Source organism: Myotis daubentonii, chromosome 4, assembly GCF_963259705.1.
Source record: "Myotis daubentonii chromosome 4, mMyoDau2.1, whole genome shotgun sequence".
Lineage (NCBI taxonomy): Eukaryota > Metazoa > Chordata > Mammalia > Chiroptera > Vespertilionidae > Myotis > Myotis daubentonii.
Window position 1 is genome coordinate 10,026,978 of NC_081843.1, and position 69,666 is coordinate 10,096,643.

The 69,666-nt window shown below is 47.6% G+C and overlaps 6 protein-coding genes across 14 annotated transcripts in view; 3 read left to right on the forward strand and 3 right to left on the reverse strand.

Moving 5' to 3' along the window:
* Positions 1–397, forward strand: part of SEPHS2 (selenophosphate synthetase 2) — a 2,117-nt gene extending 1,720 nt beyond the window's left edge. The window contains exon 1 of the mRNA XM_059692268.1: positions 1–397. This exon is cut by the window's left edge and continues 1,720 nt beyond it. The gene's annotated coding sequence lies outside the window, so the exon portion shown is untranslated.
* A 10,785-nt stretch (positions 398–11,182) lies between these two features.
* Positions 11,183–14,952, forward strand: DCTPP1 (dCTP pyrophosphatase 1). The gene is made up of 3 exons (XM_059692269.1): positions 11,183–11,411; positions 12,065–12,175; positions 14,460–14,952. Exons 1-3 carry the CDS (start codon positions 11,311–11,313, stop codon positions 14,758–14,760), a joined length of 513 nt encoding a protein of 170 aa, XP_059548252.1. The 5' UTR covers positions 11,183–11,310; the 3' UTR covers positions 14,761–14,952.
* Positions 14,953–18,661: 3,709 nt separating this feature from the next.
* Positions 18,662–34,674, reverse strand: LOC132232744 (zinc finger protein 771). 4 transcript variants are annotated; one of them, XM_059692273.1, is made up of 3 exons: positions 34,530–34,674; positions 33,751–33,906; positions 18,662–20,204 (listed from the first exon to the last, which is right to left on the reverse strand). In XM_059692273.1, the coding sequence occupies exons 2-3, from the start codon at positions 33,895–33,897 to the stop codon at positions 19,392–19,394; spliced, it is 960 nt and encodes a 319-aa protein (XP_059548256.1). In that variant the 5' UTR covers positions 33,898–33,906; positions 34,530–34,674; the 3' UTR covers positions 18,662–19,391. The 4 variants fall into 4 exon arrangements, with proteins under 4 accessions (XP_059548256.1, XP_059548257.1, XP_059548254.1 ...); XM_059692274.1 differs by lacking the exon at positions 34,530–34,674 and adding an exon at positions 34,254–34,491; XM_059692271.1 differs by lacking the exon at positions 34,530–34,674 and adding an exon at positions 34,057–34,237.
* A 9,160-nt stretch (positions 34,675–43,834) lies between these two features.
* On the reverse strand, positions 43,835–45,155 carry LOC132232746 (eukaryotic translation initiation factor 1-like). Its single transcript, XM_059692276.1, has one exon. It carries the CDS (start codon positions 44,979–44,981, stop codon positions 44,670–44,672), a length of 312 nt encoding a protein of 103 aa, XP_059548259.1. The 5' UTR covers positions 44,982–45,155; the 3' UTR covers positions 43,835–44,669.
* A 494-nt stretch (positions 45,156–45,649) lies between these two features.
* LOC132232745 (selenide, water dikinase 2-like) lies at positions 45,650–47,955 on the forward strand. The gene has a single exon (XM_059692275.1). It carries the CDS (start codon positions 45,951–45,953, stop codon positions 47,292–47,294), a length of 1,344 nt encoding a protein of 447 aa, XP_059548258.1. The 5' UTR covers positions 45,650–45,950; the 3' UTR covers positions 47,295–47,955.
* Positions 47,956–58,638: 10,683 nt separating this feature from the next.
* On the reverse strand, positions 58,639–66,730 carry LOC132232749 (zinc finger protein 771-like). Of its 6 annotated transcripts, XM_059692287.1 has the most exons (4): positions 66,383–66,730; positions 65,895–66,054; positions 65,573–65,719; positions 58,639–60,574 (listed from the first exon to the last, which is right to left on the reverse strand). In XM_059692287.1, exons 3-4 carry the CDS (start codon positions 65,708–65,710, stop codon positions 59,663–59,665), a joined length of 1,050 nt encoding a protein of 349 aa, XP_059548270.1. In that variant the 5' UTR covers positions 65,711–65,719; positions 65,895–66,054; positions 66,383–66,730; the 3' UTR covers positions 58,639–59,662. The 6 variants fall into 6 exon arrangements, with proteins under 6 accessions (XP_059548270.1, XP_059548269.1, XP_059548266.1 ...); XM_059692286.1 differs by lacking the exon at positions 65,895–66,054 and having other exon boundaries at positions 66,383–66,729; XM_059692283.1 differs by lacking the exons at positions 65,895–66,054; positions 66,383–66,730 and adding an exon at positions 66,098–66,376 and having other exon boundaries at positions 58,639–60,559.
* Positions 66,731–69,666: the final 2,936 nt, after the last annotated feature.

Consider the following 69,666-nt stretch of genomic DNA (forward strand, 5'->3'; position numbering starts at 1 on the left):
GGAAATTTCCATCTGAGAGAATTGGGGGGAAATACATATACATATGCAACTAAATTTGGACCAAAACGGTTGATATAAATTGTTAAGAAAGATGTTATAACGCAATGACAGGTTCTTTACTAGACTTTTCTGAAATACTGTCCCTTTCCTGCTCTGGACAAGAATTGAGCAGCTTGTCCAATGCCTGGGAAAGGAAGACCTGCAGCCATCTGACCTGGTCTCTGTTAATGATGCCTCTTCCTCTAAACCCTTTTAAGGACTGGGAGAGGCAGAGAAGCCCCAGAGCCCAGGCTCAGTGGTCATTAAGATGTTAAAGTTTGTGCTGAAAATTCCTGATGATTTAATCAGTGAAGTGATTTCTATTGAATTAAATAAAAAGCATTTTGTTGAAAAGTCACCCGGCTAATGTTTGGATCCTTGAAGTTCTGAATCTTTTACAGTGTTATCAAATGAATCAATTCATACATTTAGAGTCTGATCATTTAACCCCCAGATTTAGGTTTGCACCCTCCCCTGAGTTGACAGCAAAGGACAAAACAAACATAAACCTCAAGGACTAGAAGGTGGGAGAGGAAATAGTAAAAGTGCCAACAGTCCTTGGAAAATGAAAAGTAGGTGGAAGAGCGGTAACTGCCTTGGCAGAATAGAGGAAGCCAAAGTGTGAATGCCTCCGGGCTGGGGAACACTAAGGGACATGGGATCAAAAACCTATTCTGGCGCTGGCTGGTTTGGCTCAGTGGTAGAGTGTCGGCCTGTAGACTAAAGGGTTCTGGGTTTGATTCAGGTCAAGGGTACATTTCCGGGTTGCGGGCTCAGTTTTCAATAGGGGGCCTGCGGGTGGCAGCCAATCAATGATTCTCATCATTGATGTTTCTATCTATCTCCCCCACTCTGGAATCAATAAAAATATAATAAAAGTAATATGCAAATTGACTGAACTGTGGAACAACTGGTCGCTATGATGCACACTGACCACCAGGGGACAGACACTCAACCGCAGTGGGAGTGCCGCTTGGCTAGAAGGCTGTGGTGGGAGCCTCTCCATGGGACATCGCCCTAGGGCTCCCGGACTGGGAAAGGGCACAGGCCTGGATGAGGGACCCCTCTGCCCGCCGAATGCATGAATGCTGTGCACTGGGCCTCTAGTATTTAAAATAAAACAGGTTGAAAGTTTATTCAGGGTAATTAGATTTTTTAAATTCTCAAACTTCTCCCTAGTTCACAGCCAGAAGACTGCTCCTCATCTTGGCAGATAAAGGGAAGTTTATTTCCTGGTAAATGTGAATTAAAAAATACTGCAAAATCAGGGACACCAGGCACAGCAGAGGACAGGGGACTTGACCAAAAACAGAAGAATAAAACCTGAAAAATGAGGGCCCCAACCTCTTCCTCGGTTATTAAAAACCCTGTGCAGGAAGCTTATACCGCCGCTCATGGAGAAAAGGAATGTGCCCAGAAAAAAGACATAAATAGAAACATTTGATTAGCCCCCAGTTAAAATCCCTGTATAGGGAAGTCTCCCAGTTGAAAATTCACTCAGGCACATTCTTTTTAATGCCTAAGTCTTAAATAGGAGCAGTCATTGAAGGCAAGCCTCCAACTTGAAAGAAGTCAAAGCTAACAAATTCAGGAAAGGGACAATACAGGGTGTGGAAGAAAAAAATGCAGGCAAAGATAAAAGAAGATAAAGTGTCCATGAGAAGATAAGAACAAAGCATGTAGAATATAAAAATATAGCTCAGATTTTAATATTCAGTAGAAGACTTAGAAGATAAAGTTGAGTCCTGGCTGGGCTGCTCAGTCCGTTGGAGCATCGTCCATACACTGAAAGGTATGGGTTTGATTTCCAGTCCAGGCACATACCTAGGTTGGGGGTTGAGTGCCTGGTTGGAACACAAACAAGAGGCAACCAATGAATGCTTCTCTCCCTCCCCTTCACCCTTCCTCCCTCTCTCCAAAATCAACAGACATATCCTCGGGTGAAGATTTTTTTTTTTTTTAAGGAAAATACAGTTTAAGTAATTTTCCAGAAAGTAAAAGAAACAAAACAAAGATACACAATAGAAGGGAGAAAAATGAAAATCAGAGGTGAGCCATGAGGTTCAACATCTAAGAGGAATTCTAGGAAGAGGCAATAAAGCATATGGAAGAAAGAAAATTATCAGAGTAATACAAAAAAAATTTTTAAACTTAAAAGTTGTGTCACGTACCTCTTAATTCCCAGCATAGTCAATGAAAAAAGACATTAATTTTAATACTAAATTGTAAAATACCAGGAATAAAGAGACCCTAACAATAATAATCATCATCACAAATGTTTATATAGTGCATACTCTTTGCCAGGCACTGTTATAAGTGTTTTATATGTATTAACTCATTTAAAATTCCAACAACCCCATTTGTCAATAAGGAAGCTGAGGTGTTGAGAGATTAAGAAATTTGGCCAAGCCCCACTGGCTTGGCTCAGTGGTTGAGCATTGACTTATGAACCAGGAGGTCCTGGTTCAATTCCCAGGCAGGGCATATGCCCGGGCTTTGGGCTGGATCCCCAGTGTGGGGCATGCAGGAGGCAGCTGATCAATGATTCCCTCTCATCATTGATGTTTCTCTCCCTCCCTCTCTGAAATCAATAAAAAATATTTAAAAAATAAATTTGCCCAAGGTTACGCAATCAGTCTTCTAGGCAGTGTGACTCCGGAGTCCAAGCTTGTATTCACTGTGCTCTCCTATAATCTTCTGGGGAGAGGGGAAGATCATGTACAAAGGTTCTGGGATAAGAATAGTATCAAGCCAGCCACTGTGGCTCAAATGGTTGAGCGTCAACCTATAAACCAGGAGGTCATGGGTTCAATTCCTGGTCAGGGCACATGCCGGGGTTGTAGGCTGGGTCCCCAGTAGAGGTCGTGCAGGATGCAACCAATCAATGATTCTCATCATTGATGTTTCTCTCTGTCTTCCTCTCCCTTCCTCTCTGAAATCAATAAAAAAATTTTTTAAAAAAAGAATGTTATCAGCATTCTCAATAGCAAATTAGAAGCTAAAAGCCAATGAAGGAATGCCTTCAAAATTCCAAGGGGAAATGATTTTCTAAAATGTATAATTTTATTCCTAGCCACATTTTTCAAAAATGTAGAATAAAGGTATTTTTAGACATGCTATGTATCAAAGGGGTTTCATCCCATGCACTCTTTCTCAAGAAACTACTGGAAGATGTGCTCCAGCAAAAGAAGGGAGCAAACCAAGAAAGAAAAAAACATGGGGTTCAGGAAATCTAACCCAGCCAGGGACAGAGGTGAAAGGGGCCATCAAGGTAGATGCTGGAGAGCAAGTCCATGCTGGAACAGGAGCCTGGAAGGCTTCCAGAAGAAGGAAAGTGGAACAGATACGGTACTGATGTATTTAATGTTGTGAAAAGTTGTGTTGGAAGGTTAATAGAAGATGTGAAAAGAATTAGTGATAATTATATATATTAAACACACACACAAGTGGGTCCTAGAGCAAATGAAGCCCGAAACGTTGCTACAGGTAAGGGACAAAGTGAACCTGCCCTGCTTCGGGCACATCATGAGAAGGCAGGGCGCTTTGGAAGAGACAATAATGCGGGGAAATAGAAGCAGCAGGAAAAGAGGAAGACCAAAGGCGAGCTGGACTGACTCCGTAAAAGAAGCCACATGAGTGAACAGGAGCTGAGAAGGGCTGTTGAGGGCAGGACTCTGCGGACATCACTCATTCAAGCCAGGAGTTGGAGCTTAATGGTACTTAACAACAATAGAGAAAACTAGCAAATGGAAGAGAAGAATGAGGCCCATCAACTAGTCGAAAATAAAACCTTGTATAACAAATAAAATGTGATCACATATAGTACTCAGCAATAAATTTTTACATAGCTAATGATGCTAATAGTACCTAACAAAAATAACTAAGTTAACTTGATTGATTAAATCCAGTTTTCTCCTGCTCAAAGGTCCTAATAGCTTTCCATAAAATTCCTGCTACATATCTCCAGCTTTATCCCATGGCACTCTCCCCGCCTCTCTCACTACACACTAGGCCATTAGCCTTTCCATGGTGCTTCCAACAAATCAAGATCCTTTGCGCTTTCAGTTCCCTCCATCTGGAACCTCACCTCAGGCTCTCTACCTGGCTGGCTCACTCTCAGTCCTGGCTCAGCTCACATAAAACCTCCTCATAAAAGCCATCTCTGACTTTTGCCAACACCTCGCTACCCTCCCTATTTATTGGCTTCATACCTTTTATCCTAATTTGTACTTATCTTGAGAATGTATGAGTTTACTTTATAATTGTCTGTCTCTGCTAGCATGTGGGCTCCAAGATGGCAGGGGATGTTCTGTATCCCCAGCACCTACAACAGTGTCTGGTCCATAGTAAGTGTTCAGAATATATTCAATGAATGAAGTACACATTGGGGACCCTAGCACCCTCTATTTTGACCCTTCTCTTGCTCTTGTCTCCTAGCAGTGGAAGCTGACACCACCAATCTTCTTGAGGCTTTGGAGAAGAAATTAGGAGCTTGGTCCTGGTTAGCCCTTTACACAGCTCTCTAACTGTTCATTTTCCAGCTTGAGGTGGGCAGTGGAAAGGGAAGGAAAATGATTGGATGCCTCCTTGGCCTGGGCCCTCTTATAGTTAATTTAGAAAGGATAAGGAGTTGAGAGCAAGGGAGGCATCCAACTTTTCCTTGGGGAGGGGCTGGGCATCAAAACGGAGGTAGCAGGTCGTGGAGGTGACAGGGCCTTGGGTGGAAACTAGAAAAGAATCACAGGTACAAGCCCGGGTAGGGAAGCCACGGAGGAAAAGGAAGAGGAAGAAAAGGAAAAGGGAAGCTGAAGCTGGAGGAGGATGAAGAGAAGGGACAGGATGGCAGAAGGAAAGGCGGTGACTAGGTGACCTCAGCCCACACCACGCACCAGTGAGCGGCTTCCTTTACCTCTACTGCTTTGTTCTCCAGCTGCTGCCGCCTCTTCCACGCCAGGGTTTCCCAGGGGGTGGGAGACTTGTTCCACTTGCTGAGGAGCATTGAGGAGTGCTGGTGAGCTGCAGCTATGCCTTTCTGGGTGAACTCAGACAAGCCGTGGGTCCCAGTTTTCTCATCCATAAAATAGGTGCAGCCACACCACCTGTGGCAGGAAGTCAGGGAGGGGATCCCATGAGATGTGCTTGTATAAATTAGTATTTATTTGAGCTACTCAAGTACCAGGCCCTGAGGAAACGAAAGCCTGACACTGCTTCTGTTCCCCAGGAGACCCAGTGTAGGACATCTAGAAAAGGGACACCAGTCACCCCCAACTAAGGTGAAAGGTGGTAAGTGCCATGAGAGCTAGAGTGCATGAAGTGCTATAGAAAATAAAGTTCTGTCCTCTGGAGGAAGTTCTGGAAGACTTCCCAGAGGAGGTGGCTTTGAAGCAGGGCTCTACAGGATGGGTGGAATTTGGATTTGGATATGCAGAGAAGTGAGCTGTGTGAACAAAGGCAGGAAGGGGAGGGTGGGAGTATCTAGCTGGACTTCAGCATGTGTGTAAGGGGGCAAGGCTGGGTAAGTAAGTTGGGGAAGAGCTTCTAAGAGTGTTGGAGACTCGTCCTGAATGGGCTAAGCTAGAGATTTCTAAAAGCCCTTGTCATGACTCCCCCTAAAACATTTGTTTTCTTAAATATATTTTATTGATTTCAGAGAGGAAGGGAGAGAGAGACAGACACACCAGTGATGAGAGAGAATCATTGACCAGCTGCCTCCTGCACACCCCCTATTGGGATCGAGCCCGCAACCCAGGCATGTGCCCTTGACTGGAATCGAATCCAGGACCCTTCAGTCCGCAGGCCTACACTCTATCCACTGAGCCAAACTGGCTAGGGCTCCCCCTGAAACATTTAATAAGAGCAAACTTTTGTTTTAATCCTACCCAAGGATATGTCTTACTGATTTTAAAGAGAGGGGAAGGTGTGTGTGTGTGTGTGTGTGTGTGTGTGTGTGTGTGTGTGTGTGTGTGTGTAGGGGGGGGGAGATCGATGTATGAGACAAACATCGATCGGTTACCTCCTGTACCCACCCCCACCAGGGATCAAACCTGAAACCTAGGTAGGTGCCCTGAGAGGGAATGGAATTGGCAACCTTTCAGTCCATGGGATGACGCTCCAATGAACTGAACTACCCTGCCAAGGCAAGAACAAACATTTTTAATTATAGCAAAATGCCTTCCCACATCTCCAAGTTCAAAACCAACAAGGCCTATGGGTCTACCTCCGATAAGAATAGCACTGTGATAGGTGGGGTAAAACCATGAACAGCCCTGGGGTCTCAGACTGGCTCAGGTTCTCCCACCCCCACAGCACCCACCCAGCTTATGGGCCTCTACTACTTTGTTCTCCAGCTGCTTCTGCCTCTTCCACTCCGGGGTTTCCCAAAGAGCCTTACTGGGAGCAGTTGCACAGCTTGGCTCTAATAAGGAAGGTGGCCAAACTCTTGTGAGTAGCAGAAGGGCATGTGTGTGCATGCTCATGTGTGCCTGTCCCAGCCCGTCCATCCTGTCATTTAAACATTTATCAGCCTGTGCTCGGGAAACACCTTTATTTGAAAAGACTAGGGCACCAGTCTCGGGAGAGGGTTGGGGAAGGGAAAGGCTTAAAAACGGCTCATCATAAACGTGGACCAAAACACAAGACCAAGCACACTGTGGCCCTGACAAAAGCTGGGAGGTCAGGACACCTAGATATGTCTGAGGGGAATGGTGAAAACTGACTGGGGGTGGGGGTGGGGGTGGAAAGTGCATGGGATGAGGACTCCAGATGATAGGGCCAATCATGTGCAGGTCTGTTCCCTCTCCCCCATGACAGCCTCCCTTATCCCCCAACTCCGTGCTGTGCTGGAGCTGGGTTTGGTCGGTCTTCAGATGAAGCTGTGGAGCAAAGAACCTGGATGTCCCTGCAGCGTTCTTCACAAGAGCCTGACAGCTCAGCCAGGGATCTCCTGGGCAGAGGGCTGAGGCAGTCCCAGAGAGAAAGCCTCTCCCTCCTTGTCAGTCTCCAAGGACCATCTGACCCGTGAGCTCTAGAACTCCTAGTCCCTGGCTATTCAAAAATCGGAGATGCAGAGACTCCTGAAAAAGTTGCTCTCCAAGTGTGTTTTAGTTTCCAGTAGAAGAGTGTTTGGGTTCTTATTTGGAGATGCTTAGCAAACACCAAGGAAGGTGCTAGGGAAGGTAGTTGGCTCCTGAAACTTTCAGTTCACAGATCCATAAGGAAACTCAATGCTCTGAACTTCAGGCCTGTGTGTCCACGTGCCTGCAGGACATCATCTGGATGTCCTAGAGTAGCGGTTCTCAACCTGTGGGTCGCGACCCCTTTGGGGGTCGAACAACCCTTTCACAGGGGTCGCCTGTGAAACACATATATAATTACATATTGTTTTTGTGATTAATCACTATGCTTTAATTATGTTCAATTTGTAACAATGAAATTGGGGGTCACCACAACATGAGGAACTGTATTAAAGGGTCGCGGCATTAGGAAGGTTGAGAACCACTGTCCTAGAGCCATCTTAGACTCCATGTTTCCCAAACTGAATTTATTATCTTCCCTCCCACCCAACTTCCAGGTTTCTGTGCCTTTTTTCAACAAATGGCAAAACTATCCATCCATTTACTCAAGCTAGAAACCCAAGAAGTTACCCGGGACTCCCCCTTTTCTCTCATCTCCCATCTCCCATATCCAATTTCCATGTTGCCTAATCCAGTGGCAAATGCTGTGCTCTAGATTCACCCAGTAGCTCAGCAGCATCCAAATCAGATGTCCACTCAATGTGGAGCACTTTCCACTCTTGCCTCCATAACAGCACACTCTGCCAATCTCTCTTGTACCTCACCTGCCTCTTCTCTGCTGAACTGCTAAATGTTGGAGTACCTCAAATCATGGTCTTTCCTACGTAGATTCTTCTATTATGCCTCTCCAATTCGTTCTTTAAGTACTCTCTAAGTGTCTGAGACTACCAAATCTGAATTTCTCCTCTAAAGCTTAGGCTCATAATACACCTGCTTAATTGACATATATCTTCAACTTGCTTTGTCATAACTCAGACTCTTGAAGCCACATGTGTTAAATCTTGCACCTCATCTTTTTTGTCCCAGTAAGAATCATCCATCCACCAAATTGTTCAACACTCACAACCTAAAAGCCATGTTTGATTCTATCCTTTCCAGCTAGTTCAAAACCAACAAAGCCAATAGATCTACCTCAAAAATATGTCCCATATTGTCCACTTCTCTCCATCTTCACCCACCATCAGCCTGGTCCACGTCACCATCATCTCTTGCCTAGACAACACTAGTAACCCATCTTCCTGCTGCTTTTCTTGCCCTTCTCCAATTCATTCTTTTTTTTTTTTTTCCCCAATTCATTCTTAACACAGCAGCCAGAGGGCTCATGAATACAAAGTATGATTATATGGTTCTCCTGCCTAAAACCCTCCAAAAGGCTTCCATAATACCTAAAATCCCAAAGTATTATATAAATATAATTTATATAAATTTAAAAATCATGGGTAATTGATCTGATCTGGCCTCTAACACCATAACCAATAACTCTCTCCCTTGCTCACTACATTCCTACCATACTGGAATCCTCTTTGTCTTTAGAACATGTTAAGTCTTCTGCTTTAAGCATTAGTGTTCCCTCTACCCAGAACTCTCTTCTCCTTAATTTTTACTCAGTTTCAATGTCACCTTCTCAAAGACAAGTAACAGAAAAACTAAAAGTGGCTGACCAATAGAGATTTTTTTAACTTATACAGTGGGGCCTTGACTTACGAGTGTCCCGACTAACGAGTTTTTTGAGATACCAGCTGTCTCTCGGCAGATTTTTTTGCATTGAGTTGACAGAGTAATTTGAGTTAACGAGCTCGGTCTTGGAACGAATTAAACTCGTAAGTCAAGGCCCCACTGTATATCCAAAATCCTAAATTAGGGTTTTTCTGTAATTTGTAAAAATAAGTGGCCCAGCAATATTATCAAGGATCCGAGTCCTTTCCATCTTGCTATTTACCAGTCTCAGCTGGTGGGCTACCTCTCCTCATTACCCAGCCTTCACATACTAATATCAAAGGTAAAAACCTACTACATCTTGTCCTAGCCAGTTTGGCTCAGTGGATAGAGTGCAGGCCTGTGGCCTGAAAGGTCCCAGGTTCGACTCTGGTCAAGGGCACATGCCAGGTTGCGGGCTTGATCCCAGTGTGGGGCATGCAGGAGGCAGCTGATCAATGATTCTCTCTCATCACTGATGTTTCTACCTCTCTTTCTCTCCCACTTCCACTCTGAAACCAATAAAAATATATATTTTTAAAAATAACTATGTCTTAAAAAAAAAAAAAAAAGAATAAAGAACCTTTCCCAGAAGTCTCTACCACACTTCCTCTATTTCCTCATTGTACAAAGCTAGGCTACATGCTCACCCATAAACCGATCAATGGCAGGGCAATGGGGCCACATAAGCAAGTAGAGAAGGATGGATCCCAGAATTAAAATCACTGTTCTGCAAAGATAGAGGCATGAGGAGTGCAGCTGAGTAGGTAAACAACAGTCCTTACCATATCTTCCCTGGACCATGCAATCTAAAGTTGCCTCCACTTTTCATGTTTAAATACATTTAAAATTTGTTTTCAAAAGGACCTAAATAGACACTTTTCAAAAGAGGACATTCAGAAAGCCAAGAGACATATGAAAACATGCTCAAAATCACTAATCATCCTAGAGATGCAAATCAAAACAACAATGAGGTACCATCTCACACCTGTCAGACTGGCTATCATCAACAAATCCACAAACGACAAGTGCTGGAGAGGATGTGGAGAAAAAGGAACACTCGTGCACTGCTGGTGGGAATGCAGACTGGAGCAGCCACTATGGACAACAGTATGGAGTTTCCTCAAAAAGTTAAAAATGGAACTCCCATTTGACCCTGTGATCCCACTTCTAGGAATATATCCCAAGAAACCAGAAACACCAGTCAGAAAGGATATATGCACCCCTATGTTCATAGCAGCACAATTCACCATAGCTAAGATCTGGAAACAGCCTAAGTGCCCATCAGTAGATGAATGGATTAGAAAACAGTGGTACATCTACACGATGGAATACTATGCTGCTGTAAAAAAGAAGGAATTCTTACCATTTGCAACATCATGGATGGAACTGGAGAGCATTATGCTAAGTGAAATAAGCCAGTCAATGAAGGAAAAACACCACATGATCTCACTCACTCATGGATAATAAAGACCATTATAAACTGATGAACAAAAATAGATACAGAGGCAGAGCAGCATCGAACAGACTGTCAAACTACAGCAGGAAGGCTGGGGAGGGTAGGGGGGTGGGGGTGGGGGTAAGAGATCAACGGAAGGACTTGTATGCATGCATATGAGCATAACCAATGGACACAAGACACTGGGAGGTAGGGGAGGCCGGGAGAAGGTGGTGGTGGGGGGGTGGCGGGGGAAGGAGACATGTAATATTCTTTGTAATACTAAAGCAATAAAACAAAATCTTAAAAAAAAATTGTTTTCATGGTACTTATCACCATTTGATGCAATAGTAGGCCAAACGGGCTCTGAGGCCAAACTGCCTGGAGTTGAAACCTGGCTACCACTTTACTAACTGCTGAGTTAAATGACTCAATATCTGTTTCCTCATATGTAAAATGAGGATGAGGATGAGGATGAGGAGGACAATGATATTACCTACCTCATAGGTTGTTGTGAGGATTAAATGAGTTGCTGTAAGAATTAAATATGTAAAATGCTTAAAACAGCTACCTGGCTCCAGTTTATTCCTAGAGCCCAGCTGTATTCTGGAGATACTCTTGTACCCTAATAATAAACTCCCCCTTCTGGCTTAAACTCTTCATTTCTGGGGTTCTCCGCTGAGCGTCCTTCCGGGACGCACCCCGTCGTTTCGCTTTGGCGCCATCTGGCGCCATAGGTAAGTGACGCGCCTGCGCTCTCCCCGCCCTCTGCCCTTTGTCTCCTAACCTGGTGGAATCTGGTATCCACACCTTTAAGATGATTGGCCAACACGGAAGCATTCCGGGGCAGAGGCCTATGAGCGCGCGCCTGAAGCTTGCTCCTATTGGTCCAGTCCGGGTAAGGGGCAGGCTATAGCAAGCTCCACACAAGTAACTGGCCTTTCCTGCGGCTCCGCCCCCGGAAGCAAACGCTGACGCCTGTGATTGGCCAGAGCCTCTGGAGGCGGGCTCCGAGCTGAGCGCGGGGTTTTCCTGGGCAATCTGGGCAGCAGCTCGGTGGGCGACATGTCCACTGTGGGTGGGGAGAAGCCTGGGGACGCGGGGGGCGAGGGCACCGAAACTGCCCGCCCCTTCAGCTTCAGCCCGGAGCCCACGCTCGAGGACATGTAAGCCGTCTTTCCCCAACCTGGGCTGGGAAATCACCCCCTCTCGCCCTTTTTTGGGGAGGGCCCCTCCACGTGTCGGGAAGAAGTCTAGCTGCTGTGCTCGCGTCCCAGCTCTGCAGTCTGACCTCGGGCGAGTCTAACCTCACATTCAAAATGGGCCTAGCAGCGCACACCTGAGGCAGGGGTATGGTGACGCCTGGCGAGCGGTGTTAAGGCCCGCCCTGAGGAAATCCTCGGTCCCATGCTCTGCCCTCCATTAATGGGAGGTAGAACACAGACACATGCAGGGAGCGGGAGGCATTGTTTCTTGCTGGAGGAAACCAAGAAAGGCTCCTCAGGGGAAGTCCGCGGCCCTACACGGTCTCTAAGATCGTAGGGTTTAGGTCTGCAGAGAGAGGGATGTGCCAGGTGGAGGAAGCCGCAGCAGCAGCAACAGGAGACGGAATGGTAAAGAGGGTATGGTTGGGCTTCCGTGGAGTTTAGGGTCTGGTCCATTTTATAGACATGACTAAAGGCCATTCAAGGAGTTACTTGCAGAATCCTGTCGGAAACCCATGCCCCTATTACAGACCAGAGACAGCTGCCGGGGCCCTGCATCTCCTCCCCGCGCCCTAACCCTGGGACTGGGCTTCCACCCCTTTCTCCTCCCCCAGCCGCCGCCTCCATGCTGAGTTTGCCGCGGAAAGAGACTGGGACCAGTTCCACCAGCCTCGGAACCTCCTCCTGGCCCTGGTGGGGGAAGTGGGGGAGCTGGCCGAGCTCTTGTGAGTAGATGAAAGGCTTCCTGGGAGAATCTTTATGAGGTGGGGGGTGGAGGGAGGGGCGTATTTGATCATCAAGTATCCATGGGTTCAAGTTCCCCTTCTCACTGCCAGGCTCTGTTCCTGGTGCTGGGGATACAGATGACTCAGTCCCTTGTGGGGTGCCCGGCCTCCAGGGAGAGAAGACAGCAAGGCAGATCTTGGTCTAAGAAAGGGCCAGGGCAATCTTCCTTTACCTCTGCCTCTGGGATAGAAAGGAATACATTCTATAGAAAACCTGCCCATGGCACTCCAGGCAGAGGCGAGACTACATGTGCCTAGGTCAGCCGTGGGCAAACTACGGCCCGCGGGCTGGATCCGGCCCGTTTGAAATGAATAAAACTAAAAAAAAAAAAAAAAAGCCCGTACCCTTTTATGTAATGATGTTTACTTTGAATTTATATTAGTTCACACAAACACTCCATCCATGCTTTTGTTCCGGCCCTCCGGTCCAGTTTAAGAACCCATTGTGGCCCTCGAGTCAAAAAGTTTGCCCACCCCTGGCCTAGGTGGTAAATTCAGGGAGAACCTGAGACTCTTCCAGTGAAAGCTTCTCAAGGAAGAGCAAGGACTTTGTATCTGTTTTGTTCTCTGGTGTGTGCCAAGTTCCTGGCCCACAACAGACATTCAGTAGATATCTACTGAGTAAGTGATAGGGCTGTGAAGGAGAGGGGTGGGATACGAAGCCAGAATGATAAAATTGGGGTTAGAACTGATGGAGTTTGGACAGAAGACCTGACCAGATGGGAGTGGTAGAGCGAGCACTGTGTCAGCAGGGTGGATGGGTCACCAAAAGAATGGGGGCAGGGAGACCAGTGAGGAGGCTGGTGCAGATAAGGCCAGAGGTCATGAGGCCTAAGCCAGTGAAGTCACAGGGGGGTGGAGAAGTTAGGGCATAGACATGTGTGTGGGCAAGACAGTCATTTATTACAGATTTATGAGCCTCATCTGTGTGCTCGCTCTTCTAGAATCAAGAGATAGGGCCTTTCACAAGACAGACACTGCTCCCACCTTCACAGTGCATGGAGACTGACAGTAAATAAGCAAGCTTATTTTTTTAATGTATTCTTATTCATTTCAGAGAGGGAGAGAGAGAGATCAGTGATGAGAGAGAATCATTGATCTGCTGCCTCCTGCTCACCCCACACTGGAAATGGAACCTGCAACACAGGCATGTGCCCTGACCGGGAATTGAACCATGACCTCCTGGCTCAACCATTGAGCCACACCAGCCAGGCTTATTTTAAAACATCAGCAGTTGTGATAAATTCTGTGAGTAAAATAGCACCAGGTTGTGAGAAAGGAGGAAGCAGAGGGAGAAGGCTTTTCTGAGGAGGTAACACCTGAGCTGAGACCTGGGCAACAGGAAGGAGCCGGCCCTGGGAAAGCTGTGGGGGGAGCAGGGAGAAGATCATTCAAGGCAATGGGAGCAGTAAGTGCAAAGGCCCTGGGACACTTTGACCTGTGTGCAAGTCAGAAAAGGCCAGGGTGACTTTTAGGTGGGGAGTTAGGGAGAGTAGTGGGTTATGACATTGGAAGAGGCGGGAGTCATTCAGCTCATGCAGGACCTGGAGGGCATGGATTTTTTTTTTCCCAAAATATATTTTATTGATTTTTTTACAGAGAGGAAGGGAGAGGGATAAAGAGTTAGAAACATTGATGAGAGAGAAATATCAATCAGCTGCCTCCTGCACACCCCCTACTGGCGATGTGCCCGCAACCAAGGTACACGCCCTTGCCCGGAATCAAACCCGGGACCCTTGAGTCCACAGGTTGACGCTCTATCCACTGAGCCAAACTGGCTATGGCAGAGGGCATGGATTTTATTCCAAGCACAGCTAGGGGAGTTTTAGGAGAGGGACAAAATGTAATGTGTAAATGTGCTTTTAAAAAAATGATGCTGGGCAGGAGTAGAAGATGAGTTAGCAAGCTTCCCCAGTAGGTCCAGGTCTGAGATTTAGTCTGGGGTGGCAGTGGCTAGGGCTGGAGAGAAGAATTGGGTCTTGACAAGTGAAATGATCTCTTGCCAAATCTTTGACTCAAGTAGGGACACAGAGGTCTGGGTGACTCATCTGTTGGAGGCTCTTCCTCACCCTGAGTCTACCCAGGGCCCATATGGGTTGAACTGTCCTTGGAGGAAGTTCCTAGGATGTGCGAATTCATTGCTGCAAGAACTGGGGGGTCCCGGGAGGCGGAACCCACTGTCCTAGCTAGCATCTCTGCGTGCCTATCTGTGTTCCATCCCCAGTCAGTGGAAGCCCGACGGGAAGGCTGGTCCCCAAGCCTGGCCCCCTAAGGAACGGGCGGCCCTTCAAGAGGAGCTTAGTGATGTCCTCATCTACCTGGTAGCATTAGCAGCCCGCTGCCGTGTGGATCTTCCCCAAGCAGTGCTCTCCAAGATGGACACCAACCGGAGACGCTACCCAGCACATCTGTCCCGCGGCTCTTCTCGCAAGTATACAGACCTGCCCCGTGGGGCCACCTCTGAAGACCAGACTGTGGGGACTGCAGACCTTACCTGTGAGTCCACAGGTCAGGCCTCAACCTAGAAACATGGAATCAAGATCTGCAGCTCAGCATGGCATGTGAGGAAGACAGTGGCCTGCCCAGGGAACCTCATTCTAGTCCTTTCCTAACAGATCACAGACCTAGGGACACGTCCTGAGGTCTGAGGTTCAAGAACCTCTGGAAGACAGCCTCTTGGTACTCTTCTCCCTCAATAAAAGTTTTGTTTAACCGCCTCCAGATTCTTCCTGTGGTGGCTGGGGAGGCTCCGTCTCAGCAGTGCTTAAGAGGGGCACCAGGGTTGCCTCTGAGCCCAACTCCTGTGTTTCTCTATTGTAGCTCCCACCTGCAGGGCAGACATCTGACTTCTAGCAGGTTGCCTGTGAGATTCCAGCCAGTCTCCTTCCCCTTCGGGGCCTCTGACGGATAGGAGGCTGTGCGTAGCTTTAAGAGCCTAGGTTTTTGAGCCAGGCCATCAGGGATCAAATGCCATCTTTCATACTTAGCTGATGGTATTCATTGATTTCCTCATCTAAATGGAAATAAAGTGCCTACCTGATAGGGTTTTAAAACTTAGGTGAGCCCAGCTGGCGTGGCTCAGTGGTTGAGCGTTGGCTTATGCACCTGGAGGTTACAGTTCAATTCCTAGCCAGGGCAGATGCCCGGGTTGCGGGCTCGATCCCCAGTAGAGGGCGTGCAGGAGGCAGTTGATCAATGATTCTCTCTCATTGATGTTTCTATCTCTTTGAAATCAATAAAAATGTAAAAACAAACTTAGGTGGGTTATTGCTGTCAGTAGAGTGCTTAGGTCAGTGCCTGGCACATAGGACTTTGTAAGTTTCCAGTTATTAACTTTCAACTCAAAACTTTCAGATGTCCAGAGCAGGAAATGTCAACAGTTGAGTTAGGCCTGGGTCCAGGGCTGAGCCTCAGGCCCAGCACAAACTGGGATCAGATCTCTGATGTGGAGCAGAACAGGGCTTCCACTCCTCTTGGAGTTGGGCCTCTTGCCCCTGCACTGCCATCTCCAGGCCAGTTTCTCATTCCACTTCTATCCCTAAAACTAGTGTTAGGTGTGTGATTTACCTGTTGTGTGACCTCAGACACATCACTTTCTTTTCTGAGATGCCCATGGCCTGGGTGATGCTGGAAAAAAGACCTTCAAATTACTTCTGCTGCCCTTGTCAACCTGTTTCCACATCAGTAAAACGAGGGTTCCCATTCGCTGGCCTCATTCCTCTCGGTGACCTTCTCCCTTACTTCCCAGGTAAAACCCCAGATTGGAACTGCTTCAGCTTTGGTTCCCAAGCCCACCCTGCTCCCTACCAATAATAGTAGGAGCCTTCTCCTTACGGGTTTGATTTCAGTACCTCTCCTTGGTCAATTATCTCCTCTCTATATAATCAACTTCTCTTCCTTTCCATTACCCCTCACCAGAAGCACAAAAATTGAGTCTCCCTATAGACAAAACCAACAAACTCCCCAGCTACTGCCCTCATACTTTTCACAGCCACGCCTCTTGAGAAGGGTTTTTACACCCACCCATCTGCTGCCTCGTCCTCCCATTTATATCCTAACCCACTATCACTCCACTGAAATGGCTCACCACTTCCCCAAACTCCTACGACCAGTAGGCACCAGAGCAAAATCTGACCACTTCCTCTGAAACACTTTTCTCTAGATTTTCCAAACGAGGCATTTCTGAGTTTATCTCTGGCTGTTCTTTCCCAGGTACTTCTTGGGTACCCTTTTCTGGGAGAAGGGTCATGCACTTCAGACCCGATATTGCAAGGTGTTCTTTTCAATCACCTCTCTGACCCCTCCACGTTGACCTCACATTCCACATGTCCAGATTCGGGGTAACAATTGCTGCCACTTCAACTGTTCTTATCCTGTACCATCTGTGACTACCTGTGGTCATCCAAGCTAGGAAGTGAAGTCAGCCTCACCTCCCTTATCCCCAGAATTCTAGCTCCTTCATATGTCCACTCCTCCCCTTATCACTCAAGGCTTCTTTGCTGCCTTGGATACTGTCACCTGGCTTCTAAAATCCCCAGTGGTCTATCTCCTGCCAACCTCGTTGCTCTTTGTCCCTATCTTCAAGCTCTAACAAGTCTGGCAGGCATTTTTAGGGACTCTCCCTAGTTCCCAAACTCTCTCTCCTTTAGCCTTCAAGGCCAGCTTAAACATACCTCCAAGGACAACCTCTCTAAACTGACCAGATTGCGTTAAAAACCTAACCAACAACTCCCTCCATCATAGCAAATGACAATGGACTGCAAATGCCTGTATACTTGTCCCAGTTCTGCCATTCCCTCACTGTCAGTACTTACTTATCTGCAGAAATGGAGATATGATTACCAAACTTGGATGCTGAGGATGAAAATGAGCTGACAATAATAAAGCACTTAAGTCTTAAACAAAGTACTGTTTAGCAGGCCTGGCTCAGTGGTTGAGTGGCAAACAATGAACCAGATCATGGGCTTGATTCCCAGTCAGGGCACATGCCCGGGTTCCAGGCTTGATCCCCAGTATGGGTATGCAGGAAACAGCCGATCAACGATTCTCTCTTATCGTTGATGTTTCTATATTTCTCTCCTTTTCCTCTCTGAAATCAGTAAAAATAAATATATTTTTTAAAAGTATTGTCTCTTCATTATACTACGCTCCATGATGTTCATGGCTGCTCACCAAAGCTCTGCGGAATTTGGTGCCTGTTTAAGCATGAATCTATATATATAAAAGCCTAAGCGACCATTGCAACCGAATGGACGACAGAATAGGCTGTGTGGGGCAACCAGGCCAGCAGGGGGGATCAGTGAGGGGCGACCAAATGACTGAGCAGCATGCTGCATGGGGTGAACAGGCCGGCAGGGGGGTTAGTGAGGGGAGACCAAAGGACCAAACAGCAGGCTGCATGGGGCGACCAGGCCCGCAGGGGGGGCAGTTGGGGGCAACCAGGACGGCAGAGGGGGGCAGTGAGGGGTGACCAGGCTGGGGGGGGGGCAGTTGGGGGTGACCAGGCCAGCATGGGGGGCAGTTGGGGGTGACCAGGCCAGCAGGGGGGGTTTGTTTAGGGTGATCAGGCAGGCAGGTGAGCAGTTAGGAGCCAGTGGTCCCGGATTGTGAGAGGAATGTCCCAGATTGGAGAGGGTGCAGGCTGGGCTGAGGGAACCGCCCCCCCCCTGCACAAATTTTGTGCCCCAGGCCTCTAGTCTAATCATAGGGTAATATGCAAATTGGTTGGGATGCTGTCACAGTAACGACCGATCAGCGGGCTACACATGCAGCAGGCATGGGTGGGCAGGGCATTGCAGCAACAGGGGTGGGGACTTGCAGCGTACGGGACACGATGGCTGCTGCTACTTGCCCAGGGCCGGCCCAGGGCTCCAGCAAGCTGCCGATAGCCACTGCTGTTGCGAGGGCCCGAGGCTCAGGCAAGCCTCATGGCAGGCAGTGGCAGCAGCAGAGGTGTGATGGGGGCGTCGCCTTCCCCTGATCACAGGGTTGCCTCCCACAGAGGGAGGCCAGAGGCAGCAGCAGCAAGGGGGTGATGGGGGTGGTGCCTTCCCCTGATCGACTGGTCACCTCCTGTAGAGGGAGGCCCGACTGCGGCTTGAGCCATCAGTAGGACATCCCCTGAGGGCTCCCAGAGTGTGATAAGGGACAGGCCGGGCTGAGGGAACTTCTCCCCCCCCCCCCCAGTGCACGAATTTTGTGCACCGGGCCTCTAGTGTGCTATATTTACAGACCCTTCCAGATCAGAGGTTATGAGGACATAACCAAGGGCCAAGTGTGGGATGACTTCACACACACAAACCCAGTTCCAGGAACCCTTTTGGGCTAATAGCCCCACTTGGTTCTGTGATGATTCATTAAGTCACCTAAACCCAGTAAATACCCCAACTTTGCTCCTTTCCCCATCTATTCATTCACAGGCACATGTGCGTGAAGATATAATACTTTATTCACTAACACGGGTTGAGGATTTGTAGTGAGGGGGAAGAGGCCACGGTTTCCAAAAATCCCAGTAGAGCAGTGATGGCGAACCTTTTGAGCTCGGCCTGTCAGCATTTTGAAAAACCCTAACTTAACTCTGGTGCCGTGTCACATATAGAAATTTTTTGATCTTTCCAACCATAGTAAAACACTTATACAGTGGGGCCTTGACTTACGAGTTTAATTTGTTCCGTGACGGAGCTTATAACTCAAATTATTCCTATGTCAAATCACTGTGACATTCGCTGTGCCAACTAGCGGTGGGGTATCTGAAGCTGGCTCATAACCCAAATTTTTTTGAGCTTGCAACTCAAAGCAAAAAATCAGCCGAGAGACAGCTGGTATCTCAAAAAAAACTCGTTAGTCGGGACACTCATAAGTCAAGGCCCCACTGTATTTTTGATATTTATTTTATATATTTAAATGCCATTTAACAAAGAAAAATCAACCAAAAAAATGAGTTCACGTGTCACCTCTGACACGCGTGTCATAGGTTTGCCATCACTGCAGTAGAGGATTAACTATGTCTCCAAGGTCCCGGGCAGCCAGTTCTGCCTTCCCACCCTTTCCCAGACCAGGGTCCCGGAGTCCTTGTCCATTTAGTCCAGCACCTAGGGTCGGGGCCCTGGCATGCGCCTCCTCAGCCAGACACTAGCAGCCGCAGCGACAAGGGGGCTCATCTACTCTCACACTCTGGGCAGCGCTCGGTGACAGTGGTGGCCTTAGTGCCAGGGGGCAGCTTGAAGTCTCGGCCGCACACAGCGCAGATATAGAGACGGCGCATCATATGCGAACGACGGTGGCGGACGAAGTTTGAGCTGAGGCGGAAGCGCTGGCCGCACTCGGTGCAGGGGTAGGGCCGCTCGCCCGTGTGCGTGCGGGTATGATCCGCCAGGTTGGACCGGTGGCGGAAACAGCGGCCACACACGGTACAGAGGTGCGGCTTCTCGCCCGTGTGCACGCGCCGGTGCTTGGCCAGCGCCGAGCTCTGCGCGAAGCGCGTGCCGCAGTCGGCGCAAACGTACGGCCGCTCCCCGGTGTGCGTGCGTCGGTGGCGCACAAGGCACGAGCTGCCGCCAAAGGCGCGCCCGCAGTCGGGGCAGGTGTAAGGCTTCTCGCCCGTGTGCACGCGCAGGTGCTGCGCGTAGTTGGAGCTCTGAGCGAAGCGGCGCCCGCACTGCGTGCACACGTAGGGCTTCTCGCCCGTGTGGCGCCGCCGGTGTTGCTGCAGGTTCGAGGCGGCCGAAAAGCGCTGGCCGCACTCGGGGCACTCGTAGGGCCGCTCGCCGGTGTGCGTGCGGCCGTGTTTGGTCAGCGCCGACTTCTGCGAGAAGCCCCGGCCGCACTCGGGGCATTCGAAGGGCCGTTCACCCGTGTGCGTGCGCGAATGCTTGGCTAGGGTGGACCGGCGTGCAAAAGCACGGCCGCAGTCCGGGCACACGTGTGTACGCGCCGGGTCTGCAGAAGGCGCTGCCGCCTCCCTCGGGACCTGTGGGGAGAAAGGGGACAAGTCAGTCCTGACCCACAGTCCCGTGAGCAAGAGACCTGGGTCTCTGCAAGCTGTCATCTCAGTTCCGCTTATGGAAAACAGGAAAGCCTCCCTCATAGCACTGCTGTGCACATTAAATTAGATACTGTGTTAATGTACAAAGCATATGCCCAGTGTCATTCTACCTGTTCTTTAATAATTCAAGTATTTATTAAGGGCGTACAAGGTGCCAGACTGTGTTCCAGGCACTGGGGATTCAGTGTTATAGTTTTTAAATTCCTGCTTATGGGAAAAATGGACAAGTGCTGGTATTGGGTGAATGTTTCAGATTTAAATAAGGTTAAAAAACTGATGTAACAAGAGCAAAAACTAAAGGAAGTGAGAAAGCAGGCTACAGAGGGCACAGCAAGACCCTGAAGCAGGGGCTTTTCCAGTGAAGACCCAGGAATGGCAAGAGAAAGTACACAGGGCCGAATGCATGGAGGGGAGAGCAATGGATGGGGTGCCCTGCAGGGGATCTCTTAGCTTAGAGCCTCGTAATATGAAAGACATGGAAGGTGATGTCAGAGGAATGATGGCGTAAGGCTGTGTCTTTTCCTCTCCTCCCGAAATTTCAAAAAGTTAACCATGTATAATTCAACAAAGAAATCCCTGCTCAACACAGACGCATGCCTGAGAGACCTGCGCGCTGAAACATCTAAAGGTGGGCAACCGGGAATAAACGGGGAGACAAGAGCAGGAAGCGTAGGTGGCCCCCAGGTGCAGCCCTGTAGCCAGGAGCTCATAGCAAGTGGCAAGCAGTGAGAGTGAACAGTGTCTGAGTCAGCAGATGCCTGACAGAGCACAGGATTCTGCCGTGTGCATGTGGCTCGGAGACAGGCAGTGGTGTTTCAAAGAAATATACCACAGAGCCCTGCCACTGCTTGGACTCCCAAAACTTGCCTCCTGTTGCCCTTGAAGTCAAGTTCAGGAGCGTATTATCTGTAAACCAAAAGCTACTGCAGTAGAACACGTTTCCCTCTGTGACTGATCCCCAGGAGGGGTGCTGGGACGGGACCGACGGAAGTGAGACACAAACCCTACCCTAAGCAGCACAGTTATACAGTCTTAGGGAAGCCACGGAGGTTCAAGACTGGGAGTTCAGAGGTAAAAATCTTGTGATTCAGCACCATCTACTGGAAAATAGTAAAAAGACCTCTTCAGAGATAAATGCATAAGCAAAGGAAGACAGCAAACACCATGAAGAACCACAGTGATGAGGATGACCAGAAAGAAAATGAAAAATCCCCAGAAAGCAGGCTGGAACACATGGAAATATGTGATATAAATGACAGAGATTTCACCCTAGCTGGTGTGGCTCAGTGGATAGTGTTGGCCCACAGAGTGAAGGGTCCTGGGTTCAATTTCAGTTAAGGGCACACACCTCGGTGGCATGCTCGATCCTCAGCCCCAGTCGGATGTATATGGAAGGCAACCAATCGATGTGTCTCTCACATCAATGTTTCCCTCTTTATGTCTCTCCCTCTTCCTTCTACTCTCTCTAAACATCAATGGAAAAATTTTAAATTTTTTTAAAATAACAAATGACAGATTTCAAGATTGCAGTCCTGAAAATACTCAATGAGATGCAAGAAAATACTGACAGGCAATTCAGTGCACTTAGAAAACAAATCAATGAACAAAACGAGTACTTTACCAAGGAGATTAAAAAAAAGAACCAATAAGAACTCCTGGAAGTGAAGTATGCAATTAAGGAGATTAAGAGTAAACTACTGAGCATAGAAAACAGAACAAATGAGATAGAGGAAAGAACTAGTGATATTTAAAGATAGGAATCATCGCCGCAACCGGTTTGGCTCAATGGATAGAGCGTCGGCCTGCGGACTGGAGGGTCCCAGGTTCGATTCCGGTCAAGGGCATGTACCTTGGTTGCGGGCACATCCCCAGTGGGAAGTGTGCAGGAGGCAGCTGATCGATGTTTCTCTCTCATCGATGTTTCTGGCTCTATCCCTCTCCCTTCCTCTCTGTAAAAAATCAATAAAATATATTTAAAAAAATAAATAAATAAAATAAAGATAGGAATCAAGAAATGGTGCAGAGGGAAGAGAAAGACCTGAGAATAAAGAAAAATAAAAGAGCTCTATGAGACCTATCTGATTCCATCAGAAAAAGCAATATTAGAAGTACAGGCATTGCAGAGGAGGAAGAGAGGAAGCATGGAATGAAGAGTCTATTAAAACAAATAGTGGATGCGAACTTTCCAAATCTATGTAAAGAACTAGATCCTCGCCCTGGCCGGCTTGGCTCAGTGGATAGAGCGTCAGCCTGTGGACTGAAGCGCCCTGGGTTTGATTCCAGCCAAGGGCACATGCCTGGGTTGCAGGCTCGATCCCCAGTGGGGGTTGTGCAGGAGGCAGCTGATCAATGATTCTCTCTCATCATTGATGTTTCTATCTCTCCTTCTCCCTTCCTCTCCGAAATCAATAAAGAAATATATTTTTTAAAAAAAGAAAAAGAACTAGATCCTCGATCCCAACAAGCAAACAGAACACCGGTTACCTCAATCTAAAGAGGCCTTCTTCAAGGACCTGTCACAAATTAATGACAAAGAAAAAAGTTCTCAAAGCAGCCAGGAAAAGAAGGAAGTAACCTACAAAGGAAAACCCATCAGAATCATCCAAACTCTCAGCAGAAACTCTACAAGCCAGAAGAGAGTGGAAGCAAATAGCAAACTCCTGAAAGAGTGAAATTACCAGCCACAAATAATATATCCAGCAAAATTATCCTTTAAATATTAAGGAGAAATAAAGATGTTCCCAGACATACAGAAGCTGAGGGATTTCATCACCAGAAAACCTCCATTGCAGGAAATACTCAATAGAGTTATTCTACCTGAAACAAAGAACATAAGGCCTTAACACTATGAGTAAGTTCAACAATAAACTTACAGCATAAATAGGGATAATTTGTGACAACAAAAACATCAAAGGGGAGGGGGAAAGGTCTGAACTGAAAAAGGATAATGAAGATCAGATGCACTCAAAAGGGAAAAAACTGCCCAGCTGGCGTGGCTCAGTGTTTGAGTGTGGACCTATGAATCAGGAGGGGTCAGTTCTATTCCTGGTCAGGGCACCTTCCTGGGTGTGGGCTCGATCCCCAGTATGGGGTATGCAGGAGGCAGCCAATCAATGATTCTCATTATTGATGTTTCTACCTTTCTCTTCCTCTCCCTTCCTTTCTGAAATCAATAAAAATATTTTTTTTAAAGAAAACATAACACTTCTTAATATATACCCACCCAACCAGGGAGCACCGAAATATATAAAACTACTCACAGAACTAAAGGGAGAAATAGACCAAAACACAATCATAGTTAGAGACTTTATACTCCATTGACAGCTCTAGACAGATCAACCAAACAAAAAATCAATAAAGAAATATTGGCCTTAAATGAAACACTAGACCAAATGGACATAATTAACATTTACAGAACCTTCCATCACAGAGCATCAGATTATACATTCTCCAGAGCACAGCATTCTCAAAGATTAACCATATATTGGGTCACAAAACTAGCATCAACAAATTCAAGAAGACTGAAAGTTTACCAAGCATGTTCTCTGACCACAATGCCTTGAAATTAGAAATCAAATGCAAAAATGAAGTAAAGAAACCCACAAATACATGCAGATTAAACAACATACTACTAAAAAATGACTGGGTTAAAGAAATAAAAGTTAAGGTCAAAAGATATAGAGAATCTAGCTGGTTTGGCTCAGTGGATAGAGTGTTGGCCTGCAGACCGGAGAGTCCGGGATTCAATTCCGGTAAAGGAAGGGCATGTACCTCGGTTGCAGGCTCCTCCCCAGACCAAGCCCTGGTCAGGGGCTCATGCAAGAGGCAACCAATTGATGTGTTTCTCTCACATTGATATTTCTGTCTTTCCATCTTTTTCACTCTTCCACTCTCTCTAAAAATCAATGGAAAAATATCCCTGAAGATTAAAACCAAAAAACAAAACAACAACAAAAACTCCCAAAAAACAAAAGTCCAGGACCAGATGGCTTCACCAGTGAATTCTACCAGACATTCAAAGAAGATATTTTAAAACCATCCTTCTCAAAACCTGGGAAAGATAACACAAAAAAAGAAAACTACAGACCAATATCTCTGATGAATACAGATGCAAAAATCCTAAACAAAATACTAGCAATTTGAATACAACAGTACATCCAAAAAATAATACATCATGATCAAGTGGGGTTCATTCAGGGGCACAAGAGTGGTTCAGCGTACGCAATCAACATAATACACCACATCAACAAAAGAAGGATCAAAACCATGTGATTTTACCAATAGATGCAGAAAAAGCATTTAAGATACAACATCCATTTATGATTAAAACACTCAATAATAACAGGAATAGAAGGGAAGTAGCTCAACAAAATAAAGGCCATATATGCCTAGCTGGCAAGGCTCAACGTTTGAGCATCAACCTATGAACCAGGAGGTCATGGTTCAATTCCTGGTCAGGGCACTTGCCCACATTGTGGGTTCAATCCCCGGTTTGGGGCTTGCAGGAGGCAACTGATCAATTATTCTCTCTCATCATTGATGTTTCTCTCTCTCCCCCCAACCTTCCTCTCTGAAGTCAATAAAAACATTAAAAATAATAATAAAGGCCATATACGATAAACCCTCAGCTAATATCATACTCAATGGTGAAAAACTGAATGCTTTTCCTCTAAGATCAGCAACGAGATGAGAATGTCCACTCTCACCACTCTTATTCAACATAGTGCTGGAAGTCCCAGTCAGAGCAATAAGGCAAGAGAAAGAAATAAAGGCATCTAAGTAGGAAAAGAAGTCAAACTGTCACTTTTTGCAGATGACATAATTCTGTATATAAAAAACCCAAAAGACTCCACTGAAAAAACTATTAGGAACAAATATAGTCAAGTTGCACAATACAAAATCAATGTGCAAAAATGCATTGCCTTCCTGTATAATTACGATAAAACTTCAGAAAAAGGCCCTAGCTGGTTTGGCTCAGTGGCTAGAGCGTTGGCCTGCAGACTGAAGGGTCCCAGGTTCGATTCTGGTCAGGGGCACATGCCTGGGTTACAGGCTCGATCCCCAGTGGGGAGCATACAGGAGGCAGCCAATTGGTGATTCTTTCTCACCACTGATGTTTCTATCTCTCCCTCTCTCTTCCTCTTTGAAATTAATCAAAATATATTTTTTAAAAAAAATTTTTTTCAGAAAAAAAATGGGGAAAAAAAAACAATTCCTTTGCAATTGCAAAAAAAAGAATAAAATATGTAGGAATAAACTTAAAGACATGAAAGACCTATATACTGAAAATTACAAAGCATTATTAAAAGAGACTGAAAAAGACACAACAAAATTGAAAAATACCCCATGTTCATGGGTTGGAATAACCAACATAGTTTAAATGGCCATATTACCCAAAGCAATATACAGATTTAATGCAATCCCCATCAAAAGCCCAATGGCATTTTTAAAAGAGAATGAGAAATCATCATTTATATAGAAACACAAAAGACCTTAAATAGCCAAAGGAATCCTGAGAAAAAATAAAGAAGTTGGAGGTATCATGCTACCTGACTTCAAATTATACTAGAGTTATGATAATCAAAACAGCATGGTATTGGCAGAGAAACCGACGCACAGATCAATGGAACAGAATAGAAAGCGCCGCTATAAAACCACATGTATATGAACAGATAATTTTCGACAAAGGAGACAGAAACATATAATGTAGTAAAGATAGTCTCTTCAATAAGTGATGCTGGGAAAACTAGAAAGCCACATGCAAATGAATGAAAGTTGATTTGTCCCCATGCACAAAAGTTAATTCAAAATGGATCAAAGACCTAAATATAAGACCCAAAACAATAAATTACATAGAAGGAAATATAGGTACCAAACTTATGGACCTTGGTCGTAGAGAACATTTTATGAACTTGACCACAAAGGCAAGGGAAGTAAAGGCAAAAATAAATGGATGGGACTATACCAAACAAAAAACCTCTGCACAGCAAAAGAAACAGACAACAAAACAAAGAGAGAGCCAACCAGATGGGAGGTGATATATGCAAACAGAAACTCCGACAAAGGTTTAATTTCCAAAATATATGAAGAACTAATAAAACTCAACAACAAACAAACTACCCAACCAAAAAGTGGAGAGAGGACCTGAAAATACACTTGTCCCAAGAAGACATATGAACAGCAAACAGATATATGAAAAGATATTCATCCTCACTGGCAACTAGGGAAATGCAAATCAAAACTACAGTGAGCTACCACCTTACACCTGTTAGAATGACCATTATCAACAACACAGGCAACAACAAGTGTTGCAGAGGCTGTGGAAAAAAGGCAGCCCTCATTCACTGCCGGTGGGAATGTAGACTGGAATCATCACTATGAAAAGCAGCCTGGCAATTCCTCACAAAATTAAAAATACAGCTACCATACAACCCAGCAATCCCTCTCCTGGGTATATACCCAAAAAACTCGAAATCATGTATTCACAAAGATATATGCACCCCGATGTTCATTGCAGCATTAGTCACAGTGACCAAGACATGGAAACAGCCAGTGTCCCGCGACAGAGGATGGATAAAGAAGATGTGGTCCACACACACCATGGAACACTACTCAGCCGTAAGAAAGCGGGAAATAGTGCCATTTGCAACAACATGGATGGGCCTTGAGAACATTATGCTAAGTGAAGTAAGACAATCAAAAAGCTAAGAACCACATGATTTCACTCACATGTGGGATATAAAACTGAAATTCGTGAACACAAACAGCAGCGTGTGAGCTACCTGACTGAAGGGGGTAGGAGTAGGGGGTCCTAATATAAGGTCACAGGAGATTTGATTTTCGATGGTGGGTACATGGTGCAATATACAGATCCTGTAACATAGAAACCCACACCAGAAACGTATATGTTCATGTTGACCAAAGTCACCTCAACCAATCTAATAAATATTAGAAAAGAAGAAAGAGATGGGGAACCATTAGAGGAGATGTTAGACGGTACTTCGCAGGGACATGACCAGATGAGACTCATTTTAAAAGCCTCTATCCGGATGCTGGGGTAGAAGGCGGCAGCAGGCAGAACAGGAGCCCAGGGAGGAGGCTGCTGCATGCAGTCATCTGCCCAGAGAATACAGTGGCTCAGACCCAGGTGACAGGTGAAAAGCGAAGGAGTGAAGGTGGTGAGAATGGTCGCTTCTGAATGTATTTTTGCCATTTCAAACAACAGATTTGATAAATAAGATCAGACATGAGATGTAAGGAAAAGAGGAGTCAAAATGACTCCAAGGATTCTGAATTTAGCAACTACAGAAGTCGAGCTGTCATCTGCAGACATGAGGATGGTGGGAAGAGCAAGTTGAAAGGTGAAATGTTTCAGGTCACATCTCCAATTCTTGATCATCTGGAGCTCAGGAGACAGGCCTTGGCTGGAGATGTTAATTGCTAAAATACAATTTGGTACTTTAAAAGAAACTCCCACAGCTGATTTGGCAGAGAGAACCAGGAGCAGCAAGATGAGCAGCCAGTGAGATAGGAGAGGATGGCGACTTAGAAGCGAGGCCAGCCCTGACCAGTTTGGCTGTGGCTAGAGCGTCGGCCTGTGGACTGAGGAGTCCCAGGTTCGATTCTGGTCAAGGGCATGTACCTTGGTTGTGGGCACATGCCCTGTAGGGGGTGTGCAGGAGGCAGCTGATCGATGTTTCTCTCTCATCGATGTTTCTGACTCTCTATCCCTCTCCCTTCCTCTCTGTAAAAAATCAATAAAATATGTATTTTTTTTTAAAAAGCGAGGCCAAAAACAAACCCAGGCTTTTGAATGAACTTTTAAAATAGAGCACATAGCATTTTTTAAGCTGGGAAGGAGGAGGCAAGGGTAAAACCCAAATATAATTCTGAGGCCTGAAATGAAAATGAGCCAGTTTCATGAAGCCTGGGCTTCTAGAGATAAAATCAGAAAAAAAAATGTTTCCTAAAAGGCAGGTGAAGGACACAGGTTGTATTAACAGTGTTAACATTGTATTGTCTTAGTATTTTGTATTAACAGTAGAAGGAAGAGGAATATTGAGGGCATCTTGCTCCCTTCTTAGAAGAGAGGGCTCATCCAGGCAAAGTGATGTTGAGCCGAGCAATTAGGTACATTAATGATTAAATGAAATATCTGACACATATTAAGGACAAGACAGTCTTAGCTTCTCCCCACAAAGTAGTTACCATAGTATTATTTTATAGATAAGGAAACTCGTTAAGAGAGGGTAAGTGACAGCTTGTGAGTCGTGAAGGGCCTTTCTTTTCTTTTTGCCAAAAAAAAAAAAAAAGTTTACTGATTTTAAAGAGAGAGGAAGGGAGAGGGAGAGAGACAGACACTGATGTAAGAGGGTTAACGTCGATCGGCTGCCTCCTGCACCCCCTGCCAGTAGATGGGACTACACCTATGCAACTGAGACACTGGCCAGGGCGAGGATTTTACTTTCTGAAGGTGCAAGAAGGGCAACTTCAAGGCCTTGAAGGTCGGAATTCTCGTTTAAACTGTACAAAGAATAATGACAGTGATACCAACATTACAGTGTAAAGTTTCAACAATGCTATGTGATGTACATTGTATTAAATCTTCCTGTCACCTGCCTCGAGTCAGTTGTCATCCTTGGTATTTAGGAAAACAGGCTGAGGCAGATTAAATTCCCATAGCCAGGGGAGTCAGGACCCTCACTTAACTAGCAGGCTACACTGCACTTCCCTGCGCTCACACAGCCAAGATGGGACAGAGGCTGGACGCCAAGTCCCTGGCACTTTCCAAGAGGAATTTAAAGTTAAAGTACAACCTGATATCGAGAAACTCCCCATAGCTGAGTTGGCACAGTGAGAATTCAAGGTCACACTTTCCAGTCTTACCCTGGTTTTGACACCTACTGGGTTTACTGCAGCACGGCAGCCATTGTGGAAAGAGCTTTTCTTATTATACTACATTTTGTTCTGGCCCTTTTGTCTCTGGCACCCATCTTTAAGATGACTAAAGCCTTCCTGAGGGCGTCCTTACGCAGGGTCACTGACTAGAAAAAGGAAACTTCACACAAGTACTCTTGGCATCGGCAGCTCCAAGAGAAGGGGCTCTGGGTGCCCCAGGAGAAATCTAGGTGAGAGGGGCTGAGACTAGCTCGTTAAGACCACAGCCAAGTCACTCCCGTCCCAGGCCCCAGTGAACCCAGGAAGGCGAGGTAGGCTCGGTGAGATAAAAAGTGCCCAACTGGCGCTATGCACACATCACAGGATGCAAGAGGATTCAGTCTTCTGCTGGTGCACTCGTATCTCATTATGATCATTATGTATCTTTTTTCACGGATATTAGAAAAAAGATGCATCACATGAAACTCACAGTTTCATCAGTATTATTTTTTGGATAAAAATGGATGTAACAAAGACTGCTAACCTATCTGAGGAAAAGCATTAAGTAATGAGCACAGCAGGTGTTCGATGAACATGCAACTAAAGCTGGGCAAATACCAGACTAGGTGGTCAGTCAAGGCCCTTACATGTGTTAAATTCTACAGCCATTAGATTTAAAAATTAGAATAAATGGTATTTGCACTATAACAAGGTCCCATGGGGATACAATGTAGTATAGTAATATGATGATCCAAGTCCATGAAGTGATTGCATTTGTATTCCTGCTTTATGTTTGGTTTGGTTTTAACAGAGCAAAGGTCCCAGTTCCCTCCTCAGTAATAACTACCACCCAGCCAATATGGCTCAGTTGTTGAACATTGACCTATGAACCAGGAGTTCACGGTTCAATACCAGGTCAGGGCACAGGCCTGGGCTGTGGACTCAAACCCCAGTATGGGGCGTGCAGGAGGCAGCCGATCAATGATGCTGTCATCAGTGATGTTTCTATCTCTCCCTCTCCCTTCCTCCTGAAATTAATAAAAGTTTATTTTAAAATAACAACAACTACCATGAATTAAGCTATGTGCCAGGGACTGTGCTAAGTGCTTCTCACTCATGTTCTCGTTAAATTCCCACAACCCCTTGGGTTAGGTATCAGGAGCTCCATTTTATAGATAAAATAAGACTCAGAAGGAAGTGACCACACAAGGCCCTACAGCCAATCAAATGTCCAAACTGGGGTCTGAATGCCAAGTCCCATCATCCAAAACACCCGTTCTCTTAACCATGCTGTTCTACCTCACTGACAAGTTTGAGGTCACCCTACACAGCTTGTCTCCCTGCCCTGGACCCTTTTCAGAATCCCCCTTCTTTTTGGTAGTATGATCCCTACCCTCTAGCTCAGTGGTTCTCAACCTTGGCTGCACATTAGAATCACCTGGGAATCTTTTTAAAATCCTGATTTCTGGGCCTCATCCTCCGGAAATTCTCTTTCTTTGTTACCAATGTTGTGGCCCCACCCCATAACAAAGAAACAGAATTTCCGGAGGATGAGGCCCAGAAATCAGGATTTTAAAAAGATTCCCAGGTGATTCTAAGGTGCAGCCAAGGTTGAGAACCACTAGCTCCTGGCTACAGACCAGCCATATCAGCATCACCGGGAACTTGTTAGAATCTCAAGTCCCACCACAGACCTACTGAATCAAAATCTCCACTTTAACAAGATTCCCAGGTGACTTGTATGCTTGTTAAAATTAAGACTTAATCTAGAAGAGAGAACAACTCCTGGAGAAAGCAGGTGGGAAAGGTGAAGAGGGTTTTACAGGCTGAAGGACCCCATAGGCAACGTCTTAGAGGTGAGAAAGGGGCAGGTCTGTTTGAACTGGGGCATGGGATGGGTGTTGGGACATGAGGTCAGGTGGTGTAGAGCTTTGAATGCCAGGCCTAGGAGCTGAGACTGTCCTGAGGGAAACAGAAAAACACTCAAAGGTTTAAGCAGAGAGAGGATCAGATGTGCACAGAGCCCTTTGAGAATATCTTTGTGTTAAGGAGAGGTTGGATTTTGATAGGCAGTGAGAGAATGCTTCAGCACCCGTGTGCAGCATAATTCAGGCCTGTTCTGGGCAACGGCTGGCCATGGGACTGGGTGATGACAGCTACGAGATGCAGGATGTCAGCACTGGAAAGAGCTTTGGAGACGACAATCTTCATAGAAACTGAGACTCAGGGAGACCACACAGCAAGCTCATGAGCTACCTGTGGGCAGAGTGCTATGGTAAATGTTGATGGGATGTGTAGGCAAAGCTGGTAAATGGTGAAGCTGGGATTTGAACCGATGCTTTTAACTGCTACATGTTCTGTCTAGAGTCTAGCCCAGCCGTGGGCAAACTACGGCCCGCGGGCCGGATCCGGCCCATTTGAAATGAATAAAACTAAAAAAAAAAAAAAAAAAGACCGTACCCTTTTATGTAATGATGTTTACTTTGAATTTATATTAGTTCAAACAAACACCCCATCCATGCTTTTGTTCCGGCCCTCCGGTCCAGTTTAAGAACCCATTGTGGCCCTCGAGTCAAAAAGTTCGCCCACCCCTAGCCCTCCGTACATTTCATGGCCAGCCATGCCCAGCCTCCTCCATCCCATCCTTAGCTCTAGCCAGTCCAATCAAGGTTCGAAAATATCCCCAACTTTCTGTCTTGTCTCCACTGCTGTCACTACCTGAGAGCAGGCTGCCAGCCTCACATGGCCTGTTCTCCCCACAACAGCCAGTGAATCTTCTGAACAGAAAACCCAACATGTCTCCTCTGATCTGAGGCTTCTCATGGCACCGCATCACCTCACGCGTATGTAAAATTCCTATGCGCTTCCAATACCTGTAGCTCTCTGGCCCCGTCTCCTCTGAGCCTTTGCTTTTGCTGTTTCCTCCTCCTGGAATGCCCCTCCTCTGCCTCCATTTGCCAAATGCCCACTGAGCTTTGTCTGTGAACCTTCCCCACTGCCTTGAGCTGTCGGCCCTCAATCTTCTGTCTAGGCCCCCATGTGGGTCTCCCCTTTCACACCAGCCCCGGGATACACCCCAAAAAGGCCTTTGGTAAAAATGAGTTGAAAAATCTCTAGGATGACCTTAAGGCTCTTCCTAAGCCTTAGGAGTACCCGAATTAAGTTAATAACAATGTACCTACCTATATAGTTTAAGTTTAAAAAATTTGACTCTCAAAAGAAATTTCAATCGTTGTACTGTTGATATTTGGCTCCGCTGACTAATGAGTTTGCCGACCACTGACCTTCACGAGCCACATGTGGCTCTTTGGCCCCTTGAGTGTGGCTCTTCCACAAAATACCACGTGCAGGCGCGCATGTACAGTGCGATTGAAACTTTGTGGCCCATGCACAGAAGTCGGTATTTTGTGGAAGAGCCACACTCAAGGGGCCAAAGAGCCTCATGTAGCTCTGGAGCCTAGACCAAGGTCCTAAACTTTAGAGGAAGAAAGAATAATCGCAGAATGAATAACATTTACATAGTGTTTATTATGTAAACAGTTCTCTATATGTGTGTTAACTCATTTCACCCTCACAACCCTAAGAAGTAGGGGTGGGTATGATTTTCCTTTTACAAATGAGGAACGTGAGGCACAAAGAGGTTAAGAAACTTGCCCAAGGTCATACAGCTGGTAAATGGAGATGAAAGTCCACCCTGAGCTCTGGAGTCTGAGTTCTTAACTTACAGGTGGAATGGGGAGATCAGGAGATCACAGGGCCAGAAGAGGCAGAGTAAGCTAGCATGAGGGGCCAAGGAGGCCTGAGAAAAACAGACCTACAGAGCTATTTTGACTGGGAGCAGAGGCCAAAGCAGCCAGCCCCCTCCCCCTGGGGCCCACCACACCCACTAGGGGGCAGCAGAACGTCTTCCCCTGGGAACTGGCTCCCCTGCAGGAGGAAACCAGAGCCTGGGCCCAGACACCTGGCCCAGCCAGAGTTCTCCAGGTATGAGCAGGCTGCACTGGAAGTTGTGGCAGTTTGGGGCCTGAAGGGGGAAATCTAACTCCTATTCTGATATTAAAGCTCCTCTCGTTAAACCTTCCTCTCCCTCAGGATAAATCCCAATGCCCTACCTGGCCTGCCAAACAACCTGAGCTCATCCCCGCTTCTCCCCGGGCCCCACTCCCTCCCTCTGGGCCACGGAAAGGCCCATTTCTTCTGCCTGGAGTCGCCACTCACCTCACCCCTCACTCTCACTGGTCTCGGATAAGCCATCTCTTTACTAACTCTGGGACCTTGGCCAGTCACCAAACTATCAAGCTTCCTGGGCCTCAGTTTCCTCACCTGTAAAATGGAACAAATACTACCTATGTTATAGAACTGAGGTGCTTAACACAGTGCCTGGAGACCAGTAAATGCTCCCAAGGGTCCGGGTTTCTGTTGCCTAACCTGGCCCCTCCCCCACCCCGTCTGCATCAGGCTCCCAGCTCCGGGCTTCTCTCCGCGGCGCCTGCTCTCACCACACAGGATGGGAGCTGCAGGGGCAGATCCAGGGCTTCTGCCCGATGGAGGCTGCGCCCGAACCAGGTTAGGGATCGGGGTGTGGGACACGTACCTCCTTGTTGTCCACGGGGATCTTGAGTTTCACCACCTCATACTTCTCCTCACCCTCATCCTCCTCATCCTTCACCAGCAGCACCATCTCCTCTTGCATCTCCTCCTCCTCCTCCTCCACCTTCGGTGTCTGCTGTTCGCCAGGCATCTTGGTGTCCTAGGGCGGGCAGCTGGGTCAGAAGCTCAGGACCCACCCCGCACCCCGGCCCTGGCCCAGGCAAGGCGGTGCAGCGCGGCTTCCCTCGGCCGACCCTGGGGGTTGGCCCTCTCCCTCCCACCCAGCTCGGCCCTAGGCACCAGCACTTGCCCGCGACCAGCTCCGAAGACACTCGTTCACCCCACTCATCCCGGCGTTCAAGGCCCAGAACAGTTCGAATCTCCAGTGCCAACGAGTCGCCACCCTCCCCGCGCTGAGTCACTGCCGGCGCCTGGGTCGGGGCCCGGAACTCCAGGGCACGGGCTGGAGGCGGGATCGGGGCGGGGACCCTGCGGGTGCGCACTCACCAGCCGCAGGTTCAGCGCTCACGCAGCCCCAGGCCAGGCTCCCGGCGGTTGGGCATTCGTGAGGCGTCGGGGGCGGGGTCTCTGGGCGGCCTGTCATTGGTCAGAACCGCTAGCCCCGCCCCCTGGGGAGGGACCCGGAGGACCCGAGCGTCCGGTCTGAGCTGCCCCGGGAGGGTGGGGAACCCAGGGCCTGTGGCTCCGCCGTCCCCCAGCTCCCAGGACCCCCGTCCGCTCCACCCCGACTCTCAAGGTCCTCGCAGTCCGGTTCGGACCCACCTTCAGGGCGTTCCCTCTGTGCCGCTCGGGGTCTCCGCTGCGGCCCGGCACGTCCGCTCCGCCCAAACTAGGCCACGTGCGCTCCAGCCCGGCCTGGGCCTCTCGCTGGCGCCCCGCCTGGAGGGCGGGCCCTGTTGCCTCCCCGCCTCTTCCCTTTTCCTGTGTCTCCCCCTTGGCCGTCTTTTCTCCTTCGCCAGCGACGCTTTTCCGGTCTCCTGGCCTCGGGGATAGCTGGCTCCTTGGATACATGCTTTACCAAACCTACTCCCACAAAAAAAAAAAAAAAAAAAAAGGCTACCGCGGCCCCGTGCTGTGTGGTGTGCCTACTATGCGCTGGTGTCATGCTACGCGCGTCACACACCTGAGCTCTTTTTAAAAATTCAGTGTACTGAGGTAAAATATCGCCGCCCAAAGTCTAGTGTCCTTCGGGCTCCGCATATTTGATCGCTGTTACCCACTTCCTCCTGCCCCCACTGCCTCCCCTGGTGTCCGTATGAGTTTGTTGATCTCTTTATCTACACAAAGGTGGGTCATTTTACGGACGGGCTAATCGAAGTTCTGGGAAGAAAACTGATTTGCCTGAATTATATAGTAAGGGTTCTCTCTCACATCATAACCCTCACCCCACAACCCAGTAACGGAGGTGGAAAATGGGTGGCTCGCAGGCCCAATCCAGGGCACAGTGGTACCTTCTTGGACCCTCAGGGTGTTTTCACATTTAAAAATTAGCTTAAAAAAAAAAATAAAGTCTTCACAGTTTTTTTATTTCCAACAGGTCAGGACTTGGATATTTCATGTAAAAGGTCTGTATTTCCCATTTCTCTTAAAAAAGATAATCTAATGCTTCCATTTTATGGGTGGGGCAACGAAGGATCAAAATTGATGAAAGCAACGAGAAATGCAGTCAGTAAATGTGTAAAATCCCTGTCTCGCCTCTTTACAACAGCTGTGTGTGTGGCTCAGTATCTCCCTTTGACAAACGAGGGAATTAAATGTTAGAAAACCTAAGTAAATAGTTCCAAGTCACACAGCTGCTAAGTAGCAGACCCCAACGCTCGTGTTCTTTCTATTGCACCAAACTGTCAGAAACGAGGTCACCCAGGGAAACTGGTGGCAGAGCCAGGACTTCATTTCTTAGGTGGGTGATCCACCTCAGTCTGTTTTGTCCCTGGCCAGTCATATCAGTCCCTCCCTCTCACCCCTCCCTCCCTATTGACACCCTCCTTGGAAAAAGCTAGGAATTGGAGTCCAGCTCCTAACCCACGGGGCGTTAACCTTTTCCAGGGGATAAAGTCCCTTTGGGATTTTCAGCCAAATGGCCTGTTTCGTGACAAACATAAAAAAAGTCTCAGGGCGGCCGAGTTTCCCAGTAGGCAGAGCATCCGTGGCGGGCCTTCTATGTCTGTACCAGAGCGGCTGGCCACAATTCTCCCTTACTTGTGTTGAACTTTAGATAAATGGCTTCATAGTTTATGTATTATTCTGTAACTTGCTTCTAATTTTTTTCTTGCAAAACACCTCAAATTTTACTCATGGTAAAAGTATTTAATAGCCGAAGCCGGTTTGGCTCAATGGATGGAGCGTCGGCCTGCGGACTCAAGGGTCCCGGGTTCGATTCCGGTCAAGGGCATGTACCTTGTTGCGGGCACATTCCCAGTAGGGGGTGTGCAGGAGGCAGCTGATGGATGTTTCTCTCTCATCGATGTTTCTAACTCTCTATCCCTCTTCCTTGCTCTCTGTAAAAAATCAATAAAATATACTTAAAAAAAAAAAAGCTGCAACAGGTACACTTCCATAGAATGAAGGAGCTGGGAACAGCAAAAGGTCTATATTTACAAAATAAAAGGAAGGAGGGGAGGAAAACCTGACATGTTCCACGTGAAGTTCGACTTTTGAGCTCAGAAATTACTGTAGTAACCAGTCTAAGGGAATAGTGACCAATTAGAGGGGATATCAAGGCACAAAGATCTACGATCTTTATAAGCCCTGGGAAAGGGAACTCAGTGAGATTCTCTCCCCTTCCCCACGTGGAGTCTGTACTTGTTCCTCAATAAATCTCCACCTTTGCTCTACCACCTTCTGTCCGTGGATTCATTCTTCGATTCCCACGGACAAAGAACCCGCGAACCAATCTGCCCAGGGGAACACCGTGGGTTCCAGTCCAAAAATTCTGTTTCACCAGCACCAACAACTAAAAAGCACACGGCATATAATACTTCGACTTTGAAGTGGGTAATCGTGGAACTTCTAAGATTATATGCACTAGGTCAGCCTGAGCATTTAACTATAAAAATCGTTTTTTCAAAAATGCTTAAAAGAGAGTCCTAGAAATAGGGGGGCTATATCGGACCAGCAGAAGACAGTGATACAGGGACTGCAAATGCGAGACTAGGAATTGACTTGGACATGTAGCTTTTAGGTAAAGGATCTTTTGGTCGATTCCTACAGCCAAGACTCGCTGTGACAATAGGAGCTCCAGAAATTTCAAGACAGGCAGCTGGCTTGAGGAACACCCTCGATAAATGCTCCCCAACAGTAAAAACCCCATTGGTGCAACTCATCAACACGTGTACTAGGGAAGGCCCCCCAGGTGGAATGCTGGATGTGGATTTGTCCAGAGGAGCCGACTCAAGGGAGGATGTCCACCGAGGGAGGAGGAGTAAGGTTACTGAACACAAGGGTTTTCTGAAGAAACGGATCCCAGGGGGGTCACACAATTTTTTTTCTTGGCCCATCAGTACTTGACATTAACAGAGTTGCAGAACAAAGCTGGTCTCCCCAAGATCTATCCTTCCATCCATAGCTGAAGCTCTCCCGGTGCACTGGGCTGATGTCCGGGACAATCTCATTGCTGGAGGGGGACCTCGTGCCACAGGCTGCTCTGGGAAGCTGGCAGAGAGAACGCTTTGCCCAGTTACGTTGAAAGGAGTTAAAGCAGAATTGGGCAGACGGGTAAGGGGTAAAAGGAGGAGGAATCACGGAGCTAGCTGAAACCACAACATGTTTAGCAGAAAAACAGGGTGTTTTGAAACAAGGATGTTTTTCTTGCAAGTGCAAAATAAAATGTTGCAAAAAGGCCGGGAACCACTCAGAGAGCGGCACAGATAGACAAAGAGCCGGCCTTCAGCATATTAGGGGAAGGACAGATGCTTCGGGGTCGGCCCATTTGGGTCAGGCGGGGAGCCTGTGCTCGCTTAGGATAATTCCTGCCTTGTTTGAACTCCTCTGGTCCTCGGCTTCATCCTTTGATTCCGTGAGACACAACCCTGGGAAGAATTCCTGCTCACCGGTTCCAGTATCAACGCCACCACTAAACCACTGCTTAAGTGCAGTCCCCGGCCTTCTTTGTCTGCTCTGTAGTCCAGAAACATGTCTTTAAAAGCCAAAAAATCGGTAAACATGAGCAGCATGCCAAATATGTCACCAGCCACTTCATCTCTGTGATGCTGCAAAGTTGTCATGAAGGCCTCCATGTTAAACTCAGGAATCCGCTCCAGCAGCTGTTCTTTTTTATTATTATTATGGGATTCTTTTTTTTGTTGTTGTTAATATATTTTATTGATTTTTTACAGAGAGAAGGGAGAGGGATAGAGAGTTAGAAACATCTAGAAACATCGATGAGCGAGAAACATCGATCAGCTGCCTCCTGCACGCCCCCCACTGGGGATGTGCCCGCAGTATTATGGGATTCTTAAAAATGAATTTTAATTTACTTCAATAAAAAAAATCAGCACATCCTCTATAGCACTTGCTGCAAAGATAAAACAATGGGTGTTTAACAAAAAGCCTGGGAATCACTATTTTAGGTTCTAAGTTAATAGTAACTTGTTAGTTGCACTTTAAGTTATTTGACCTTTGAAATGATTGTGCAATAGTCCTATTTAAAAATGGAACTGTTCTTCTACCCACTGCCTGGTTATAGTAAATGTTGCCCTATAGGCATGTGTGTGCATTAAAGTACGCTGTTGTTAGCTGTGAGGTTGGGCTGAGACAGGAGAATGAGCCCCTACCCCCCAACAATAAGGTGGCAGAATTAAACAGGCATAAAGGAACTGTTTTTCCTTTCACTAACTAAAAAGTACTTGTTAAAATAGTGTACAAACTAGATCAAATAGAACTACTTTAAGGAAATAACCTGAAGGAAGGTTAAGCAAAGTCTGTTACCTATTTAGACCTATACAAATTGAACATAACCTTTAATGCAATACTGTATAAACTGCATGCAATTCCTACCTTAATCTACATACATCCTATGGGTGAGAACAACAAGAGTTCCTTACAGCTGCTGTCAAGTAGCCACTGAAGATGGAACCATCCATTACACGCAGTCTCCCATTAACTGATGGACTTAAACTTGATTCACTGATTTGCACCCGAACTTCAAAAGGTGGTTCGCCGAAACCAGTTTGGCTCAGTGTATAGGGCGTTGACCTGCCGACTGAGGGATCCCGGGTTCGATTCCGGTCGGGGGCATGTGCCTGGGTTATGGGCACATCCCCAGTGGGAGGTGTGCGGGAGGCAGCTGATCGATGTTTCTCTCTCATCGATGTTTCTAGCTCTCTATCTCTCTCCCTTCCTCTCTGTAAAAAATCAATAAAATATATTTTTTAAAAAAACGAAAGGTGGATCGTTGGAGTAGATGTGACAGCCTAGTTCAGTGGTCGGCAAACTGCGGCTGGCCCTTTGAGTGTGGCTCTTCCACAAAATGCCAACTTCTGCACATGGGCCACGAAGTTTCAATCGCACTGTACGTGCACGCCCACACATGGTATTTTGTGGAAGAGCCACACTCAAGGGGCCAAAGAGCCGCATGTGGCTCGCGAGCCGCAGTTTGCCGACCACTGGCCTAGTTCTTCCAAAGGCAGTCCAGGATCCACTGTAGCAAGCTGGGCGGTATCCTCGATTTCTTTCCTCACTTCAACATCAGTTTTCTCTAATTCTTCAACACTGGCAAGACTGCTGTTCACCATTCTAGCCTTGAGAAGCATGATAGGGTCACTCTTACTTCTTCCTGAATTCCTCTCGGAACATAACTGACGCCAGGATCACGCATGCTGTGTCCATAGTAACGGTACGTCTGCTGCTCCATTAGTATAGGCCCCTTTCCAGCCCTACAATGGGCAGCTGCAAACTTTGTTGCCTCCCGGGCCCATAGGACATCCATTCCAACTACCGTCAGCCCAGGAATGAAGTCGCCTCTTGTAGGGCACGGCTATTGGGGTAAGCCTCGGACTGACCTGTTAGCAAAGCCACAGACAAGTCCCAGCTTAGAGGGCACAGTCCTCTTAGCATAATTAGACTTGACCTTATGACGCGCCCTAGATCAGTGATGGCGAACCTCGGTGGTTGAGCATTGACCTATGAACCAGGAGGTCAGGGTTTGATTCTGGTCAAGGGCACACGCCTGAGTTGCGGGCTCAATCCCCAGAAGGGGGCGTGCAGGAGGCAGCCGATCAATGATTCTCTCTCATCATTGATGGTTCTATCTCTCCCTTTCACGTCCTCGCTGAAATCAATAAAAATACATATTTTTTTAAAAGTAGGTGTAGGTACGTGTATTCTCTTCTATATCTTCAGACTCCTGGTAGTACTTGTCCATGAAATTTCTCTGTAATAACTAGAACTCTCATCCATGATAATGTCCTCTAAATGGCCAACCACAGTATCCAATTCTGCATCAGAGGCCAAAGAGGAAGACGGCCCTAAACTCTCTTCCTCGAGCGTGTCCATCACTCTGACTGGTGCTGCCGCATCCACCCCGCTCCGGGCCCATCCACCTCCTACCCTTCCAGCTGCCCAGGCCCAACCTCCATTCTGCTCCGCAGAGCCCCAACCAAGCATCGGGAGGCCTTGCCACCGAGGCCACCGCAGGGTCACTGGCTAGCCATGTGCCTCCAGGGCCTCTGCATGAACCTTTGCAACCTTTGCACGGGACTGGCGGCAATTACCCTGTAACTTGCTTCTTATTACCAACATTTTTTTTATATATTATCCATATGGATTCTTAGACCTATAATTCATTTTCCCAGACAAATAATATTCTACTGTGTGATTATACCACGTTTATTTATGTATTCTCCTTTTTTAATATATATATATTTAATTGATTTCAGAGAGAAAGGGAGAGGGAGAGAGAAACAGGACCATCAATGATGAGAGAGAATCATTGATCAGCTGCCCCCCACAGGCCGCACACAGGGGATCGAGCTCAAAACCTGTGCATGTGCCCTGACCGGGAATCCAACAGTGACCTCCTGGTTCATAGGTCCACACTCAACCACTCAGCCACACCGCCAGGCATGTATTCTCCTTTTAACAGACACTTGGGTTATTTTCAGTGTTTTGCTCTTATAGTTATCCTTTTTTTAAGGACCGTAAATGGGTTTGTGTTTGTTGTTGTTATTTAATTTATTTTAGAGAGAGAGGAAAGATGATGAGAGAGGGAGAGAGAGAAACATCCATGTGAGAGGGAAACATCTGCCAATTGCCTCCCTTACCACCCACACCAGGGATTGGAACCATGATCTGTGAATGTCCCCTGAACAGAAATTGAACCCCAGCCCTCTCAGATTAGGGGACAACATTCCAACCAACTGAGCTAGACCTGCTGGGGCTGGATTTGTTTTTATAAAAAACTTTCCAAGCTCAGCCAGCGTGGCTCAGTGGTTGAGCGTTGACCTATGAACCAGGAAGTCACGGTTTGATTCCCAGTCAGGGTACATGCCAAGGTTTCCAGCTCAATCCCCAGTGTGGGGCCTGCGGGAGGCAGCCAACCAGTGATACTCTTATCATTGATGATTCTTTTTCTCTCTCCCCTCCCTTCCTCTCTGAAATCATTAAAAATATATTTTAAAAACTTTCCGAGATGTTCTAAGTTTTATAAATTTAAATTGATAATAGGTTCTGTCATTTATTTTGAGTTTACCATCCGCCAGAAATTATGTTAGGTGCTTTACACACATTTAAAAATTCTCATAACATTCCTATCTAGTATGTATTATCTTTAGGCAAAATGACTATTTTTTTTAAATATATATTTTATTGATTTTTTTACAGAGAGGAAGGGAAAGAGATAGAGAGTTAGAAACATCGATGAGAGAGAAACATCGATCAGCTGCCTCCTGCACATCTTCTACTGGGGATGTGCCCGCAACCCAGGTACATGCCCTTGACCGGAATCGAACCTGGGACCTTTCAGTCCGCAGGCCGACGCTCTATCCACTGAGCCAAACCTGTTTCGGCAAAAATGACTATTTTTATAGGCAATAGAAACTGAGGTTCCTAGAGGTTAGACAATTCGCTCAAGGTCAATTTACCCAAGCCAAGATCACAACTCCATCTAATTCTCATGTTCAAGTTCCTTCCAGTTCACTCCAGGCCTTAATACTGTGTTGTGCACTAATAAAAACCAAGTGAAATGATGTACTATAAGATTTATAAGTACTTCCTATATAGTTTATATTTTAAATGATTGCAAAGTACACATAGCACAAAATGTGCCATCTTAACCATTTGTAACTGTACAGTTCAGCAATATTAAGTACATTCCCAGGATTGTGCAATCCACCTCCAGGGCTCTTACATTCTTGTGCATATATTCTGGGGCACATGTGCCAGATCTCCCCTATGGGGAGAATTCCTCCTATAGGTGGGATGCATGGGTTTGCATATGTTCAGCTTTCTCAGTTGAGACGAAACTCTTTTCCAAAATGATTGCACCAGTTTATACTCTCATCAGCAATTACTTTTTAAAAAGTACGTGATACATTAAAATGTTCACAGATGTTCGTTATAAAGTTCCAAATGTTAAAGGAACAAAAAGGCAATACACTGCCCTAGCTGGTTTGGCTCAATGGATAGAGCGTCGGCCTGAGGACTGGAGGGTCCCGGGTTCGATTCCGGTAAGGGCACATGCCCAGGTTTCAGGCTTGATCCCCAGTAAGGGGCGTGCAGGAAGCAGCCAATCAATGATTCTCTCTCATCATTGATGTTTCTATCTCTCTTCCTCTCCCTTCCTCTCTGAAATCAATACAAATAAAAGATTAATAAAAGAGAGAAAAGGTAATACACGGAAAAATCTCATATCCCCTAAGCATTTCATTCCTTTCCCAGAGGCAATCAATGTCAACAGTTTCTAGTTGCATATAGTTCCCCCTCTTACAACAAACAATAGTATTCTACACATACAGTTCTGAAGCTTGCTCACTGCTCTGAACAAACATCACAGGCACCTGACCTGGTGGTCTCTGGAGCAGATTGGATGCATATACTGCTCCGCTCTACACTGCCTGTAACCTTCAACAGGTCATTTACTCATTCTGTGCCTTATATTCCTTATATATATAAGGTGTGGAAAGAATCCTAACTCAAAAGGTTTCATGAGAATTAAATAAGTTAATATCAATTAAATAAGTTAATAACGTAGAACTGTGCCTATTAGAACTGTAACTATTAGCAATATACTTACATCAAGGTTTTCTCAACCTTTTTTACAGTTGCTTGGTAGCTTATTATATAACTACTAGAGGCCCGATGCATGAAATTCATGTAAGAGTAGGCCTTCCTTCCCCAGCTGCCGTCACCGGCTTCCCTCTGGCACCCGGGACCAGGCAGCCCTGGCTTGGTCCGTAAGGATGTCTGGTCTAATTAGCATATTATGCTTTTATTATTATAGATATCACAATTTATTTTAATCATAATGAATAAACATGTAAGTTGTTTCCAGTATGTTGATATTATAAACAGCACAGCAATAACTAACGTATTATTTTCCACTCAGGCTGGTGACGACATCTGTAGGATAAAGTTCTAGAATTGAAACTGCTGGATCAAAGGTATGTGCAGTTATAACTTTAATAGATACTGGTAACGACCCTTCATGGATACATCATAGATTCTCGCATCTATTAACTTAAAGGATACAGGAACTTAGGAAGAGAAAACTAGGTAAGCTACTGTGTTGTCTGGGTGAGTCAACAGATGCCGGGAGAGCGAAAGTGACACACAGAGTTGGTGGTGGACTCAGCACCAGAACCCATGCAGGTGTCTGGAGTCCTCAAATTCGTTAAAGTCCTTTTATTTTTATTTAAAAAAAAATTTTTTTTTTGCCCTGACCGGTTTAGCTCAGTGGATAGAGCGTCGGCCTGCGGACTCAAGGGTCCCAGGTTCGATTCTGGTCAAGGGCATATACCTTGGTTGCGGGCACATCCCTGGTAGGGAGTGTGCAGGAGGCAGCTGGTCGATATTTCTAACTCTATCCCTCTCCCTTCCTCTCTGTAAGAAATCAAGAAAATATATTTAAAAAAAATTTTTTTCAGGTGTTTCTGAAAACAAATTTTATTTAAATAAGGGTTTAAATACATAACATAACATTAAAATTGAAGGAAGGAAAAAAGAACACCCCCAAAATCATTTTTTTTTTTACTTCACATGGCATTGGGCAGCTGTTGCTAGGGAGTTGCAAGCTCTATAGCTAGCTACATGACTGACACTTCAGTTTGAAATTTGTTCCCTTGTCAAAAGTTTAACTCTGATAAGAAGGTTGGCCTCAAATTATGCTGTTTGGACAACAATTAGCTAGGATCTGTCTGGTCAAAAAGACCTTGGTGGCAAGCCAGAAGTCCTTACACCTCACTGGAGAGAAGGTGGCAGGCTGCTTGCTCTAAGCTCCATCACCAGGTCAGGTGTAGATCTGTGGTTACGGAAGGCTCCCTCTAGTGGTGCACATGCCGCTGGTGCCTTACCCCTCTCCTCCCAGCTTCACCGAAGGCTGCTCCGGCGGTGACATTCTCTGAGGGCAGGGAACTCTGGTGAGGCGCTTTGGCCAGACATGGGCTTGGCTGAAACATCACGGTATTGCTCCGTTTTAGGCTGGACACTGCCAGGCGCCTACTGCTTGACCTCTATTTAAATGAGGAACTTCAAGACTAGACATCGTGGCTCTTTTCAGTTTATTGCATGAAGGAGTAACACCAGTCCAAGTGAAAAGCAGACCCCAAACGGTTACATTATACAAGCTGTGAGGTTTTTAAACTTGTGACAAAGGACAGAAGGGAAATTCTACTCATTGCAAAGAAATCCTCACTTAAGCTTCTGTGAGCCAAAAGCACTTAAAACCCATGAACCTTCAGCTGGTCATCCTTAGCCAGTCCAGTCTCCACGAGGAACTGGCAATATGTTCTTGCGCTGGTCACCCTGCAGCTGAATTACTTCTCCATATTCTGGATGCTCCATTACAGTACCATTGCAGGCAAATTTCTTCTTAAAGGCCTTCCCTAGTTTCTTTTTATCGTAATCATCAGCGATCCCTTGGATAGTAGAAAGGCTCTTCCTGCCCTTTCTCTGTTGAATTCTAATATGGATATAATCCTCAGTGCCAGCGGGAAGCAGGTCATCACCCTTACTTGCATCAGCAAAGGGGTTGAAAGAGAGGAGATTCTGGATAGCGGACATACGATACGATTCCTTTTCCTCGGTGGAAACGGCCTGCGGAAGGCTGCGGCGGGAGAAGGTGGGCAGGGGGGACGGAGCGTCGGGAAGCGAGGGGGCCTCAAGGAGGAGGTTGCTGAGTCCTCGGCGGCGGCTCAGTCACTGGGCCGTTAAAGTCCTTTTAAACCTTGCATTATTTTCATGCAGGAGTTAGCTTATCCAATTTCTTATTCTATATATATATATTTTTTTTCTTTGATTTTTTTTTTTTACAGAGGAAGGGACAGGGATAGAGTTAGAAATATCGATGAGAGAGAACCATCAATTCAGCCGCCTCCTGCACACCCCCTACTGGGGATGTGCCCGCAACCAGGGTACGCGACCTTGACCAGAATCGAACCTGGGACTCCTCAGTCTTCAGGCCCACGCTCTATTCACTGAGCCAAACCGGTTAGGGCTCTTATCTTTCTTTCCGATTCTTTCCACGGGTTATTTTTCCTTCCCTGGATCGATCGTGTGCGCTGTCAGGTGGCCCTTGGACACGAGGTTTGCCGAGCTGGCGACCTTCCCGTCTATAACGCGCTGTGCTCCGTAACCGGCCTCTGGGGGGCAGGGTTCCGCGGGCCGCGGGCCAGAGTTCATTTAAATGACACGCGGGCAGCGACCCAGAGCGCCCGCTCAGAAAGCAGCGCCCCCAAGTGCGCCGGTTGGAGGTCGGTTGGTAAGACGTCCGCCTCTCAGACCAAAGGAGGCCCGCCGCTGGGTGCGCGGTGCTTATTGGGTGAAACGGCTGTCAATCAGCGGGGCCACCAGTCCGGAGGCCGCGGCCCCGCCCTCAGGAAGGCAGGAGCGCGCGGCGTGCCTGCAGCTCCCGGCGCGAGTCGTGCCGGTTGCAGGCGCCGCGCTCACCTCCGACTGTTGGTCCGCGTTCACTGGAGAAGGAGCCAAAGGGGACTCTGCTCTCCTCCCCTCCCGCCCGGCCAGGCAGGCGCGATGGCGGACCCCGCGGCGACGGGTGCCGGCGGGGAGGCGGCGGCGGCGGCGGGTTCGGCGGGTCTGGCGGGCTTGTCTCTGGGTCACGGCTTCTCGAGCTACCGGCCGTTCGAGCCGCAGGCGCTGGGGCTGAGCCCGAGCTGGCGGCTGACGGGCTTCTCCGGCCTCAAGGGCTGAGGCTGCAAGGTCCCCCAGGAGACGCTGCTCAAACTCCTGGCGGGACTGACGCGGCCGGACGAGCGGCCCCCGCCGGGCCGGGGCCTGGCCGGAGGCCATGAAGAGCTGGCCCAGGAGGCCGGCCTGCAGGTCCTGGCGGAGCCCAGCCCCAGCTGGCCGGCCCTGGGCATCGGGATGGACTCCTGCGTCATCCCGCTGAGGCACGGAGGCCTGTCGCTGGTGCAGACCACGGACTTCTTCTACCCGCTGGTGGACGACCCCTACATGATGGGGCGCATCGCCTGCGCCAACGTGCTGAGCGACCTGTACGCCATGGGCATCACCGAGTGCGACAACATGCTCATGCTGCTCAGCGTGAGCCAGAGCATGACCGAGGAGGAGCGGGAGAAGGTCACCCCGCTCCTGGTCAGAGGCTTTCGGGATGCTGCCGAGGAAGGCGGGACGGCGGTGACTGGCGGACAGACGGTGGTAAACCCTTGGGTCATCGTGGGTGGGGTGGCCACGGTGGTGTGTCAGCCCAATGAGTTCATCATGCCCGACAGTGCCGTGGTCGGGGACGTGCTGGTGTTAACCAAACCCTTAGGGACCCAGGTGGCTGTCAATGCCCACCAGTGGCTGGATAACCCCGAAAGGTGGAATAAGATCAAGATGGTGGTCTCCAGAGAAGAGGTGGAGCTGGCCTATCAGGAAGCCATGTTCAATATGGCCACCCTGAACAGAACTGCCGCTGGGCTGATGCACACATTTAATGCCCATGCAGCCACCGACATCACAGGCTTTGGCATTCTGGGGCACGCTCAGAATCTTGCCAGACAACAGAGAAACGAGGTGTCCTTTGTCATCCACAACCTGCCCATCATTGCCAAGATGGCCGCCATCAGCAAGGCCAGTGGGCGCTTTGGGCTCCTTCAAGGAACCTCGGCAGAAACTTCTGGGGGGTTGCTGATCTGTTTGCCAAGGGAACAGGCTGCTCGCTTTTGCTCTGAGATTAAATCTTCCAAGTACGGGGAGGGTCACCAAGCCTGGATCGTTGGCATTGTGGAAAAGGGCAACCGGACGGCCCGCATCATTGACAAGCCTCGAGTTATTGAGGTCCTGCCTCGAGGGACCGCTGCTACCGTTCTGGCTCCAGACCATCCCAATGCCTCCTCTGAACCTAGCTCTTGAGAGGGAAGAGCAGAAGTTGTCTGGACCTTACCGCCTGTGCACACCATCGTGGATGGCTCTGAAGAGTTGACTTTAGGAACGGATTTCCAAAGAAGGCTGCCCGCATAATAGTTCCACAGTTGCCTTTCTAGGTGATTTGAGTCAGCCCATCAGAAGCTGCACATCCAAGGCCAGAAGTATCATTTTGGACTTCGGGGAGGGTGGTTTTATTTGGCTTGGAAGAGGAGCACAAAAACCTGTATCCTCTTTCCAAGAGCAGAGTGAGGAAATGTCCATCTGAGAGAATTGGGGGGAAATACATATACATGTGCAACTAAATTTGGACCAAAACGGTTGATATAAATTGTTAAGAAAGATGTTGTAACGCAATGACAGGTTCTTTACTAGACTTTTCTGAAATACTGTCCCTTTCCTGCTCTGGACAAGAATTGAGCAGCTTGTCCAATGCCTGGGAAAGGAAGACCTGCAGCCATCTGACCTGGTCTCTGTTAATGATGCCTCTTCCTCTAAACCCTTTTAAGGACTGGGAGAGGCAGAGAAGCCCCAGAGCCCAGGCTCAGTGGTCATTAAGATGTTAAAGTTTGTGCTGAAAATTCCTGATGATTTAATCAGTGAAGTGATTTCTATTGAATTAAATAAAAAGCATTTTGTTGAAAAGTCACCCGGCTAATGTTTGGATCCTTGAAGTTCTGAATCTTTTACAATGTTATCAAATGAATCAATTCATACATTTTGAGTCTGATCAGGTAGAGAGTTTTCTCACATTTCCCTGATCCTGGACCAGGGAATTTAACCCCCAGATTTAGGTTTGCACCCTCCCCTGAGTTGACAGCAAAGGACAAAACAAACATAAACCTCAAGGACTAGAAGGTGGGAGAGGAAATAGTAAAAGTGCCAACAGTCCTTGGAAAATGAAAAGTAGGTGGAAGAGCGGTAACTGCCTTGGCAGAATAGAGGAAGCCAAAGTGTGAATGCCTTCAAGTTGGGGAACACTAAGGGACATGGGATCAAAAACTGATTCTGGCGCTGGCTGGTTTGGCTCAGTGGTAGAGTGTCGGCCTGTAGACTAAAGGGTTCTGGGTTTGATTCAGGTCAAGGGTACATGTCCGGGTTGTGGGCTCAGTTCCCAATAGGGGGCCTGCAACCAATCAATGACTCTCATCATTGATGTTTCTCTCTCTCTCTCTCTCTCTCTCTCTCTCTCTCTCTCTCTCTCTCTCTCTGTCTTGAATCAATAAAAATGTCCTATATAATAAAAGGTAATATGCAGATTGACCAAACCTTGGAAAAACCGGCCTCTGATGCACACTGACCACCAGGGGACAGAACCTCAACCATAGGGGAGTACCGCTCAGCTAGAAGGCTGTGGTGGGAGCCTCTCTGTGGGACATCCCCTGAAGGCTCCTGGACTGGGAAAGGGCACAGGCCTGGATGAGGGACACCCCCCTACTCCCCACGTGCACGAATGCTGTGCAATGGGTCTCTAGTATTTAAAACAGATTAAAATAAAACAGGTTGAAAGTTTATTCAGGGTAATTAGATTTTTTAAATTCTCAAACTTCTCCCTGGTTCACACAGCCAGAAGACTGCTCCTCAGCTTGGCAGATAAAGGGAAGTTTATTTTCCTAAAACATGTGAATTAAAAAACACTGCAAAATCAGGGACACCAGGCACAGCAGAGGACAAGAGACTTGACCTAAAACAGAAGAATAAAACCTGAAAAATGAGGGCCCCAACCTCTTCCTCGGTTATTAAAAACACTGCAGGAAGCTTATACCGCCGCTCATGGAGAAAAGGAATGTGCCCAGAAAAAAGACATAAATAGAAACATTTGAGGAGCCCCCAGTTAAAACCCCTGGATGGGGAAGTCTCCCAGTTGAAAATTCACTCAGGCACCTTCTTTTTAATGCCTAAGTCTTAAATAGGAGCAGCCATTGAAGGCAAGCCTCCAACTTGAAAGAAGTCAAAGCTAACAAATTCAGGAAAGGGACAATACAGGGAGTGGAAGAAAAAAATGCAGGCAAAGATAAAAGAAGATAAAGTGTCCATGAGAAGATAAGAACAAAGCATGTAGAATATAAAAATATAGCTCAGATTTTAAAATTCAGTAGAAGACTTAGAAGATAAAGTTGAATAAGTTTACCAGAAAGTAGAACACATACAAAAAAGATACACAATAGAAGAGAAAAATATGTGAAAATCAGAGGTGAGTCGGGAGGTTCAACATCTAAGAGAAATTCCAGGAAGAGGTAATAAAGCATATGGAAGAAAGAAATTTATCAAAGAGTAATACAAGAAGGTTTTTTTTAAAAAAAGTTGTGTCACATACCTCTTAATTCCCACCATAGACTGAAACATGACATTAATTTTAATAATAATAGTTGCAAGTATTTATATAATGCATACTCTTTGCCAGGCACTGTTCTAAGTGTTTTATGTGTGTTAACTAATTTAAAATCCCAACCCCATTTTGTCAATAAGGAAGCTGAGGTGCCGGGAGATTAAGAAATTTGCCCAAGCCTGGCCAGCGTAGCTCAGTGGTTGAGTGTTGAGCTATGAACCAGGAAGTCCCTGGTCGGGCATATGCCCAGGTTATGGGCTTGTTCCCCAGTGTGGGGTGTGCAGGAGGCAGCCAACCAATGATTCTCATCATTGGTACCTTCCTCAGGGTACACAATCAGTTTTGTAGGCAGTGTGACTCCGGAGCCCATGCTTGTATTCACCAGCTCTCCTAAAATCTTCTGGGGAGAGGGAAGATCATGTACAAAGGTTTGGGGATAAGACTGGTATCAGGGCCCTAGCCAGTTTCGCTCAGTGGATAGAGCATCGACCTGCAGGCTGAAGGGTCCCAGGTTTGATTCCTGTCAAGGGCATATGCTGGGGCTATGAGCTCGATCCCCAGTAGGGGGCATGCAGGAGGCAGCCAATTAAGGATTCGCTTTCATCATTGATGTTTCTATCTCTCCCTCTCCTTTCCTCTCTGAAATCAATAAAAATATATTTAAAGACCAAACAAAAAAAAAAATCAACAAAACACGTATTGTCCTGGTCCTCCTAGTATACAAATGAAGGAGCCTTGAAGGCCATCATTACATAAATAGAAAATTGAGGCTCAAAGAAGAGAAATAATCTTCCCAAGGGGATCGGTTAATGGGGTCCCAATAACCCGAGTCCTAGTTTCCCATCACACACTCTTGTCTCTGGGATCTCAGACTGGCTCAGGTTCTCCCACCCCCACAGCACCCACCCAGCTTATGGGCCTCTACTACTTTGTTCTCCAGCTGCTTCTGCCTCTTCCACTCCGGGGTTTCCCAAAGAGCCTTACTGGGAGCAGTTGCACAGCTTGGCTCTAATAAGGAAGGTGGCCAAACTCTTATGAGTAGCAGAAGGGCATGTGTGTGCATGCTCATGTGTGCCTGTCCCAGCCCGTCCATCCTGTCATTAATCATTTGTCAGCTTTGCTGGGGAAACACCTTAGGTTTTTTATTTGTTTGTTTGTTTTTAATATATATTTTTATTGATTTCAGAGAGGAAGGAACAGGGAGAGAGCGATAGGAACATCAATGATGAGAGAGAGAGAATCATTGATTGGCTGCCTCCTGCATGTCCCACATCGGGATCAAGCCTGCAACCTGGACATATGGCCTGAGGAGACCAGGAATCAAACTGTGACCTCCTAGCTCATAGGTTGATGCTCAACCACTGAACCATACCGGCTGGGCCAGAAACACATTAGTTTTGAAAAGACTAGGTGACCCAACACCAGAGGGGCGTGGGCATAGGTTTCTAAAGGATTAATCACAAATGTGGACCAAAACACAAGACCAAGCACACTGTGACCCTGGCAAAAGCAGGGAGGTGGGTTTGCCTAAATATGTCTGAGGGGAATGATGAAAACTGACTGGATGTGGGGGTGAAGGTGGAAAAAGCATGGGATGAGGACTCTAGATGATAGGGCCAATCATGTGCAGGTCTGTTCCCTCTCCCCCATGACAGCCTCCCTTATCCCCCAACTCCGTGCTGTGCTGGAGCTGGGTTTGGTCGGTCTTCCGATGAAGCTGTGGAGCAAAGAACTTGAATGTCCCTGCAGCGTTCTTCACAAGAGCCTGACAGCTCAGCCAGGGATCTCCTGGGCAGAGGGCTGAGGCAGTCCCAGAGAGAAAGCCTCTCCCTCCTTGTCAGTCTCCAAGGACCATCTGACCCATGAATAGCGGTTCTCAACCTGTGGGTCGCGACCCCTTTGGCGGTCGAACGACCCTTTCACAGGGGTCGCCTAAGACCATCCTGCATATCAGATATTTACATTACAATTCATAACAGTAGCAACATGACAGTTATGAAGTAGCAACGAAAATAATTTTATGGTTGGGTCACAACATGAGGAACTGTATTAAAGGGCCAGAAGGTTGAGAACCACTGCTCTAGAACTCCTAGTTCTTGGCTATTCAAAAGCCTGAGATGCAGAAGACTCCTGAAAAAGTTTCTCTCCAAGTGTGTTTTAGTTTCCAGTAGAAGAGTGTTTGGGTTCTTATTTGGAGAAGTTTAGCAAACACCAAGGAAGGTGCTAGGGAAGGTAGTTGGTTCCTGAAACTTTTAGTTCACAGATCCATAAGGAAACTTAATGCTCTGAACTTCAGGCCTGTGTGTCCACTTGCCTGCAGGACATCATCTGGATGTCCTAGAGCCATCTTAGACTCCATGTTTCCCAAACGGAATTTACCTTCCCTCCCACCCAGCTTCCAGGTCTTTTGTGTCCTCTTTTCAACAAATGGCAAAACTATCCATCCATTTACTCAAGCTAGAAACCCAAGAAGTTACCCGGGACTCCCCCTTTTCTCTCATCTCCCATCTCCCATATCCCATTTCCATGTTGCCTAATCCACTGGCAAATGCTGTGCTCTAGATTCACCCAGTAGCTCAGCAGCATCCTAGTCAGATGTCCACTCAATGTGGAGCACTTTCCACTCTTGCCTCCATAACAGCACGCTCTGCCAATTTCCCTTCTACCTCACCTGCCTCTCCTCCTCTGTTGAACTGCTAAATGTTGGAATCATGATCTTGACCACCTAGATTCTTGTATTAGTTATACTTCTCCAATTCCATGACTTTATGTACTCTCTACATCATTTGGTGTGAGTTACCAAATCTGAATCTCTCTTGAGCTCTCCTCTAAAGCTTAGGCTAATAAATCCACCTGCCAACTTTACATGCATCTTCAACTTGCTTTGTCAGAAATCAAACTCCTGAAGCCACATGTGTTAAATCCTTCACCTCATCTTCAATGTCACCATCTCAAAGACAACTTACAGAAAAACCAACTGAAAATGGCTTGACAGATAAGGGATTTTTTCTTTTTCTTTTTAAAATATATTTTATTGATTTTTTTACAGAGAGGAAGGGAGAGAGAGAGTTAGAAACATCAATCAGCCACCTCCTGCATATCTCCTACTGGGGATGTGCCCGCAACCAAGGTACATGCCCTTGACCGGAATCGAACCTGGGACCTTTCAGTCCACAGGCCGACGCTCTATCCACTGAGCCAAACCGGTTTCAGCAGATAAGGGATTTTTTAACTTATATATCCAGAATCCTAAATTAGAGCTTTTCTGGAATTTGTAAAAGTAATTTTCCCAGCAATATCAAGGATCCAGGTCCTGCTTGGCCAGTGTGGCCCAGGGGATTGAACATCTTCCCATGCACTAAGAAGTGACTGGTTCGATTCCTGGTCAGGGGATGTGCAGAAGGCAGTGGACACATTTATTTCATTGATATTTCTATCTCTCTCTCCTCATTTCATCTCTCTCTAAAATCCATTTAAAAAGATATTTTAAAAACCCTGGCTGGTGTTACTCATTGGTTGGAGCGTCAGCCTGTGCACCCACGGGTCTTGGGTTTGATTCCTTGTCAAGAGCACATACCTGCCACGCCGAAGCCAGTTTGGCTCAGTGGATAGAGCGTCGGCCTGCGGACTGACGGGTCCTGGGTTCGATTCCGGTCAGGGGCATGTACCTGGGTTGCGGGCACATCCCCAGTGGGAGATGTGCAGGAGGCAGCTGATCGATGTTTCTTTCTCATCGATGTTTCTAACTCTTTATCTCTCTCCCTTCCTCTCTGTAAAAAAATCAATAAAATATATTAAAAAAAAAAAAAAGAGCACATACCTGGATGGGTTGCAGGTTTGATCCTCACCCAGGTCTGGGCGCGTGGGGGAGGCAACCAATTGATATGTGTCTCTCACATTGATGTTTCTCTTTCTTTCTCTCAACCCACCCTCTCTCCCTCACTTCCACTCTCTTTAGAGATCAATGGTAAAAATACCCTATGGTAAGGATTAACAACAACAACAACAAAAAACAACCCCAAAACATATATATTTTTTATAAAAATAAATGGATTCAGGTCCCTTCCATCTTGTTATCTACCAGTCTCAGCTGGTGGGCTAGCTCTCCTCATAATCCAATCCTCACATACCAACTTCAAAGGTAGAAACTTACTATGTCTTTTTAAGAAAAGAACTAAAAAAGAATTAAGAACCTTCCCTAGGAGTCTCTAATAGACTTCCTTTATCTCTCTCCTTCTTGTCAAGAACTCGGCCACATGTTCACCCATAAACCAATCAATAGTAAGGCAATGGGGCTGTTCAAGCAGACGGACATGAGCAGAGCAAGGAGGATCGGCCAAGTACAGAAGGTCACCAGTGGGAAGCCCCAGGTGCCTAGCAGGGACCAATCAATTATAGGGCAAGACTTTGCCCCCAGGGTGACCTTTCCTCCCCTAGCATATCGCTGCTCATGAGGTTTGGACCCTCTGACCTTTCCTCCCTAGAGATAACATCTTCACCTCAGTTGTATTTCCCCTTTTTTATTTTTTAAATATATTTTTATTGATTTCAGAGAGGAAGGGAGTGGGGAGAGAGATAGAAATATCAATGATGAGAAATATCAATGATGAGAAATAATCAATGATTGGCTGCCTCCCAGGACCCTTCAGCCTGCAGGCCGTCGCTCTATCCACTGATTCAAACTGGCTAGGGCCTCATTTGTATTTCTTCAGGCCCAGATAAGCAACAAAACCAACCCCAGGACCAGCTGCATTGAATATGACCCCTTGCCCTGGCGCTGATCAATCAATCAGTGGAGACCACAACCCTGAAAGGACACACCTGAAAACATGATGAATATGCTATTGAAATCTTCCCCTGGGACCTCCCCTGAAATCTCCACACTTAAAACCCTTAGGACGGAAGATCCAGTGTGCTCTCCCTCCCAGGGTCATGCCCTTGCCTTTCCCCACCCCGTCCCACCCCACCCTACCCCATCCCTCCCCACTTCAGGCACATTACCATTAGCTTCCTAGCTCGCAACCTTCAAGGGCTCTTCCTTTATCTCTATAACTTGTTTCCTAAGCCCATTTCCTTTAGGAATTACCTTTTGTACACTATGATTTACCAAATAAATATTCTCTTAGTTTGATTCTTGGCTCTAAATTTCTTCCTAGCCCGAACCCAAGTACTGAGATTGCTGAACCCAGATTTGATCGGACCTCATTGGTCAGACACCTGGTGCGGTTCCTGCCGCCTACAACAGACCCACATAATCAAGTAGCGGACATGGACCCCAGAATAAAATCACTGTTCTGCAAAGACGAAGGTGTGAAAAGTGTTATGGGTTCACTCAGCGAGATAGACCACCGACTCAGAATTTAAATTTAAGAGCCTTTATTAAGCTGGCCAGCTGACTACAGTTACAGCACCCTGCCGAAGCAGAGGCTGAACTGCAGCGCCGACTATAGGGGTTACATTTTATTATTAAATTCTGTGCAGGCCCAGAGAAAAATGTGTCTTTCAAATTCTGGGCCCCCAATATGGAGAACACTCTCTTTATTTATATTTTTCCAGTCCTTTGTCTCCCAAATTTGGAATGAGACTTCCGGGCCTTCTGAGAAAGAAGGCCTGCATGCTGGGAAGGGGCCATGAGACCATATCTCAAGGCCTGGCCTGATGTCAGTACCTTCCTATCTATGTGTTTTAGGAACAGACAGCACAGCATGACCCGTCTGGCTGAAGTGCCAGATATGCAGCCCAGTACAAAAGGGGCAGTTGAGTAGATAAACAGTCCTTACCATATCTTCCCTGGGCCATGCAATCTAAAGTTGCCCCCACTCTTCATAATGTTTAAATACATTTAAAATTTGTTTTCGTAGTACTTACCATTTGACCCAATGTACTAGTAGTGTAGGCCAAACAGGCTCTGAGCCAAACTGCCTGGAGTTGAAACCTGGCTACCACTTTACAGACCACTGAGTTAAATGACTCAATATCTCTGTTCCTTATCGTAAAATGAGGAGGAGGACGATGATATTACCGACCTCATAGGTTGTTGTGAGGATTAAATGAGTTGCTCTAAGGATTAAATATGTAGAATGCTTAAAACAGCTGCCCTGGTTCCAGTTCATTCCTAAAGCCCAGCTGTATTCTGGAGATTTATTTTTTATTATTATTAGAGAGAGGAAGAGAGAGAGAGAAAACATTGATGTGAGAGCAAACATCAGTGGGCTGAAAAACATAAACTGATGAACAAAAATAGATCCAGAGACAAAGAAACACGGAACAGACCATCTAACCTCAGAGGGAAGGCAGGGTTGGGTGGGAGGAGGGTAAGGGATCAACTAAAGGACTTGTATGCATTCACATTAGCATAACCAATGGACACGGACCCTGGGTCAGTGGGGGTTTGTCCTGGGGGGCGGGAGTGGCCAGGGATGGGTCAATCAGGGACAAAGGAGACTTATGTAATACTTTAAACAATTTTAAAAAAAAATCAATGGGCTGCCTCCTGCAAGCCCCCCAATGGAGTCTGCAACATGCGCATGTGCCCTGACCAGAAATCAAATGGGCAATCTTTCAGGGCACAGGAGGAGCCACACCAGCCAGGTCTCTGGAGATATCCTTGTATCCTTATAATAAATTCCCCCCCTTTTTAAAAAAAATATATTTTATTGATTTTTTACAGAGAGGAAGGGAGAAGGGTAGAGAGCTAGAAACATCAATGAGAGAAACATCGATCAGCTGCCTCCTGCACATCCCCTACTGGGGATGTCCCCGCAACCAAGGTACATGCCCTTGACCAGAATCGAACCTGGGACCTTTCAGTCCGCAGGCCAATGCTCTATCCACTGAGCTAAACCAGTTAGGCCCCCTTTTTTCTTAAACCATCCATTTCTGGGGTTCTTAACCAAGCTCCCTTCTCTTCTCCCTGCCCTGTCATTTCCCTTTCCCGCCATCGGATGCCCGTACGGGAAGTGACGGGCCTGCAATCTCCCAGCCCTCTGTGCTCTGCCTCTTCCACTGGTGGAATCTGGCACCTACAGATGTTTCCCCCTCTTACAGTTTTTATTTGCTTCAAGATGGGGTTGTGAATGTTGGAAATTGCCTTAGTTAGCTACAAATATGAAAGAGAGGTGGGATTGACTGGTGTTAATGCAAAAATCTGAGTAAGAAAGCAGTAACACAAGACCTAATAGGTAAAGGCTTAACTGTTTCCTTATCAACAAAATGGTCATCATGCTAATGGTACCGACCTAGGATTGTTACTTGGATTACAGTACTGAGTATGGAACTTCCATGAGCCATAGTAAGACTCAAGTTGATTTTAAAGGTGAGGCATACAACTGCTTAAGTATTGCCAAAGATTGTAAATTTGGTTTGCCTGGTTACCAGAGGGACATCTTATCAGATGGGATTGACCGTTCCTTAGCCTGAGTCTCACAGTAGGGCCTTAGCAATAGTTTTAGTGACCCATTCCTGAGTTAGGCACCTAAGATTTCTTGATATTCCTATTGACATCTTATGGCAAGCATCATGTTTGTGTAATTGGCCCAGGTTTTGCATTACCTCTATAAGAAAGGTATTACTATTATTACTAGGGGCGCAGTGCATGAATTCATGCACCTTGAAAGGAACTGTAGGTTGTGGTGGGCACAGGGGCAGGTTTTGGCCCATCCTCCATGCCCCTGCCCGGCCCCTTCCACCGCGGCCTCCAGTCCCCTGTCTGCCAGCAGCTCCACTTCCACCGCTGCTCCCAAGTGCTGACGGCGCTGTCCTGCTAGCACCCACTGATGGCAAGGATCGATTGGGGCCAGCGCCAGCAGCAGGTGCGAGTGGCAGCTGCTGCCCCAATGACCCCTCAGGAGCAGAGGGAGGTGGAGAAGCCTCAGGGGCGATCAGGGCTGGAAGCCGCCATTTGCACCTGCTGATGGTGCCAAGTGATCAAGGCCAGCGCTGGCAGCAGGTGTGAGCACCAGGTGGGACCACGGCACACGGGAGCAAAGAATTTTCAGTAACCACTAGGGGCTCGCCCCGATGACAGTGACTGGCACCCTGCCTTGGTCTGGCACCTCCACTCACCTGCTCCACCATCGCCCTGGGCCGACACCTGCCATGTTCCGCGCTCTGCCGCCTGCTGCCAACACCCGCCATGTTTCACGCGTGGTCCCTAGCGGTCAGTGCACGTCATAATGACCAGTTGTTTGGTTGTTCCGCTGTTCAGTCTATTTGCATATTAGGGTTTTTAAAAATATATATATTTTATTAATTTTTCACAGAGAGGAGGGAAGAGGGATAGAGAGTTAGAAACATCGATGAGAGAGAAACATCGATCAGCCGCCTCTTGCACGCCGCCTACTGGGGATGTGCCTGCAACCAAGGTACGTGCCCTTGACCAGAATCCAACCTGGGACCCTTGAGTATGCAGGCTGACGCTCTATCCGCTGAGCCAAACCGGTTAGGGTGCATATTAGGGTTTTATATATAAAGATTATATAGGATTATTGTACAAAAGCAAGCAAGAATTTATTGAGGTGCAGCAAAAACATACTTAGGGCAGTGAAACAAGGAAGGGCATAGAAGCAACAAGAGAGCCTAGGCTGGGCTGCTTTGGCTCACTGGGAGGTCAGAGAAAAGGGGGATTGGAGACAGGTTCAGCGGGTTAGCCAGGAGGAGCTGACACTGCCCATTGCTCCCCTGGTTGCAAGTCTCATGGGGTCCCTTAGAGGTTAGGAGACACGCTCCTGTGGGGGAATGGCACGGGCATGCTCCCTGGAGGGAGAGAGCAATAATGGAGGTATTATTGATGAGGTCTTCTAGATAGAATGATCAGTGATTTGCTGAAATCCATCCACACTGAGCATTTTTCTGGCTTTAACTTTAGCATTTGGTCTGACACATGTATTAATCACGCAATAGAACAGCGGTTCTCAACCTGTGGGTCGTGACCCCTTTGGGGGTCGAACGACCCTTTCACAGGGGTCGCTTAAGACCATCGGAAAACACATATATGATTACATATTGTTTTTGTGATGAATCACTATGCTTTAATGATGTTCAATTTGTAACAATGAAAATACATCCTGCATATCAGATATTTACATTACGATTCATAACAGTAGCAAAATTACAGTTATGAAGTAGCCACGAAAATAATTTTATGGTTGGGGGTCACCACAACATGAGGAACTGTTTTAAAGGGTCGCGGCATTAGGAAGGTTGAGACCCACTGCAATAGAACATCTCAAACGGTTTGGTATCCACACCTTTAAGATGATTGGCCAACAAAGAAGCAAACCACGGCAGAGGCCTATGAGCGCGCGCCTGAAGCTTGCTCCTATTGGTCCAGTCCGGGTAAGGGGCGGCCTATAGCAAGCTCCACACAAGTAACTGGCCTTTCCTGCGGCTCTGCCCCCGGAAGCAATCGCTAACGCCCGTGATTGGCCAGAGCCTCTGGAGACGGGCAATCGCTACGCCCGTGATTGGCCAGAGCCTCTGGAGACGGGCTCCGAGCTGAGCTGGGGGTTCGTAGTGCATCTGGGCAGCAGCTCAGTGGGTGACATGTCCACTGTGGGTGGGGAGAAGCCTGGGGAGGCAGGGCGGGGGCAAGGGCACCGAAACTGTCGGCCCCTTCAGCTTCAGCCTGACTCCACACACACAAACCCAGTTCCAGGAACCCTTTTGGGCTTATAGACACCCACTTGGTTCCGTGCCGATTCACTTAAGTCACCTAAGACCGGGGAATACCCCAACTTTGCTCCTCTCCCCATCTGCTCATTCACAGGCAGGTGTGCGTCAGGATATAATACTTAATATTCACTAACACGGGTGGAGGATTTGTAGTGAGGTGGGAGAGGCCACTGTTCCCAAAAATCCCAGTAGGGGATTTGCCATGTCTCCCAGGTCCCGGGCAGCCAGTTCTGCCATCCCACCCTTTCCCAGACCAGGGTCCCGCAGTCCTTGTCCAGTTAGTCCAGCCCCTGGGGGTCGGGGCCCTGGCATGCGCCTCCTCAGCCAGACACTAGCAGCCGCAGCGACAGGGGGCTCACCTACTCTCACACCCTGGGCAGCGCTCGCTAACGCTGGCGGCCGAAACGCCAGGGGGCAGCTTGAAGTCTTGGCCGCACACAGTGCAGATATAGAGACGGTGCAGCACGTGCGCACGACGGTGGCGGACGTAGTGGGAGCTGAGGCGAAAGCGCCGACCGCACTCGGTGCAGGGGTAGGGCCGCTCGCCCGTGTGCGTGCGCGAATGCTCCGCCAGGTTGGACCGGTGGCCAAAACGGCGGCCACACACGGCACAGCGGTGCGGCTTCTCGCCCGTGTGCACGCGCCGGTGCTTGGCCAGCGCCGAGCTCTGCGCGAAGCGCGTGCCGCAGTCGGCGCATGCGTACGGCCGCTCCCCGGTGTGCGTGCGTCGGTGGCGCGCCAGGCACGAGCTGCCGCCGAAGGCGCGCCCGCAGTCGGGGCAGGCGTAGGGCTTCTCGCCGGTGTGCACGCGCAGGTGCTGCGCGTAGTTGGAGCTCTGAGCGAAGCGGCGCCCGCACTGCGTGCACACGTAGGGCTTCTCGCCCGTGTGGCGCCGCCGGTGTTGCTGCAGGTTGGAGGCGGCGGAGAAGCTCTTGTCACACTCCGGGCACTTGTAGGGCCGCTCGCCCGTGTGCATGCGGCCGTGTTTGGTCAGCGCCGACTTCTGGGAGAAGCGCTGGCCGCACTCGGTGCAGACGAAGGGCCGCTCGCCGGTGTGCGTGCGGCCGTGTTTGGTCAGCGCCGACTTCTGCGAGAAGCCCCGGCCGCACTCGGGGCATTCGAAGGGCCGTTCACCCGTGTGCGTGCGCGAATGCTTGGCTAGGGTGGACCGGCGTGCAAAAGCACGGCCGCAGTCCGCGCACGCGTGCGGGCGCGCCGGATCGGGGGCCTGCGCTGCGGCCTTCGCTGCGGCCTTGCTCGGGACCTGCTGGGAAAGAGGAGATAGGTCAGTCCTGACCCACAGGCCGGGGGGCAAGAGACCTGGGTCTCCGCAAGTTGCGATCTTAGTTCCGCTTATGGAAAACAGGAAAGCCAGGGTGCCTCCCTCATAGCACTGGTGCGCACATTGAATTAGATACTGCACTAATGTACATAGCACATGCCCAGTGTCATTCTACTTGTTCTTTAATAATTCAACAAGTATTTATTAAGGGCGTGCAAGGTGCCAGACTGTGTTCTAGGCACTGGGGATTCTGTATTATATTTTTAAAATTCCTGCTTATGGGAAAAATGGATGAGTGCTGATACTGGGTGAATGTTTCAAATGTAAATGTTTAAAAACTGATGTAACGAGAAAAAACTAAAGGAAGTGAGAAAGCAGGCTACAGAGGGCACAGCAAGACCCTGGGGCAGTTTTTCCAGTGAAGACCCAGGAATGGCACGAAAAAGTATGTAGGGCAGAATGCATGGAGGGGAGAGCATTGGGTGGGGTGCCCTGGAGGGGATCTCAGCCTAGGGCCTTGTAATATGAAAGATGGGGAACCATTAGAGGAGATGTTAGACGGTACCTGGTACCTTGCAGGGACATGACCAGAGGAGACTCATTTTAAAAGCCTCTATCCGGATGCTGGGGTAGAAGGCGGCAGCAGGCAGAACAGGAGCCCAGGGAAGAGGCTACTGCACTGCAGTCATCTGCCCAGAGAATGGGGTGGGGCCACAACATTGGTAACAAAGAAACAGAATTTCCGGAGGACAGGGCCCAGAAATCAGGATTTTAAAAAGATTCCCAGGTGATTCTAAGGTGCAGCCAAAGTTGAGAACCACTAGCTCCTGGCTACAGACCAGCCATATCAGCATCACCGGGAACTTGTTAGAATCGCAAGTCCCACCACAGACCTACTGAATCAAAATCTCCACTTTAACAAGATTCCCAGGTGACTTGTATGCTTGTTAAAATTAAGACTTAATCTAGAAGAGAGAACAACTCCTGGAGAAAGCAGGTGGGAAAGGTGAAGAGGGTTTTACAGGCTGAAGGACCCCATAGGCAACGTCTTAGAGGTGAGAAAGGGGCAGGTCTGTTTGAACTGGGGCATGGGATGGGTGTTGGGACATGAAATCAGGACATGAGGTCAGGTGGTGTAGAGCTTTGAATGCCAGGCCTAGGAGCTGAGACTGTCCTGAGGGAAACAGAAAAACACTCAAAGGTTTAAGCAGAGAGAGAGGATCAGATGTGCACAGAGCCCTTTGAGAATATCTTTGTGTTCATTAAGAAGAAATTGGATTTTTAATTTTTTTTAAAGGGGAGAATGATGATTTTTATTTTTATTTTTTAAATATATTTTGTTGATTTTTTACAGAGAGGAAAGGAGAGGAGTAGAGAGTTAGAAACATCCATGAGAGAGAAACATCAATCAGCTGCCCCTTGCACACTCCCTACTGGCGATGTGTACTGCAACCAAGGTACATGCCCTTGACTGGAATTGAACCTGGGACCCTTGAGTTCGCAGGCTGACGCTCTATCCACTGAGCCAAACCACCTAGGGCTGGAGATGTTGGATTTTGATAGGCAGTGAGAGAATGCTTCAGCGCCCGTGTGCAGCATAATTCAGGCCTGTTCTGGACAATGACTGGCCATGGGACTGGGTGATGACAGCTACGAGATGCAGGATGTCAGCACTAGAAAGAGCTTTAGAGATGACAATCTTCAGAGAAACTGAGACTCAGGGAGACCACACAGCAAGCTCATGAGCTACCTGTGGGCAGGTGTTGTGCTAAATGTTGATGGGAAGTGTTTGAGTAATCCTCATTCCACCCTCCTCCTCCAAATCCAGTCACCCAGATGATAGATACTCAGTCTGGCTTTCAAAAATCTTACCTTCATTATCTCACTTTACAGATGAGAAAGCCAAGGCAAAGCTGGTTAATGGTGAAGCTGGGGTTTGAACTGATGCTTTTAACTGCTACATGTTCTATCTAGAGCAGGGGTGGGCAAACTTTTTGACTCGAGGGCCACAATGGGTTCTTAAACTGGACCGGAGGGCCGGAACAAAAGCATGGATGGAGTGTTTGTGTGAACTAATATAAATTCAAAGTAAACATCATTACATAAAAGGGTACGGTCTTTTTTTTCAATAGTTTTATTCATTTCAAACGGGCCGGATCCGGCCCGCGGGCTGTAGTTTGCCCACAGCTGGTCTAGAGTCTAGCCCTCCGTACGTTTCATGGCCAGCCATGCCCAGCCTCCTCCAGCCCATCCTTAGCTCTAGCCAGTCCACTCAAGGTTCGAAAATATCCCCAACTTTCTGTCTTGTCTCCACTGCTGTCACTACCTGAGAGCAGGCTGCCAGCCTCACATGGCCTGTTCTCCCCACAACAGCCAGTGAATCTTCTGAACAGAAAACCCAACATGTCTCCTCTGATCTGAGGCTTCTAATGGCACCGCATCACCTCACGCGTATGTAAAATTCCTATGCGCTTCCAATACCTGTAGCTCTCTGGCCCCGTCTCCTCTGAGCCTTTGCTTTTGCTGTTTCCTCCTCCTGGAATGCCCTCCTCTGCCTCCATTTGCCAAATGCCCACTGAGCTTTGTCTGTGAACCTTCCCCACTGCCTTGAGCTGTCGGCCCTCAATCTTCTGTCTAGGCCCCCATGTGGGTCTCCCCTTTCACACCAGCCCTAGGATACACCCCAAAAAGGCCTTTGGTAAAAATGAGTTGAAAATTCTCCAGAAGGCCCTAGCTGGTTTGTTCAGTGGGTAGAGCGTTGGCCTGGGGACTCAAGGGTCCCGGGTTGTATTCTGGTCAAGGGCACTTGCCTGGGTTGCAGGCTTGTTCACCAGTAGGGGGCATGCAGGAGGCAGCAGACCAATGATTCTTTCTCATTATTGATGTTTCTATCTCTCCCACTCCCTTCCTCTCTGAAATCAACAAAAAAATATATATTTTAAAAAAAATCGCCGAAACCGGTTTGGCTTAGTGGATAGAGCGTCGGCTTGCGGACTGAAGGGTCCCAGGTTCGATTCCGGTCAAGGGCATGTACCTGGGTTGCGGGCACATCCCCAGTGGGAGATGTGCAGGAGGCAGCTGATCGATGTTTCTCTCTCATCGATGTTTCTAACTCTCTATCTCTCTCCCTTCCTCTCTGTAAAATATCAATAAAATATATTTAAAAAAAAAATCCTCCAGAAGGATGACGTAGACCAAGGCCTTAAATTTTAGGAAGAAGAAGAATGAATAATATTTACCTAGTGTTTGTTATGTGCCATACACAGTTCTTGCTCTTTACATGTATTAACTCATTTCATCCTCACAACCCTAAGGAGTAGGTGCGGGTATGATTTTCCTTTTACAAATGAGGAAAGTGAGGCACAAAGACTTTAAAATTAAGACATTTAATCTAGAAGAGTTTGCCCAAGGTGACACAGCTGGTAGCTGATGGAGATGGAAGTCCATCTTGAGCTCTAGAGTCTGAGTTCTCTTTTTATTTTTTAAAAAATATATTTATTTTGCCCTGACCGGTTTGGCTCAGTGGATAGAGCGTCGGCCTGCGGACTCAAGGGTCCCAGGTTCGATTCCGGTCAAGGACATGTACCTTGGTTTCGGGCACGTCCCCAGTGGGGAGTGTGCAGGAGGCAGCTGGTCGATGTTTCTCTCTTATCGATGTTTCTAACTCTCTATCCCTCTCCCTTCCTCTCTGTAAAAAATCAATAAAATATATTAAAAAAATAAATAAAAAATATATTTATTTTGATATCAGAGAGGAAGGGAGAGGGAGAGATAGAAACATCAATGAAGAGAGAGAATCATTGATTGGCTGCCTCTTGCACACCCCACACTGGGAATCAAGCCTGCAACCTGGGCATGTGCCCTGACCAGGAATGGAACCCTGACCTCCAGGTTCATAGGTTGAGGCTCAACCACTGAGCCACGCTGGCCAGGCTGGAGTCTGAGTTCTTAACTTACAGGTGGAATGGGGAGATCAGGAGATCACAGGGCCAGAAGAGGCAGAGTAAGCTAGCATGAGGGGCCAAGGAGGCCTGAGAAAAACAGACCTACAGAGCTATTTTGACTGGGAGCAGAGGCCAAAGCAGCCAGCCCCCTCCCCCTGGGGCCCACCACACCCACTAGGGGGCAGCAGAACGTCTTCCCCTGGGAACTGGCTCCCCTGCAGGAGGAAACCAGAGCCTGGGCCCAGACACCTGGCCCAGCCAGAGTTCTCCAGGTATGAGCAGGGCTGCACTGGAAGTTGTGGCAGTTTGGGGCCTGAAGGGGGAAATCTGACTCCTATTCTGATATTAAAGCTCCTCTCCTTAAACCTTCCTCTCCCTCAGGATAAATCCCAATGCCCTACCTGGCCTGCCAAACACCCTGAGCTCATCCCCGCTTCTCCCCGTGCCCCCCTCCCTCCCTCTGGGCCACGGAAAGGCCCATTTCTTCTGCCTGGAGTCGCCACTCACCTCACCCCTCACTCTCACTGGTCTCGGATAAGCCATCTCTTTACTAACTCTGGGATCTTGGCCAGTCACCAAACTATCAAGCTTCCTGGGCCTCAGTTTCCTCACCTGTAAAATGGAACAAATACTACCTATGTTATAGAACTGAGGTGCTTAACACAGTGCCTGGAGACCAGTAAATGCTCCCAAGGGTCCGGGTTTCTGTTGCCTAACCTGGCCCCTCCCCCACCCCGTCTGCATCAGGCTCCCAGCTCCGGGCTTCTCTCCCCCCCCCCGCCCCCCCCCCGCCCCCCCCCCCCTCCCGCGCCTGCTCTCACCACACAGGATTTTAGCTGCGCGGTTACTCAGCAGTCTACCAGTGCTACGCATCAGGCTCCATGGGGAACCCCGGAATATGTATACATGGTGGTCACCCAGCACAGACCCTGGCACAGTGGGTGTGACACCTCTTTGACCTCAGCATGGGCAGTGGGGCAGAAGGATGGGTTGCTCATCCTCAGATTCCAGGTTAGGGATCGGGGTGTGGGACACGTACCTGCTTGTTGTCCACGGGGATCTTGAGTTTCAACACCTCATACTTCTCCTCACCCTCATTGTCATCCTTCACCAGCAGCACCATCTCCTCTTGCATCTCTTCCTCCTCCTCCTTCGGTGTCTGCTGTTCATCAGGCATCTTGGTGTCCTAGGGCGGGCAGCTGGGTCAGAAGCTCAGGACCCACCCCGCACCCCGCACCCCGCACCCCGCACCCCGCACCCCGCACCCCGGCCCTGGCCCAGGCAAGGCGGTGCAGCGCGGCTTCCCTCGGCCGACCCTGGGGGTTGGCCCTCTCCCTCCCACCCAGCTCGGCCCTAGGCACCAGCACTTGCCCGCGACCGGCTCCGAAGACACTTGTTCACCCCACTCATCCCGGCGTTCAAGGCCCAGAACAGTTCGAATCTCCAGTGCCAACGAGTCGCCACCCTCCCCGCGCTGAGTCACTGCCGGCGCCTGGTCGGGCCCGATCTGCAGGGCACCGGCTGGAGGCGGGATCGGTGCGGAGACCTGGGGGTGCGCACTCACCAGCCGCAGATTCCGCATTCGCGCAATCCCCCCACCAGGACAGGGCTCCCCGGGTTTGGACAGTTGTGATGCTTCGGGGGCGGGGCCTCTGGGCGGCCTGTCATTGGTCAGAACCGCTAACCCCGCCCCCTAGGGGAGGGACCCGGAGGACCCGAGCGTCCAGTCCGAGCTGCCCCTGGAGGATGGAGAGCCCAGAAGCAGTGGCCGCCGCCGTTCCCCGGCTCCCAGGACCCCCGTCCGCTCCACCCGGACTCTCAAGGTCCTCGCAGTCCGGTTCGGACCCACCTTCAGGGCGTTCCCTCTGTGCCGCTCGGGGTCTCCGCTCCGCCCAAGCTAGGCCTCGTGCGCTCCAGCCCCAGCCTGGGCCTCTCGCTGGCGCCCTCCACCCTGGTTCCTCCTCACCTCGTCCCTTTTCCTCTTTCCTCCTTCGCTGTCTTTTCTCCTTCCCGGCGTTGCTCTCCCTGGACTCTGAGACATCTTGCTCCTTGAAAATACGCTTACCAAACCCACGCCCACCAAAGGCTACCGCTGCCCGGCCTTGTGTCACGTGCCTGCTATGCGCCAGCATGCCAAGCGTCTCACGATCGCTTGAAAATTAAATATGTGTCGCTTTGTTTTGTTTTGTTTTGTTTTGTTAATCCTCACCCGAGGATATTTTTTTCAATTTAGAGAGAGTGGGAGTGGGAGACACAAAGAGAGAGAGAGAAACATGGATGTGAGAGAGACACATCAATGGCTAACCTTCCGCAGGAGCCCGGATGGGGCGGGATGCAGCCTGCGACCGCGGTACAGCTGCTCAGCTGCTGAGCCACACCAGCCGGGCTAAGTCGTGGTCTTTGAAGTCTTCCTCTCCCAGGAGTATGCAAGGAAATGAAATGTCACTCATTTATCAGTTTCTAAAAGCTGGTAATGAGCCCTTGGTAATAATTCAGAATGTCTCCTTTTAGTAAAGTTGGTTCATATGTTCCTTCATCCAGATTTATGGGGTAGCTGGTGACTATTTCATAAGGAGAAAGGCTATGTTTGCCAAAAGAAGTAGATTTCAGGTTGAGGAGCAGTATAGGGAGATCTTTTGGCCAACAAAGATTAAAAGCTTCTGGAAATACACCTGGTTGAGTTGTTTGTTTTTTTGTAAGCGGAAGCAAAGTCTATTGAGAGACAGAGGGACTCCCTGCAGCAGGCAGGGAGGGAGCCCAAGTGGGTTTTCCCTAGTTAGTTTGAATTGTGCCATTTGTTTGTTCTACCCATCCAGAGAACTGGGGTGGTAAACACAATAAAAACACTGTGAAATAGGCCAAATATTACAAATGGATTGCACTATTTGCCCAGTGAAATGAGTCCTTCAGTCACTGTAACTCAGAGGGAATTTCCCAATTGGGGTTTAATTTTTCCCAATAATAATTTACCTAGCCTTAAGGTTGTTGCTCTCCTGCCAGGAAATGCCTCAACCCGGTGAGAAAGCATACAAATCATCATATATGAAATGGTGGCATTTGGATAAAATTCAATTACCATACCACCCTAGCCAGTTTGGCTCAATGGATAGAGGGTTGACCTGGGGACTGAAGGGTCTTGGGTTCAATTCCGGTCAAGGGCACATGGCTGGGTTGTGGCCTTGATCCCCAGTGTGGGGCGTGCAGAAGGCAGCTGATCAATGATTCTCTCTCATCACTGATGTTTCCATTTCTCTCTCCCTTCCACTTTGAAATCAATAAAAATATGCAAAAAAATTTTTTAAAAAAATTCAATTACCATACCTCAAATGGATCTCAAGGAAGTGGAAAATGTCCTTGGGATCCATGGACTGGTTTTCCAGGATTATATCTGGACAGATAGAACATCGGCTGTATACTTTATGATACAGTAAGAGAAGATTTCTAGTAATATTGCTTACTTCATGAAATCATCTTTTTGGGATAATTTACATGTATATGCTGAAGTATAGGGAGTTGGGCCCCTATAGGTAAGATTGGTTTCTGATTGAGTCCAAGCCATATGTGTTTGCCTGGGTCAAAGATTCCTGCTATCTGACATTTTTAATCCTCACCCGAGGATTTGTTTACTGATTTGAGAGAGAGAGGAAGGGAGAGAGAGAAACATTGATGTGAATGGGACACATTGATTTGTTGCCTCCCGTATGTTTCCCAACCGGGAATCAAACCCACAACCTTTTGGTGTGTGAGACAATGGTCTAACCAACTGAGCCACACTGGCCAAGGCAAAGGTTCCCCCTTGTCGCCATATCCTCTTTCCTCCTGCAGCTGTCCATTGGAACGGTAAAAGTGAACCTTTTGATTTCATAGGAAGCAAGGATCAGTCTCGGGTCTAGATAATTTGGCTGTTTAATGCTGCCTGTCTAGTTGCAGCATCAGCTAAATGAATGATTTCCTATTGCTTTCATGGTGGCAGCTTTAAAATGTCCTGGAATTTTGATAATTGCCAATTGTTTCAATTTCTGTATGACATCTAATAATTCTGCAACCTATTTTCTATTCTTTATGCCCTGTCCTGAGAAAGTTAAGAGGCCTCACTGTTTCTAAAACATTCTAGAGTTGTGAGCTACACCAAGGGGATAGATTAGTACAAATATTGGCTATTTGATTGTTGGCCAATTGACAAGTCCGAGTTAGAATAATTAATTCACCTTGTTGGATAGATCTTATTGAGGTAAATAAGAACCTTCAATTATATCCACCCTGGAAGTTAATCGCGTATCCAGCTAGGTAATATCACTGGTCACCTTTTACAGCTCCATCTGGAAGCCAAATTAAGTCAGCATTATCAAGGAGTTTTCTGTAAACCATTCCTAGGAACAAGAAGGTGGTCAGTGGGCAAAATGTAATCATTGCTGTCTTCATCCTGCAAAGAAGGTATCGAAGTTGCTGAGTTAAGACTGTTACATGAAGCCCTGACAGTATGGCTTACTGGGTGGGAAATGTTGCCAGTTGAGTTCCTGATGAGAGCACATGCCTGAGTTGTGAGCTTGATCCCAGTAGGGGGCGTGCAGGAGGCAGCTGATCGACGTTTCTCTCTCATTGATGTTTCTAACTCTCTATCCCTCTCCCTTCCTCTCTGTAAAAAATCAATAAAATATATTTTTAAAAATAAGATAAAAAATTGGAAAGTTTATAATTAAGGTGTCCCAGAGTGGGAGCTTGAGGCAGTTTTTCTCTAGCTCTTTAACAGGGCGGTGGGCACACAGTGCAATATACAGATCCTGTAACATTGAAACCCACACCTGAAACCTATATGATCATATTAACCGATGTCACCCCAATAAATTTATAAAAAAGGAAAAAATTAAAATATATAAATGTAGAGCTTTTTAAAAAATATATTTTTATTGTTGATTTCAGAGAGGAAGAGAGAGATAGAAACAATGATGAGAGAGAATCACTCATCAGCTGCCTCCTGCACACCCCACACTCAGTATCAACCCCAAATCCAATCGTGACCTCCTGGTTCATAGGTTGATGCTCAACCACTAAGCACACCAGCTGGGCTCTTTTTATTTTTTTCTAAATCCCAGTTCAGTTTTCTATAACCTTTCTTCTCTTTTCTTTCTTTCT

Coding starts and splice junctions, on each gene's coding strand:
- LOC132232746 (XM_059692276.1), bottom strand. CDS start 44,981: ATGTCCGCTATCCAGAATCTCCTCTCTTTCAACCCCTTTGCTGATGCA.
- LOC132232744 (XM_059692271.1), bottom strand. CDS start 34,095: ATGAGTGGGGTGAACGAGTGTCTTCGGAGCTGGTCGCGG. Junction 33,907..34,056: donor GTCTTCGGAGCTGGTCGCGG/GCAAGTGCTGGT, acceptor TGCCCGCCCTAG/GACACCAAGATGCCTGGCGA. Junction 20,205..33,750: donor TCCCCGTGGACAACAAGGAG/GTACGTGTCCCA, acceptor TTCTCCCCACAG/GTCCCGAGGGAGGCGGCAGC.
- LOC132232749 (XM_059692281.1), bottom strand. Junction 60,575..65,572: donor TCCCCGTGGACAACAAGCAG/GTACGTGTCCCA, acceptor CCTCTTTCCCAG/CAGGTCCCGAGCAAGGCCGC.
- DCTPP1 (XM_059692269.1), top strand. CDS start 11,311: ATGTCCACTGTGGGTGGGGAGAAGCCTGGGGACGCGGGGGGCGAGGGC. Junction 11,412..12,064: donor GAGCCCACGCTCGAGGACAT/GTAAGCCGTCTT, acceptor CTCCTCCCCCAG/CCGCCGCCTCCATGCTGAGT. Junction 12,176..14,459: donor GGGGAGCTGGCCGAGCTCTT/GTGAGTAGATGA, acceptor TTCCATCCCCAG/TCAGTGGAAGCCCGACGGGA.